Source organism: Camellia sinensis, chromosome 12 (genome assembly GCF_055761805.1).
Source record: "Camellia sinensis isolate YWXY chromosome 12, ASM5576180v1, whole genome shotgun sequence".
In the NCBI taxonomy this organism is placed as follows: domain Eukaryota; kingdom Viridiplantae; phylum Streptophyta; class Magnoliopsida; order Ericales; family Theaceae; genus Camellia; species Camellia sinensis.
The window spans coordinates 160,578,908-160,640,339 of NC_138972.1; the positions used below are offsets into that span (position 1 = coordinate 160,578,908).

General features: G+C 39.8%; 2 protein-coding genes and 1 pseudogene across 2 annotated transcripts; all 3 read left to right on the forward strand.

Moving 5' to 3' along the window:
- The first annotated feature begins 13 nt into the window (after positions 1-13).
- On the forward strand, positions 14-1,194 carry LOC114311505 (ornithine decarboxylase-like; annotated as a pseudogene).
- A 5,913-nt stretch (positions 1,195-7,107) lies between these two features.
- LOC145804019 (uncharacterized) lies at positions 7,108-7,650 on the forward strand. Its single transcript, XM_082897429.1, has one exon. It carries the CDS (start codon positions 7,108-7,110, stop codon positions 7,648-7,650), a length of 543 nt encoding a protein of 180 aa, XP_082753555.1.
- Positions 7,651-27,718: 20,068 nt separating this feature from the next.
- Positions 27,719-39,671, forward strand: SCY1 (SECY homolog 1). Its single transcript, XM_028257641.2, has 8 exons — positions 27,719-28,017; positions 30,901-31,061; positions 33,044-33,429; positions 34,459-34,758; positions 34,843-34,932; positions 35,282-35,405; positions 35,611-35,774; positions 39,225-39,671. Exons 1-8 carry the CDS (start codon positions 27,827-27,829, stop codon positions 39,456-39,458), a joined length of 1,650 nt encoding a protein of 549 aa, XP_028113442.1. The 5' UTR covers positions 27,719-27,826; the 3' UTR covers positions 39,459-39,671.
- Positions 39,672-61,432: the final 21,761 nt, after the last annotated feature.

Sequence of the window (61,432 nt, forward strand, 5' to 3'; positions counted from 1 at the left end):
TGACATAACGCCGATGAGTTCCACCACCAACACCACTCTTAAAGTCACATTGCCTGCATCTACGTTGAAGGGCAATGAAATTCACAAGATATCAAGGTATTGGTTGATGGATCTTATTCGCTCCATTGCTCAAAATCAAGAAACTCATCAACCCTTTTACATACTAGATTTGGGAGTTGTTGAGAGACTTATGCATTCATGGAACCATTCCTTCCCCGCCGTCAAGCCATTTTATGTGGTTAAATGTAATCCGAATTCTGCATTGCTCGAAGCCCCTTTCCTCACTAGGGGCAAACTTCGGCTGTGCAAGTCAAGTCGAGATTGAGACAGTCCTCGCTCTTGGAGTAAGCCCTGATCGCATTCTTTATGCCAATCCATGCAAAGCAGTGTCCCACATAAAGTATGCGGCAAGTGTTGGTGTCAACCTCACCGCCTTTGACTCTAAGAGTGAAATCGAAAAAATTAAGCAATGGCACCCCAAATGTGCCTTGTTTCTTTGAATTAAAGTTTTTAAAGATCATACTTCGTATCGTCCCTTAGGAACTAAATTTGGTGCCCTCCCAGAGAAGTTTGTACGGCTCCTCAATGAGGCTCACATGAGTGGGCTGAAGATGGTCGGAGTTTCGTTTCACGTGGGAAGTGGAGAATCGGATTTTGAAATATATCGCCATGCAATAGCTGCTGCTGGAGCTGTGTTTGAGGCGGCTTCTCAACTTCAAATGCCACCAATGCATGGTAGAGGAGTTCACCAAGGACATGGTAGCGTCGCCTCTGATGGTGATTGCGGAGCGTGGGCGATTCTTTGTTGAAACTGCCTTCACTCTGGTAACTAATGTGATTGGGAAACGAGTGAGAGGGGAGCGAAGGGAGTACTGGATAGATGATGGCATTTATGGATCGTTTAATCTTTCAACCTATGATCGGTCATCCATGGCATTCAAGCCACTACTACTTTCTGATCAGTCGAAAGATGACGAGGATGGATGTGGAATGCTATGGCCATCCACGATATTTGGTCCAAGCTGTGATGGAATGGACGTAGTGATGACAGAATGTAAGCTGCCAGAGCTCCAATTTAATGATTTGATTGTGTTCTACAACATGGGCGCCTATTCAGCCTCTACAGGAGCCAAATTCAATGGCTTCGATGTACAATCCATACCCACCCACTTGGAATATACAAGCCTCAGCTGAAAGAAATTTGTGTGCACGCCCATGCGTGTTTGTCGGGAAATTCTATTTCTACATATCTACTTATCTTTGTGTATAAGATTAAATTTAATTATTTAGTTATTATGGTCACCCACATGGAATAGCAATATGAATTATAGATTTAGTAAATTATAATTTCATATATTGAATCACAAGTTATTATCTGATTGGTCAATAAATGAAATAGTTTCCAAATCTCCTATTTTGATGGACAAATGAAATTATAGTTATATTAGGAAACTGGTCATCTCTCTACATATAAAAGTATATTTAGATCCTATCAATTGTTCTGAATATAACATATTTTAAAGAGAGCCAAGAGAGAGAAACATTTTTCCACTAATATTGATATTAGGTTTATATTCAATCAATTTTGAATCACTCGAAGGTTTCGCATAATTGATCCGGGTATGTTATTTATTTTCTGTATTATGTTATTATTTATGAAAATCTGATAGTTCACGATTTTGGATTATAAAGCTTATTATGCATAATACCATAAAATTATTTACATGTGGTATCAGAGCACTAGTTAGAGAATATCATGATTTTTCATTAAAAAAAATTAATGATTTTTAATTTATGTCCCTCATTGATTGTTTGTGTATTATTATTAGTTGTGAGACATGATTTGAACGGATTACGATTTCGGAATTGTGCTCAAGTTTGATTACGATTTTATTGTGTGTGTATATATATCTTTTATGAATAATATTTATAAATCTACAATGCACACTTTATGATTACACCTATTATTTTGATAAAGTTATGTTCTCCATCGGTTTGTGGAACACTTTTGATTGACGACCCATCCATGATTATCTATATTGGTGGTGAATATTATGTTAAATTATTAATTTAAGATAAATCGAATAAATTAAAATCTGAATAATTGAATATTTTGCATGATTTAATTGTCTTTATTTTGAGAAAAAATTTGATTAGTAATAATTGTTGTATTATTTGATTTAGTAATGCCTAAATATATTCGTATTACATAATGAATCATAATTATTCATGTTTTGTTGAATTTTATATTATCAAATTTTACTGTGTGGCACATTAAAGTGTTATTGTGATTTTTATAGTACTAAACATATTGCTATTTACGGATTTAACTATAACCTCTAAAAAATTACTTCAGTATGATGTTATTACCATCATTATGTACAAGCTTAATTTTTATAGGTGGTTTGATGAGGTACAAAAGTATATATTCTTATGTGACATAAAATATGAATTGTGTTAATATTTGTTGTCTTAATATTATTCTTATGATTTAGTAATATGCATTATGATTATGATGATGAAAAATTGTGAATAAACTATTATTTATTGAATAATGTCCATGCAAAGTTTTTATTTTGATTTGAAATCTAAATTATAATATGATTGGTAGTTGCCAAAGTGACTCGATCGGAATGACACATAGATATTGAATCAAATAATTGAAATTTAATACCCTTCCCAAGTATTAAAAAAATAATTGACTTTGCAAATCACAATTCTTTAATTACAAAGATATTAGGTTGGCCCAAAGGTGCATCAGGTGTAAGTAATTGTTGAATTGGAATAGGGTAGTTGATGGGTATTCATAGGTAACAGACTTACTTAATTATGAATATTTTATTAACTAGTCCTATTGGTGAAAGGAAATCACCATAATTGTTAAATAGTATGCCATTAGATTATCCCAAAGGTAGATCACAGTGATACTATTTGTGATTATTTAAACATGTGTTTATCTTGACTAATTGACAATTATTACTCTTAGCATTAATGTAGTAAGCATGAATTATTGATTAAAGTTTTATTTTGCTATATTTGTATACTATGTTTGTTTGAATTTTAAATGAAAAAGATTTCTCAAAATGAATAAAATAAGTTCAATTTCATCTCGATGTTATGAATTTTGACTTAGTGTTACTATTTGAGAAATTTACTGCTATTATGATTCAAGTAGTATAAAAGAATAAAAGATTTTTCATAAAGTATAAAACGATCGAACAAATAAAGTTTAGGTTTTTTTTATGCATTATACTAAATATTAAGTTTTAACTTCCTTAAATTGATAATGCTAAATAATGTGAAAGAACGTTTCTGAACTGTTAATAAGTTTTTTGCTGGGACACTTATGGTTAAGCTTACCAACATAAAATTTGATGGTATGCATGAGTATGTCATTGAATTGTTTAACTGGACTGCTCAATTAAATAATTTAAGAATATTTATGAATGAGTTTGTTTTCGTGCAATTTATTTTGAATTATTTATGTTTTCAGTATGAGTTATTTATATTGATTATAATTCTATGAATAGTAAGTAGAAAGTTAATAAATTGACTACTATCTTTATCTAAGAAGAGACAAAACTTAAGTAATTGAGAAATTATTTATTGATCTTGTAATTCAAGAAACCCAAAAAAAGGGAGAATGCTTATAAAAGGATATAAAGAAATAGCCACATAAAGAAAATGAGTTTGCTCAAGATTTTCAATCTCATAAAAAAGAAAATGGCTATTCATGTTTTTTAATTTGATACAAGATTATTTTCAAACCAATTATGTCAAAATTCCAATTGAAATTATTGGGTTTTATCATTTATTTTTTGGGCATTGATCATTATTTAAACTTTATTCAAAAAAATTTATGTTCATTCTAATTTTGAAAAAATTTATTTATTGATTTGTCTAAATTTAATTAACCTTGATAGTTATTTTCAAAATTTAAAATAAAAGTTTAATTTATTAAAAATACTTCTTTTGTTAATTTTGGTATTATTTATGATGGTTTGTATAAATTAAAATTTAATGATTTCTCAAAAAAATAAAAATAAATAAATAAATAATTATCTTGCATCATTATATTACTCCTAAATATAGCTTGATAAATGAAAACTCCTCAAACTTGTGGCATAAAAAATTATACTATTTTTCTGAAAAAAAAGTTATAAAAACTAGTAAAGATGAGATTCTTTTGAATTTAGATTGTATTACTTTTAGTGTTAGTGTGAGTTGTAATAAGGAAAAATAATTCAATTACATTAAGTAAAGTGCCACAAAATATATAGGGTTTCTTCATATTTCCCAAATAGGCATTAATGTGCCCTTTTGACACTGCATGTTTGGTAAATAAAGTTATTTTGTCACATTTATAAATGAATTTTCACTTTATGATTTTGTTTATTTATTACATAACAGATCTCTAAGTAAATGGATACCATTGATGTGGACATTATTAAGGAAGAAAGACAATTAAACAAAAATGTGAAAAACATAAAGATATGCTAAACTCTATGAAAGGCATAATGCCTCAGCAGAATAATGTAGCTGAGAAACATTATTGTACTCTAATGAATATGACTAAGAGTATGTTAAATAATTTCTAAATACCCATAACATTGTAGATGTATGTCATTATGATCTATTGTTTCTATATAGAATCGAGTTCCTATCAAGGCAGTTCCAAACACTCATTTTGAACTGTGAACAGGAAGGAAACTGAACTTAAGACACTTGTATATTTGAGGTTGTCTACAAAATTAGAATTGACACAAGTGGGCCCATAGGGGCTTTTGGCCCACCACTTAGAGCCCAATGCACGATTCAAACACTAAGGCCCAACATTACTGGAACCCAACGTTGCACCAAGAACTAATGACATCTAAACACTTGTCAAGAGAAGAACCAGCCACATAAACAGACAAAGATTTTGCAGAGTTATTGCACCACACATCAGCCATTAATGAGGTCCCCTGCAGCATTTAATGCGATAACCCCTTCACGTCGGAGTCGAACAGCCTCACCATGAATAAGGCAAGCTAGAACATAGACTTTCGGCCAACATGATAGGTCAGAATGGACAAGGAAATGATGAACAAAGGATATAAGCAGGTTTCTAAGACAAAGAGAAGGTTAAGTTCCTTACCATCACCATATCTCTACATTCCATTAATCTCTCTTCTAACTTGCTCGTCAGAAGGTTTGCTAGGGGACTCCCGTTCCCCGTTGGACTTTTGTGCAGGTATCTCAGTGAGCCCAGCGACTGGACAACGGTGTGAGAGGCATGGATTAGCCCAACCCGTCTCTTAGGGACAAGTAGTATCATTAGTTGGTGCCGTCTGTGGGAACCTTTCACTCCGTGTGACAATTGTGCTCACTGTTGCAAGAGACCCGTTCCCGATAATTCCTCCTTGCCACTCGCCAAGGTGGATAGTCACAACGAGATCCATGGCTTCTCAACACAACGTTGCCGACCCCCAAGCTGATCCTCCTAACCCAAACAACCCACCTCAGTATTTCACAGAACTCACTAACAGCATCAACCACTTAGCCGAACAAAAACCAAGCCTTGATCAATGCTTTGCTTCAGCGAGACCTCCCTGTGCCTCCTCCACCACCACAAGATATCCCACCTAATTGAGAACAAACCTCGAGGCATCCCTTCTAACAAGCCCACCTCTCCAACTTGGAGAGTTTGCGACCCCCACCCCAAGATATGAACCCGCCACCTCGGGGTCTACATCCATCAGTTCAAGCACCTGCTCCCGAGGGAGAGGCCAGTAGTGTCCAGTCTCCATTGCATTCTGGTGGTGACAACGTTCCTATCAGGGATGCAGAACTCCGAGCCATAAAACTCCAGCTTCAAGGAGTTATGCAGAACATACAGAATAAACCCTCCATAACAGCCAATTTACCGTTTGTCGCCTCTATCAAGGACAAACCCCTACCTCCTAAGTTCAAAATGCCCTCGATCGACTCTTTCGAAGGCACAACGGACACAGTCGACCACTTGGAGACTTACGGGACCCTAATGATCCTCCATGCTTTTCCTGACGAGATCATGTGTCGGGCTTTCCCTGTAATACTTAAGGAGTTGGCTTGACTATGGTTTAGTCAGCTGCCAACGGACTCCGTCTCTACTTTCCAATACCTAAGTGATTCCTTTCTTAGCAATTTCATTGGTGCTTAGCGCCAGCGGCGCCCGGCGACTCATCTCCTCATCATCCTTCAGACGGAAGGGAAGTCGCTACATAACTTCGTCACCCGTTTCAACACCGAAGCGTTACAGGTGGCGAAAAACGACGACAAGGTCATTCTCACGGCTTTCATGGCTGGTTTACGATCATCCAACTTTCTTTTCTCCCTCTCTAAAAACTCTCCAACCTCTATGGCCACCCTCCTTTCCAAAGCCCAAAAATATATGAATACCGAAGATTCTCTGGCAACCCGCCAAGATACTACAACTAAAAACCCAATCCCCAGGGAGAACATAAAAGAATCTGAATCCAGAACCACCCAATATACACAACAAACACCTCAGTATACCGACTGAACTGCTCGAGTCGACCGATCGGCACCTACCCGACCGCCCGGTCGGTTTGAGCGGTACGCTCCCCTCAATTCTTCCATGGAATAAGTCTTGAACCAGATCCAGGTAGATTATAACTTGAAATAGCCACAACCCTCACGGTTTCCTTCCGGTCAGCGAGATCAATCCAAGTACTGTTGTTTTCATTATGACCACGGCCATGACACTGAGGAATGTGTCAACCTCAAAGACCAGGTGGAGAATCTGATACACCAAGGTCGCCTCAGTCAATTCACGGCAGCCCGTCCTCAACAGCGGCCAAGGACCGAACCCGCCGGAGGCCACCACCGACAAACCCCTCCCCGATAACCCCTATAACCTAACCGAGATAACGACAGACCCCCACCATAACCCCGACCCCAAGGCAACCTTGCTCCCTCGATCAGAGAGATCAGAGTCATCGCTGGCGGGCTTGCCTGCGGAGGACCATCCCATTCGGCCCAGCTTGTCGAACTCAGAAAATCAGATAGGGCTCCGACAAAGAAGTCGCGACATTGGATCGTCCCTTCAAACACCCCAAACAGTGGATGGAACCCATCACCTTTATGGAGGCTAACTGCACAGGCATCCATTACCCCCATGACGACCCCCTTGTCATCTCCGCTCTCTTGTCCAATTATAAAGTCAGACGGGTGCTTGTCGACAACGGCAGCTCTTCAGACATCATCTTCTTGAACGCCTATCGCCAGCTCCAGGTCGGAGAAGAAAAATTATCCCCTTTTCAAACCCTGCTGGTCGGCTTCACGGGGGATCGAGTGACCTCCATAGGCTCCATCAATCTTCCTATCACCATCGGAGAGTATCCATGGCAGACCACTAGGTTACTCACTTTCTTTGTCGTCAATTGTCCTTCTGCTTATAACATAATCCTCGCCCGCATAGCCCTTAACGCTTTTCAAGCTATCACATCCACATACCATCTGGCCATGAAATTTCCCACCGACCTCAGGTTCGGCACCGTGAGGGGAGAGCAGACGGTGGCTAGAGAATGCTACAACACTTCACTCAAAGAGGTCAAGCTGAAGGAGGCTATGATCATCGAAGGACTCGACGTTAGAGACGAAGACTAGCTAGTCAGAGGGGAACTAGTGGAAGAACTTGTTGAAGTCCGCATTGACCCTACTAACCCAACAAAAACAGCCAAGATCGGCAGCCAACTATCCTTCCAGGCCAAGGCTGACCTTACAACCCTCCTAACAGAGCACAATAATGTATTTGCCCGGACCCATTCCGACATACCGAGTATCGATCCGTTCTTCATTACTCATTGTCTCAATATCGAGCCTCACTTCCGACCTTTCCGCTAAAAGCAGCTTGTCTTTCACCTAGAATGCAATGTCCTTATTGCCTCTAAGGTAGACAAACTACGAGAGGCATAGTTCGTCAAGAACGTAGACTACCCCAGATGGCTGTCAAATGTGGTCCTAGTTCGTAAAAACAACGGTAAATGGCGACTCTGCGTCGACTACTCCGACCTTAATCGAGCTTGCCCCAAAGATAGTTATCCTCTCCCCCGCATAGATCTGCTTGTCGACGCCACTACCGGACATCAGATGCTTAGTTTCATAGACGCCTTCTCTGGCTACAATCAAATTCTGATGCACCCGGCTGACCAGGAACACACCTCCTTCATCACAGATAGAGGAACTTACCACTATCGTGTTATGTCATTTGGATTGAAAAATGCCAGAGCAGCTTACCAATGGCTGGTCAATGCCGTCTTTCACCACCAGATAGGCCAGAACATGGAAGTCTATATCGATGACATGCTTATCAAGAGAAAACTCTCCTCTGATCATCTGACAAACTTGCGAGAGACCTTCGAAACCCTACGCAAGTATTAAACAAAGCTGAATCCGGAGAAGTGCATTTTCGGTGTAGGATCTGGGAAATTCTTAGGCTTTATGGTCAGTCAGCGGGATATCGAGGCCAACCCCGAAAAGATCAAGGTCTTGATAGAAATGCAGTCTCCTAGAACAGTAAAAGAGGTTCAACGGCTTACCAGCAAAGTCGCCGCCCTCAACCGTCTTATTTCCCGCGCAACAGACAAGTGCCTTCCATTTTTTAAAGTCCTACGACAGGCTTTTGAGTGGACCACCGAATCCGAAGAGGCCTTTCAACAATTGAAGCAGTGCATGGCCAACCCCCTTACTCTCTCAGGCGCTCTCAGGCAAAACCCTCTTTCTCTACTTAGCTGTATCAAACACTGCAGTTAGTGCGGCCCTCATTAGGGAAGACCGCTCAGTATAGCGTCCGATTTACTACATTAGCCGAGCTCTTAGGAGGACAGAACAAAATTACCCTCTGCTGGAAAAAATGGCCCTTGCTTTGGTCATAGCCTCAAGGCGACTCTGATCTTATTTCTAAGCTCACTCCATAGTGGTCCTCACTTATCAACCTTTGAAGAAGGTCATCTAACAGCCAGAGCTGTCCGGCAGACTTATGCAATGGTCCATAGAGCTTAGCCAATTTGAAATCTCTTATCGACCTTGAACGGCGATCAAATGATAGGTCATTGCCGATTTTATCTTGGAATTCACCAACCTCACTCCAACCGCGCTCCCTCTGCCAAGGCAATTCAACACTGAGGCAGAAGACCTCCATTCTTGGACCCTAAATGTCAATGGATCATCCCGCAAAGAAGGCAATGGAGCTGGTCTCATCCTCACCGCTCCCGAGGGCGGTTATTTCAAGTGTGCCCTCTATTTCCTGTTCGATGCAAGTAATAATGAAGCCGAATATGAGGCCTTGATAGCAGGTCTTCGCCTAGCCAAAGACATTGGTGTAAGCCATATTCAAGTGTTCAGTGATTCCCAATTAATCGTCGGGCAGATTACAGGGGAATTCGATGCGGGCCTATAGGGACATTGCACTCCCTCTTGTTCGCTTTTTCAATACTTTCCATATCAAACACATCCCTTGGTCAGAAAATTCCAAGGCAGATAAAATGGCCCAATTAGCCTCGGCCGACCAGTCAGACCTCAGCCATGGCATCCGCCTTAAATACTTGGCCCATCCGGCTACTTCGCCAAACCAATAGGAGGTTCACTTCCTCTAAAACGAACCTATTCCATGGGCTGCAGACATCCTTTTATTTTTGACAAGTAGGGAGTTGCCAGATGATAAACAACAGGCTACCAAAGTCAGAGCCCGGTCGTCCAATTACATCCTCATCAGCGGCTTACTGTACAAACGCGGATTCTCGCGCCCATACCTCAAGTGTCTTAGTCCTGCTCAAGCAACCTATGTGATGAGGGAAGTCTACGAGAGCGTATGCGGTAATCATTCGGGTGCAAGATCTCTGGCCCACAAAATCCTCCTCACCGGTTACTTCTGGCCTACTCTCCACCAAGATGCCACCGATTTTGTGCTTAAGTGTGATAAATGCCAGCGTTTTGCCAACATCTTTCATGCCCCACCAACAAAACTGATTACGCTCTGCAGTCCCTACCCCTTCGTCAAGTGAGGCATCGACTTAGTTGGTCCATTGCCCATTGGAAAGGGCCAAACCAAGTTCGCTGTAGTTGCTATTGACTACTTCACTAAATGGGTGGAAGCGGAACCCTCGCTATAATCACTGAGCGGAACACAACCAGATTTATCTGGCAGTCGATCGTGTGCCGATTTGGAATCCCCCAAGCCATCGTCTCGGACAATGGCAAACAATTCGACAATGCCAAGTTCAGGAACTTCTGTGCAGAGCTCCACATTAGACCATGCTTTTTTTTCCCAGGCCATCCCCAAGCCAATGGCCAAGTCGAAGTCACCAATCGCTCCCTCCTGAAGATCATCAAAACTAAGTTGGAAGCCACTAAAGGGCTTTGGGCTGAGGAGCTACCAGACGTACTCTAGGCTTATCGAACTACCGCTTGCACCCCTACTGGGGAAACCCCTTTTTGCCTAACCTACGGTGTAGAGGCGGTCATCCCACTGGAGATCGACCTACCAACCCCTCGGGTTTTGCACCCGGATCTAGAACTCAACGAAGAATTACGTCGGGCTGACTTGGACCTGATTGAAGAGCTCAGAGAGACAACTGCTGTTAGGCAGGTGTCATATCAGCAGAAAATGTGAATACATTATAACCTCAAAGTTTGACCGCGAGAGTTCGCGGTGGGGGACCTAGTCTTGTGTGAAGCAACCCTTGCCACTAAAAATCCTACCGAGGGCAAGCTAGCAGCCAAATGGAAAGGACCTTACATTGTTAAAGCCAGACCCTGCCTGGGCACTTACCGACTCTAAGATATGGAGGGTAGAGACCTCCTCTATCCATGGAATGCCGAGCACTTGAAGTTTTATTTCCAGTAAAATGGTGTCTCTTGTTTTTGTATTATTCCATTGTTGTATGTTCCTTTTTGCCAATCTGCACACTTGTCCATTTTCGCCCTTTCCATACATGGTGTAAACTTGTGATCAACAAGCTATGCCTTAAATGACAATAACTTTATATCTCATTATCTGCGTTGTGTTTCAATAACAACTTGTTAACTAAAGTCTCAGCCAGACTCAGTACGAAGAGCTCAGCCAGACTGAGTTAACTTAAGCCTCAGCCAGATTGAGCACGAAGAGTTTAGCCAGACTGAGTTAATTAAAGCCTCAGCCTGACAGAGCCTTCCAAGTCTTAGTCAGAACTAGCATGAAGAATTCACCCGGTCTGAATCAAAGCTAGTCTCAGCTGTTGCCATACTTCGTTAAAATCCAAGTTCATGACCATCCATTTTCACTAATCATACAAGTCAGCCTGTTTGCCCATTTTTATCATTTTTACATCATGGTTTACTCATGAAATTTCATATTCCCAAATATAAACATACAAGGTAGCCTGATTGCCCATTTTTACCATTTTTACATCACAATTTATTTACAAGTTTCACAATTTACGCATAAGTTTCATTTTTACACCTACTTTTTATTGAATTCTACTCAGCCATTTTCATTATTCCAAATTTACAAATCACAGACATAATGACAACAACAATAAATAAGAGAACTCGTTGTTTTATTAACAAACTTACGCTTTTATACAATTCGTTGCAAAAATTACATGTATAAAAAACAAAACAAACAAAAACAAAATTTTTACACTTAGTTACAAAGATCACTCTCCCTCGCTGGAGGCAAGATCTTCTTCTTCAATCCCCTCGTCCAAGGGGGTCTGGGCAACGTCGTCTTCCCCTACCTTCACAAGACTAAAGTCCACGCCTGGGAACAGCTCTTGTGCCTTATACTTGAAGCTCATCCAGCCAATGTTCTAGTACTGGCTCATCTCGTGCTTGTAGAAGTCTGACCACTGGAAGCTTTGGATCATTTTTTCTTCGCTCCTACCTCCAGCGGCCACTTTCGACGGCCCAGCCCCTTCATTCCGCTCCTTCGCCAAGCTCCTGGCGACCGCGACATCAATGGCCATCTGGAATTTGGCGGACCCCTTGAATTGTTCTACGGCCGCCATGCATAAGTCAGGGTACGCCACCCTCTCAAATGCCAATTTGGCCCTCTCCTCTGCCAGGGCCTCTCCAGTTCTGCGATCCAACGATCTGCCTTTTCTTTGTCTCTGATCGACTGGTCGCGCAGTTCTTCGTTGTTGGTAAGGGCCTTTTCCCACCTCTCATTGGTGGTGGTGTAGGCTTGTTGGACCAGCTCTAGCTTCCTCTTCTCGCCCGCCAGATCAAACTCTAGCAATACCACCTTACGGCGTTCCGCTTCCAGCTCTGATTTGGTCGCGAGGAGCTCGGCACCAGTACGCTCCGCTGAGTAACTCTGCACCACCGCCAATACTTTTATCTTCTTTGCTCTTTGCGCACACTCCAGCCCCTTTGCGCACGTACTCCAAGTGGCCTTCTTCCAGCCCGTTGTCTAAACCCTTAGTTTCTGCAGCTGCACCTTCACCCCTTCTAACTAGGTCCTTAGCGGCTCTACCTCCATCTTCGTGCGTGCTACTTTATTTATCAGGGCAGCCGCCAAGGTCGCTGTCTCCATCTGGGCCGAGCAAAACCCTCTCAAGAGGTTGACCTCCGTCAACCGCGCCATCGACCGCACGCCCGCATCCTCCACCACTCCAATGAGGCGGTTGGCTGCGACCTTGGCTTCTCCCCCTTGTTCTGCTGAGCGACCTGCCAACGCGTGCGCGTGGTGCATGGCGGTCTTCAGCGCAGCGCTTGTCTCTGGTTTGCTAATCCCAGTCTTCCCTTCACCAGGACTGGGAGATACTTCTACCACAGGCCCCACCGTCGCCTTCGCTTGGCCATTTGGGCCCACGTCTTCTTTCAGTACTTGGGCACTTAGGCCCATGTCTTCTTTTAGCACTTGGGCTCTTGGGCCCATGCCTTCTTTCGCCACCTAGGCAGTTTCCCTTCCTAGTGCCTCATCCGCCCTCCCCTCTTTCATCTTCTTCAAAACAGGGGCGTCCTTACTCCCTTCTGCCGCTGCTCTCTTTTTCTTTGTTTTCTTTAACACTGCTGTAGACGCGCCCAAACGTCCCAGGAAAATCCCGTTTTGCTCATTAGGCTCACTACAGTTCAGACTCAAATGTCACGGTTCTGAATCTGATTTCGCAAAGTGCAATGCAAGACCGATAAATCACCAAAGAGTCCAAATCTGGCAAATCATTTTGGAAAACTGATTTTTAGTAAAAGAAGTGCCAAACATGGACTGCTTCGCTAGATACAGAGTCGCCACCTAAATATTTTATTTTGGGAGAATTTAGGAAATCCTGACTCGTGCCTAAGGCGACGTGTCCGTCATCACCAAAGTTGCCTCGGCTCGGGAACTTGGGTACGAGAGGGGAAGGTCATCTATGAGCACCCCTACTCGCCTGATCAAAGATCGGCCTGTACTAAGCATGATATTTTGTTTTTGAAAACACATGTATTCTTATTCCGGTGTATTATCCTAGAATTACTATGTGATCCACACAGCATACAAGCATAGACTGGATCGCCTAAGTTGGAACAAAGCATCGCATAAGGGTTTTTGAAAGCGGTTTGCTACTCGTAAGTAGGCTAAAATACGGATTTTTCCACCCTTAAGTGGGCTTAGGAAAACATGATTTTGCCACTCTCAAGTGGGCTTAAAAACTCGCAATCAATGAATTGTTCCAATTCAAGTAATCCAACCTTCACCCACAGGCATCTAAACAGTTATATCACATAAGCAGTTAGCCTCATGGCAAGCATGCTATCATGGCAGTCACTCACACACATGCAAGGATGCTAACGCATAAACACTTATCGAGTACTCCAAGCCAAAACAAAAGCTATGTTAGAAATCAATGCATGATCCTAGCTATGTCAAGAATGCCTAATGCAACACATACGAAATGCAACTAAGATAGGCTCGGCTTATTCTAAAATGTCATGTGAAATGCAATTTGATACATGTATTCAAACATGAATTGAAATACAATGCAGTTAGTATGATGCGCCGAGCCCAGTGCATGCAAGACAGATGAATGATGCAAACATGCGAGCATAAGGATGCTAATCAAAACATGACCTAAAACTAATCACTGAAAGCAGATAAGTAAAAGGGAGAAAAACGTGGGGTTGGAAGACATGCATTACACACACACACGCTTATTACAAAATTTGCCCTCTCGACGGAGGGTCCGAATAAAGAATACAAAACCAGCTAGCTAATCTAAGCTAATCTAATTAAACTAGTTATTACACGACAAAATGAATAACAAGTTACAACTACTTATTACACAACATTAACTAAGTAACCAATCTAAACGAGCATGCAAACTAAGTGAATGTGGGCTGCCTCAGCTCTGCCTTGGATGATGAAGGATGCATGCATGCTTGAATTGCCTTGTTCAAAAATCTCTCACGACGCCCCGACTTGCCTCTGTTTGCAATTGACCTCAGAACACTGCACAAAGCTCCAGAAGGCTGAAACTCCACCCTGGGAATTTGTGGGAAGGTTGCCGACTAGATATTGGCCTTGGAGACCACCTGCCGACCACTTTTGTGGTGAAAAACCAGAAAAAGTGGTCGGCCAGCCACTAAATCTGGTCGGCCGACCAGTTTCTGCCCCTGATTTCTGGTTTTCTGCAACAGAAGGCAAGAGAGAGAGATGGCAAAGTATTCGCGACACATGTGTGCACGACCACTCTCCCCATCATTGCATAAGCTCAAGGGAGTGTAGTCCTTGACCCTCGGACCACCAATCGTGCATCTTGATGCATGATGGCCGATGAGTCGAATTGCACGACTTAATGTGAAATGAATGCACATACAAGCACCAAAAGCCAACAACTCCGTCATGGGTAGTTAAGAGTGTCGGCGATCGGGAATTGAGGCACGTTTCATCACTTCGAGTATGAAACGTCCCTCGTTTTTCGTGTTTGGACTAACTCCTATTCCAAACACAATGCAAAAAACATGGCATGCACCAATGCAACTCTAGCATGCAATTCTAATGCAATGCCACTTAGTCATGCAAACATGCAAGAGATGAACATACAAACATGCACCTAGCATACACAATGCTACGAACCAACAATGGCATACTCAATGCACATGACACTTAGCATACACAATGCACATAGAAACTAACACACACAATGAGATGAACAAGGCATGCACAATGCGATGATCAATCATGTGATAACACGACATACTCAATGCTATGAACTACAATGGCATACTCAATGCAAAATGGACTTAAACCAAAATGGATGGGCCTCAGCCACACCCAAATCAGTGGCCATAGATGATGAAAACAAGGCCCTAAAACACATGCAAGTATGCACAATGCAATGGGCCAAGCTTAAGGCACAAAACACAATTTTTCAAATGCATTGAAAGGATGAAATATGGAGTACAATGACACATGTTTCAGCTCTGAAATGACATACAAAATGACTTTGAATCATGCAAACAACTCATGTAATGCATGTTGAATGACTCAAGTATCGAAACTAGTGAAGTGTATTACACTATAGGTATGCAAGGCAGTGCTCAAATGGCCAAACCAACTCCAAACAGACCCTATGTAGGCCCAAAACAGTAGCAAAATGAGTTGGGATGATGGCTTGAAAGGCACAAAAACAAAGCTCATGCAATGGCTCACAAATAAGGTATAAAAGCACAACTCCCAAGGGCACTTAAAGAGTGGAAAACATGGAAGTATGACAGCCCTATATACTCTAAAATATCATGCTCAATGATGCCAACACATGAAAATACCTCAAGTTAAGCATGTGAGGGACTTCAAAACTCAAAGCTAGTCAAAGGTATTACACTACAAGCATGCATGGCAAGCATCATTTGACCAAGAGGCCTCAAAATAAAGCTAAGGCTGCCCGAAATATGAACAAAATCAGGTTAGAGCATGGCCAAAATGTGCTAGAATAGAGGGCCAAAACATCATGCGAACCAAGCTAGTAAACAAGATTTACATTACAAGCATATGAAGCATGTGAGAGGCTACCAAATCAGCCAAAAACAAAGTCATGGAATGCCAAATGATGACCAAAAATCCACTGAAATATGACCAAAACATGCAAGAATGACATGCTACTTTGATAAGCCATAAAAGAGATTACTCTACACATGCAAGAGGCAAACCCAAGGTGACCAAACCAGTCATAGATAGAGTCTAGGTAGGCCCTAAAAGTCACCAAAAAGTGCTTGAACCGAACCTTGAAAGTATGAAAACATATGCTCCTTTGATAGGCCAAAAATGCAAGTAAAAAAGACAAAAGGAGAGAGGGTCATCCCTCTCTGATTTAGGACCTCAAAACCACATGACAACCACTAAAAATCCACTAGATTTCAGTGGCTAAAAGGCCAAGCAAGGATTAGCTCAAAGGCCTCATGGCATGGCATAAAACAAGGCCAAATAGAGCATGCAAGAGGGTAGAAGACCCTCAACACCCAAGATGCCTTAAACAAACATTTTAAGCAACTTAAAACAAGACTTTTTTTAGTTGAAAACAAAGCTCAAATAAGCATGCAAATATGGCTAAGATAGTGACCAAAATAAAGCTTAAAAGGGGGAAAAGAGGTTACCCTTGAAGCTCAGCAAAACCAGCAGATTCTACGCACCAAAAACCAACTTTCAACCTCCAAAGATGTCCTCCAATGACCTCAGTTCAAAGGTGGGGTGTATGGTTAAGAGTTGTGGTGTAAGGGTCAAGAACAACACCCACTTTAAGGCCAAGATATAGAGATATAGAGAGATATATATGCCTAAGCCTTAGAGGAATTTTCAGAACCTGGTTAAAGGAGAGGGAGGGCCTCTCTTATAGAGGTTCAAAGTTAAAGCTTCCTCCAGAAGCTAAAAACTTGGATGCAAATCCTCCATACACGTGTATGGAGGATACAGTCTATGCCTTCCAGCTGGTACAACTGGCATCCACCCAGTCAGACAAAACAGGCAGAAACCTGCTGACTAGAAGAGGTGGTCGGCTGACCACTTTCCCTGGTCGACCGACCAAGGAAAGTGGTCTTCCAAAAAAAAGGTGGTCGGCCAGTGCAATTGGTGGTCTCCACACTGAAACCAAGCCAATGGTGGGGTAGGAGATTAGTAAATGTGGCCCAAAGATCAAGAAAACTGGCTGGCGGGGAGCAAAGTGGTTTCCAAGGAGAAAGCTAGTCTCCCACTCTTGTACCACCTTCCAAACAAGGAAAACAAGGTTCGTGCTAAGAACGAACCAACACGGATGCAAAACGAGAGTTCGGGAGGCAAAGCGTGCGGCCGGGAGCCTCAAAAACTGGTTGTTGAGCGCCAAAAATGGCGTATGACCACAAAAGTGGTCTCCCGGACCACAGTGTCCCTCTAGACAGAGGAAACAAGGTGTGTTCCAAAAACCATGCCAAACGGAGAATGTTAAGCGGTCCCGAGCCGAGGTGCACGACCGACAGCTTCGAAAATCAAAAACTAGTCTCCAAATGGGAACAGTGACCTACGACCACGAAAAGTAGCCTACGACCACTGAGAGATGGTCTACAAGACCTCTCCCTCCCTCCGAGAAGAGAAAACAAGACTTGGTCCGTGGACCGAGTCAAAGCACAAAAAGTTCCGAGGCTCGAAGGCAAGGCTCTCAGCTGAGAACTCCAAAACCTCAGGACGAGCACAACATGCACCATCACCGAGCGCTCAATAGACGATGTCTGAGTCTTAAGGTCGGTCAAAAATGGGGTGTCTACAACTGCCTCCACTTCCTGTTTGCCCCTCTTCTTTAGCGGGTCTATTGGGGGCGGTAGTGGGGCAAAGTCAGTTAGGTCTTTGCCTTCCAATGGCTTGGGACAAGGCCGGACTCTCTCCCTCATCACCAACCTAGGAGTAGGCCCCAGTTGAGACTCTTTATACTTTTCTGCCTTGGCAAAGGTCTTCTGTTCCTCCACCTTTCGCCTTGTTTCCAACTCCTCCAGTGCGGGATCCTCTTTCGTCTGATGTGGTCCCAAACCTAAGGCATACAAAGCTGAAGGATGGACAAGGTCGTCCCATCTCATGCCCTTCTTCTCTCTCCACTCTTTTATCCTTTTTACCCTACCTTCGACCTCCGCCCCTAACTTCGGCTCCACCGACTTCGTGGGGACCTTCCATGTCGTACGAACTCTCCTTCCACCATTTGTCGATACATAGAACCACTTCGGTCTCCATCCCTTCACCGATGATGGTAACCCGGCTACTAACCCCCTGCCCGCCACAGCCTGCAAAGTCACCCACGTCTCTTGTTGACCGGATGCTTTGTAGCAAGAAAAGAATTCCTCCACTGTCATCGTCGCCCCATCGGTCGCCCGTGGCCATACGATCACACAGGCCATTAGAATTTTCCATGCGATGGGCATCAGCTACCCCGTCGCCACCTTTAGTCGGTTCAATACATCTACCACCACTTGGGGGATTGGCAACCTTAGCCCCCCCCCGCAATTGTGATACCCTGTTTCGTAATGTGCTAATTGGTCCTTAATTTAAATATGATTATGTGTTTAACATGATTTTATGTGCCATTATGTGAATATATGTGATTTTGCAATTCTATCTGTTCACTATAGGAATATCTGTTTGAGTAAACTACTTTGGGAATTAAATTGAGGGCCCTATCGGCCACAGAATCCGAAATTGATTACGCCATTGTGATTGGCATAATTTTTAGAGCCTACGGTGAAATTTAATTGAAAATTGATTCGGGTTAGATTAAACTGATTAAATTGATGAAATAGAGCCCAACTACTTTACTATTATAATCTTGGCCTTAGTGGGTTTTGTTGTCAAACTTTAAACACTCAATCTCTTCCTCCCCTCCCTAGCCTCATTTTGACTGATAACAAACTCAAAGAAGAGAAGAGAGGGCCGGTTGGAAGAAGAGAGAGAATAAGAGATTGAGGGTTGGCTTAAAGTTTGGAAATTTTGGAGGTTAAGCTCAAGAATTGCCATAGATTGTGAAGATTAAACTCCTTGGTGAGTAATTCATGCATTTTAGTCATTATCTTGTGAATTCAAGTTTGATAGATGGCCAAGAGCATGAATTAGTTTGAATGTGAAGGGATTGAGTTGTATATGTTGAATTTCAAGCTAATAAAAGCATGCATGTAAAGAGTTGTTATGGATTTCCATGTTGGAGCTTACTTTGTGTAATCTGTATTGAAGTTTGAATGAAATCCATGGGTATGACCACTTCTTCACCAAATAAGTTGAGAATAATGTGTATTTCTTACATGCAAGAGTAGCTCATGAAAGAGCAAGCTTTGCATGTTGAAACTTAATATGTTGGTGATGAATTTGGATTAATTTGAGGCATGCATGTAAATGATATAAGAAATTGAGCTTCCTAATGTTGTAATTTTGTATTAGTGGCATGTTAGCATAACTATATTTGAGATTTGAGCCACAGCATGCATGTTTTGTTGGTTGAATTTCGAATTGGAGCTCAAGAACTCAATTTGGAAAACCCATATTTTTGATGTCCGCTCGAGCGGCGGAAGAGCCGCTCGAGCGGGAAAATCGTGCTCCCAGCACTTTTTGCAGAGTTGGATGTCCGCTCGAGCGGGATATCTCACGCTCGAGCGGGATATCTCACGCTCGAGCGGGGAGTTTTTGTAGACAGGCCTTCCGCTCGAGCTCTCTATTCTACGCTCGAGCGTAGTTTTCATGCAACCAGTACTTTTGCAGGCTTTAAGGGTCCGCTCGAGCGGGGAAGTTGACGCTCGAGCGGGGACTCTGTTCTCTGAAATTTTATATGCTCGTTCTGTGTCTTGTTTTCCTTATGTGAATTAAAGAACGGGTTGAATTGATAATGACCCTTTTGTGTTCATGGAATGTGTAAGGTCAAGCTCCAGGCCGAATCCACAAGCTAATCACTGTGAGTAATATCGATATTCGAATAATTATGAATGTCCAATTGTTTATTCCCTTATAAGCTTTATGAATTGCTGATTGGGATTGTGGACAAAAGTCTGACATGAAAATAATTGGACCTAAGGTCGTTTTGATAGAAATGAATGGACCAGAGGTCATTTCGATAGAAATGAATGAACCAAAGGTCATTTTGATAGAAATGAATGGACCAGAGGTCATTTTGATAAAAATAAATGGACCGAAGGTCGTTTTGGTAGAAATGACTGGACCAAAGGTCGTTTTGACATATATAGATGGACCGAAGGTCGTTTTGACATGAATGAATGGGCCGAAGGCCGTTTCTACACGAATGAGTGGGCCGAAGGCCGTTTTGCTACAAATACACGGGCTGAAGGCCGTTATGACATAAATGGATGGGCCGAAGGCCGTTTTGACATAAACGAATGGGCCAAAGGCCAGTATGTTTGGAACTACAGTCACTCGATCTAAACCTTGCATAAATGTACATATGTTAAGTAGGAATATGAGTTGGGCCCAAGGTCGTTTGGAGTATGTTGTCTTACATATTGTTTATATGACTTCTGTATTTGATATTATTCACTGGGCTATTGCTCACGCTCATTCATGTGTTTGTAGGTGAGCCGAGGGAAGTCCAAACCCAGCCCCAGTGAAGTATGCCAGGAACAACATGAGTTTTGAGAAAGTCAGCCTTGTGTCTCACGCACGAGACCTATCCTTGTCATTTTGTTATGTAACTATATTTTGTCTTGCTGGCAAGGACTTTATGTATATTTGTAAATAGTCTGTCATGGGTTGTCTTAGTTGGATGATCCTGCTTGAAAAGAATTTTATGGTACTGTACTTTTGACGTGGGTTATTAACATATATGAGTATGGTTTGTTTTGAAGTGCATATAAGCACGGCTCTATGGACAAAGTTTTTGATTATTGCTTCCGCTCGGCCCCCTTTACTCTGTTGGGTTATGTCTATTTTGGTTTGAGGCCGTAGGTAATCTCAGGATTACTGGCTGGTTACGTCCTTAACCCATAGGGGGTGGGTTCGGGTCGTGACAACAATGTTTCCTCGTACAACGGAAATCCAGTCGGACGTGCATCTGACGCCCTCTCCTTAGACGTGGGCAACACCAACTCTATCTTTGTCGGAATTTGGTACTTCCTTCGTACCTCCTCCAACTCCTCCGCCGTAAACGTGGACTTGTCGGCCTTGGTGTGCCAGTGGTCCGGCTCCACTTGGCTCGTCGTCGGGCGAGCCCGCGCCACTTGCCTAGCTCCCCTCTCCTCCCTCCTCTCTACTCTGTGCTGTTCCGCCAACTCCATTGCGTCGTCTTCTCCCAATGAGTCTAGCCTCACGACTGGCACTTCATCTCGAGCCATTCTTCCTACGTATCTGCGTATGGCTTCGGACGTTGGCACAAGGAAGTTCGTAAAGTGTTGTAGCGATGTGTCACATGAAACAAATGAGTTCACCTCTGGGATGTGTTGGTTTTTTGCGAAAAGGTAAGTAAAGCGAATAACTCCAAATGCCCACGGTTTACCTTTATTCCAAGGATCGAGATTAAATTTCATCAGTTTGAAAAATTTTGAAAACTTTCACCCCCGCCCTTTCGACGCCCTATATTAGCCTACCCCTTCGTTTCCCGCTAACGCATCACCTCCCTTATTACGGGATTATGCCACGTGTACGACCACGATCCACTATCCTTTTCCCCTTCCCTGTCTATTCCACTTCATATCACCACGTGCCTCGCCGCTCCTCGAGCCCCGCGCGCTGCCATTTTCCTACTCGGTTACCCTTTGCGGTCAGCCCTCCTCTTAGTCAGTCTCTCCACTCGGTCACCCTTCGCGGTCGGCCCTCCTCCCAGTCGGTCTCTCCACTTGGTTACCCTTCGCGGTCGGCCCTCCTCCTAGTCTGTCTCTCCACTCGGTTACCCTTCGTTGGACTGAAGCTGCACTTGGGAATGGGGGACTACTGACATAGATGGGCCCATAGGGGCTTTTGGCCCACCACTTAGAGCCCAATGCACGATTCAAATACTAAGGCCCAACATTACTGGAACCCAACGTTGCATCAAGAAGCAATGACATCTAAACACTTGTCAAGAGAAGAACCAGCCACGTAAGCAGACAAAGATCCTGCAGAGTTATTGTACTACACATCAGCCATTAATGAGGTCCCTTATAGCATTTAATGCAATAACCCCTTCATGTCAGAACAGAATAGCCTCACCATGAACAAGGCAAGTTAGAACATAGACTTTCGGCCAACGTGACAGGTCGGAGTGGACAAGGAAATGATGAACAAAGGATATAAGCAGGTTTCTAAGACAAAGAGAAGGTTAAGTTCCTTACCATCATCCTATCTCTACATTCCATTAATCTCTCTTCTAACTTGCTCGTCGGAGGGTTCGCTAGGGGACTCTCATTCCATGTTGGACTTTTGTGCAGATATCTCAGTGAGCCCAGTGACTGGACAACGGTGTGGGAGGCGTGGATTAGCCCGACCCGTCCCTCAGGGACAAGTAGTATCATCAAGAATTATTGATCCACATGAAAAGAAATTGGATTTTAGAATAATTAGTGGTTATTTTGTTGATTATCTTAAAAATTCAAAGGGTATTAGTTTTACTATCTTGTCTATAGTACAAGAATTACAGAAATCGATAATATTAAATTTAATAAGAATGGTGAAATCAGTAAGAGTGATAAATCATGAAATGTGATTATTCGATAAGTTTGAGTACAAGTATCATTACCTATAATTTTGAAGGAAATTGTCATTCCTATAGTTGTTGAACAACTTAATGCTATGGAATAACAAATGAATAATCAATTACTCCATAATATAGTTATCACCAATGAAAAGTTATAGAAGAACCACAAGAAATAATATTAAGAAGATCTCATAAAGTTAAGAGATTTGTCATTTCGAATGATTATGTGGTATATCTATAATAATCTTATTATAATATTGGGATAAATAAAGGCTCAATTTTGTTGTCACAAGCCATGAAAAGTATTAATTCTACTAAATGAATTGATGTCTTGAACGATGAGTTGAAACCAATGGACCAGAATGAAATTTTGGATTTCATTGAATTGCCTAAGGATACAAAAATATTTATTGTTTTAAGGGCAACATAAAATGATATAATACTAGATATGTGGCCATAGATTTTACTTAGAAAGTAGACATTGATTACAATGAGATATTCCTTTTTCACTTGTATCTTAAAGGGCTGATTTAGAATCATTAAGACATTAGTAACTCATTATGTGAAAATTAATTTTCTAAAAGAGAGTTTAGATCAAGAATTTTGTGTAGATCAACTCAAAGGTTTCTCTATTGAGGAAAATGAAATGTAACTTTCAAACTTAACAAATCAATTTATGGATTTAAACAATTTTTTTAAATATTGTATCTTAAATTTTATGATATTATTTTTTCTTTGGATTTAAAGAAAATATTTTTGATTAGTATACATATCCAAAAATCAGTGGGATCAAGTTTATATTTATAATTTTGTATGTTGATGATATTTTACTTGTCAATAATGTACGTGATTTATTGCATGAATTAATAAATTTTTTCTTGAAGAACTTTGAAATGAAATATATTAATGAGACAACCTATGTGATAGAAATTGAAATATTTCTTAATGAATCATATGAATTATTGAGATTGTCTCAGAAAGTATATATTAAAAGTTCTATAGAGATTTTTGTATTAAAGAATATTCACATAAAGTTATCCATATTTCGAAAGAAAATAAATCCAGCCTTACGCAAAAATTTCTATAAAATCAATTGGAATGGAAACGATTCTTTATACATTTATTGTAAGAAACTTAATACTCAAATAAGGAAGTGTTAAGGTAATCATAAGGAATAAAAGACTACTTGCTCACATTTATGAGGTCTGATAATCTTGAATTGATTGGTTACTTAGATTTAGACTTTAGATGATATATTGATAGTAGAAAGTTCACTTTTGATTATTTGTTCTTATTATTTGAAGAAGAAATATCATGAAAAGTGTGAAATGAATTATAATAAGGAATAATGCTTGAGAGCTCGAAAATGAGCCCCCTAATCCCCTAATGCCCAAAACGACGTCGTTTTGGGCATTAGGCTTTTTTTTTTTTTCCTGCCATTTTCGTTCGACCTGCAGGGGAGGGGGAGGAGAGGGAGAGGGAGAGGGAGAGGGAGAGAAAGAGGTCGCCGTCGTCTCCGATCCGTCGTAGAACCGTCGCCGATCGCCGCGCCTCCGCCTCCGTCACCGATCGCCATGCCTCTGCTTGTCGCCTCTGCCATCGCCGATCGCCGCGCCCCCCGCCTCCGCCTCCAGCCCATTTTTTAGGCCCCCTACAGTCCCCCTCCCCCTCCCCCTCCCCCTCCGTCTTCTTCTTCCTTCTGCTGAAAAAAAAAAAAATGGAATTCGGGGCATTCGGGGGAGCTCAGATTCGAGCTCCCTAGCACGACCCTTATAATAAGGCCTCATTTGGCAAGTAGTTGTTTTACCCTAAAAGTCAAAAAAGTACTAAAAAAATCAAAAAGTCTATAAGCTATATAAAAAAGTCAAAGATTCCCTTTTCTTTCTACTTTTTGCACATCTTTTCATAAAAAGTCAAAAAGTCACCACAAACATACTAATTTTTTTTACCTCATATTTTAGCCAAAAATTCAAAAAGTTACTAAAATAGCCTGTTCCCAAATAAGGCCTTAGTATCTCTCATGAAAGTTGAATTTGTGGTGTGCTTTGAGAGCATAATTCATATGAATTGTTATTACGGAACTTTGTCTCAAGACTTGGGATTGTCGACTTTTGTTGCCAAGTTGTTGAGAATTTATTGTGATAATTTTGCAATTATTTTATTTTCTTAGAATGACAAGTATTCTAATGATGCTAAACACATAGAATTGAAATACTTTGTCGTTAAAGAAGAATTTTAAAAACAGAAAGTGTCAATAAAACACGTAAGTACATAATTTTTAAGTGCATATCTATTGATAAAGGGATTATTTTTAAAGACAATTAAGAAACTTGCCAATTGAATAGGTCTTGAATGTAATCCATAATAGTTGTTTATGATTAATTGTGTTATTTGACATATTGAGATCTCATTAACTGCGTTTCTGATATATTTCTTGTTGTAAATGGTGTACGTACATATATGAGAATGAATGAATGATAACATGAATAGTTTTTGATGAAAAGAAATTATTGAACCTTTTAAATATATTCCTCACTTAAGGACTTTATTAAACTAGTTGCCAGTGTTGTGGTACATGGAATGGACTATGTCGCACTATTGGTGTAGAATTGCCATGACTTGCATTAGTGAACTATTGAATTATAGTATTATGATGATGACCAAATTAAAGTAAGGTTGAATATGATTTATTGCGAGCCTAATGTTTATCTTATTAAATCTTGATGTATGTTATCATATGGGCCAAGTGGGAGTCATTATAGTGAACCACGTGACAATATGAATTATAGATTTAATAAGATTATAGTTTCATATCTTGAACCATAAGTTATTATCTGATTGGTCAATACATGGAGTAGTTTCCAAGTCTCCTACTTTGATGGGCAAGTGGAATTATAGCTATATTAGGAAACTAGTCTTCTCTCTACCTACAAAAGTATATTCAGATTCCCATCAATTATTTAGAATATAAACGTATTCTAAAGAGGGTCAAGAGAGGGAAACATCTTTCAACTAATATTGATATTAGGTTTATGTTTAATCAATTTTGAATCACTCGAAAGTTTCGCATAATAGATCCGGGTATGTCATTTATTTTCCTCATTATGTTATTATTTGCGAAAATCATGATAGTTCACGATTTTGGATTATGAAAATTGTTATATGCATAACACCATAAAATTATTTACATTATGGTTACACTTAATGAAATTTTATTTTCATGACAATTGTACCTTAAAATAAAATTACTAAAATAAACATCACAGACTTACAATATTATATCATAATTTTCTCTGTATACATCTTTTTAAAACAAAAAAAAATCTTAATGTACTGTGATTTCATCTGAAAATGTCATCGGTAGCTCATGAAGACGGCGTCGAGCAGCGGTGCTACAATAGTGGATGTGTCGGAAACTATAGGGAGGGGAAGAAATAAAGTAAAGAAGAAACTCGTGATAGTCTTTCAGAACAGTTTTCCGAGTTTGCATCAAATCAATCAAAAATGGATGGCATAGCTTCGCTTGTAGTTTCTCAATCATCTTGTATGTAGTGCTGGCTTCTGTATTATCTGAACACTGTCAAAGACAACTTTCCAAAGAAAAATTATCAACTTTACTTCTTATAAGCTGAAACCTTTTTCCAAAAGAACAATATTCATTTTGAACAATATTCAAGGACCCTCTAGCAAAATTGTAGGTACAAAGATCGGTCTTGGTGGCGAAGGAGCTCATGGTCAAACGAAGATTCTTGATGATGGAGAAGTTCAGGGGTTGTTTGGCATACCCATTTAAGGCATTCATCAGTTTGGGAGCCCTTTGGTAGCAAAGAAATTGAGAAGAAGATTAAGGATGGGTAAAAGGGGTAAAGGCGTGTAGAAGAAGGATTTAGATGACGTGTGTACAAAGTATATGAGTTAGGGTATAATCAGAATATCAAGTATGTGAAATGAGAAAAATAATCAAATCTAAATTAATGTGTACTGAGAAATGATGTGCACAAAGATAAATATGTGTCTAAAAATAGAATTTCCCGTGTTTGTCTGCTTAATAATATTAGGAAGTACCAACCAAGTATATTAACTAGCCACGATATCAAGTGATATACCCGCATATATAAGCTTGTGCCTTAGGTGATATGTTTGTTGGTGTTTCTAATATTACCGTTATTTATTTGTGTATTTTAATTTTTATTTTGCAAGTGTATGTTTGTATGTGCCCTTGTGCACACTTATGTGTTATTCATAAAATAAGTTTGGGTGGTGCTTCAAATAAATAATTTATTGGTCTAAATAATAAGATTTATTATTTTTGTGTTAATATTTTATATTTTACGACACAAATTCTCCATTCCAAGAGTAAATAAGAACATCTCTAATGAGATAATTAAATTTGTGTGTTAATTAACAAAAAAGTAAAGGTGAGATGTAATTTTGAATTAACTATTTATTAATTTAGAGAGTGAATGAGTGTTCCAATAATTTAATTAAAGTAAGTGTTAAGTTGATATAAAATCAAAAAGAATTGACAGCCGTCCCTCTCTCTCTTTATATGAACAAGCCAACATGAAAAATAAATATTCATGTTATGTTAGCTTGCTGTTAATGAGCCAATGTGAAAAATGTAAGAAGATTATCTAGTTTTTGTGTATGAATGGTGTGGATGAAGGTAGGAAATAAATTTTAATTAATCCTAACTTTTATCTTATATATGAAATGATTAGGTAGAATCAAATTTACTTTAATAATATTTGTAATAGACTAATTACATGAAGATATGTAAACATAAATAGGATTTTTATACAATATATATAGAAAAAAAAATGATAAATTTTGTTACTTGTTTTTCCTAAACAAATTATTCATTACATTAGTTGAAGATCAAAGCACAATCCAAATGGATAAGTCTAACATGATCCTGCCTTGAAGATATTTCTCCTAGTTAAAAAATAAAAATAAAAATAAAAAATAAAACAAAATCACTTCTTTCTTGTATGGCTGGCTAATCAAGATTTGGGCTTGGCCCATCTTGACAATTCAATTTCCTACACGGACTAGTATTTTTTTTTATTTTTACAACATGGTCTTTTATTTATCAGCCAGCCCGTTTGGAAAAATCCTGAATAATAGATGGGAAAATAGAGAGAGAGAGAGAGAGAGAGAGAGAGAATGAGTAGTAGCCAGTGGCAGTGAGGAAGATTATAATAATAATGTTGATAACGGTGAGAGAGGTTTGTTGTTGTTGTTCTTCTTCTACCTCTTTTGGGTCCCTTGGCTTCAAACAGTCTTCTTCAAGGCTACCAAACTCAATCTGCAGAGGCAGTCTTGCTGTTCCTGTTCGGAGAAAACCCACCGCCGGTGTCCCAACATGGAACCTTGGCCTTCGCTCCAACGCCAACAGGTATGTATGTATGTATGTATGTATGTATTTCACTTCTCTCTTTCAAATTCGATCGATTGTCTCAACCCAATTGGATTTCTGATATCTTCTTGCAAATCCCTCTCTTCTTGCCCTCCGTTTTCTTGGAATTTCTGCCTTCTTGATTTCGCTTTGTTTGATTTTTATGTGTGTTCTTTATGCTGAGTTATTATACTCTCAATGTTTTGAAATCTAAGCACCTTTTGAAGTTACTTATTTCTTCTTTTGCTTACAATCTGGAAATGGTTGTTATGATAAAATTGATTTTTGTAAATTGGTGATACTTTTGTACATAGGTCAAAATGGTATGTAAACTTCTTGAGAGCACAACTTGGTTAGGAGAGAAAACATAAACAATCCTTGGTGAAATTCAGTACCCAAATCTGCCAATTCGAAGTTGTTTGGAGTTGAAGCACAATGTAAAATACCACCTCAAGTAATTAGATGTAACAGCGTCACACCTTTCCTTCCTTCCTATTTTCGTTTCTTTTCAATCAAACAAGTAGAAGGAAACCCATAGCCGCTTCCCTAGGGTCCTATTTCCATTCTCTCCAATTGTTCATCTTTCTCACCAAACATAGCAATTCTAACACCAACACAGAGAGCTGTGTGGTGGTTTCAATAGAGAGACACCTAATGATGACAGGAAATGCTAAATTTGTTCAATTCATGGGGTGGAAACCATTGACTAGAAGAGTGAGAAATCATGTCCAATTCATTGCTTATCCTATAAATAAGATAATTTCCAAAGATTACACAATAATGGTGATGAATTGTTATAGTAATACACCTGAGGGTGTTACTAGAGGTAGAAATTTCATATGTAAGTGTAAATTTGAGATTGTGAGAAACTTGAAAAATTCTACACTTTGATGACAATGGAGACATGTGATGTGGTAGTACGTCACTAAGACTCTTAGCAAAGGGCTGCTTACAATTGGTTTTTTGGTAGACTAGGGTTATGGAAAGCCTGTGTATTTAGGGTTTTAATATGTATGTTTTAATATGTAGAAGAAGGGTTATAGGCTTTAGAGATTGAAAAGAGTGGGAATAATCTTTGTTTCCAAACAATTTATCCAAAAAAAAAAAACAAAAAATCATTGTTTCCAAACAAACAGGTTGTTGGGTTTTCAGAGAAAAAAATGTGGGTGTTTGGCAAGAAAAATATTAGCATTTTTGAGGCTAAAATCTATAAAAAGACAAAATAGGCTCAAATAGTTAATAAGACAAACTGTCACATTAAATCCATAATCGTTTCACTTTTTTTCTTACAAACTTAGGTCTCGTTTGGGAACAGGCTAATTTAGTAACTTTTTGGCTATTTGGCTAAAATATGAGCCAAAAAAAACTAGTATGTTTGGGATGACTTTTTGACTTTTTACGAAAAGATGTGCAAAAAGTAGAGAAAAGAGAATTTTGGCTTTTTGGTATGGATTGTTGGCTTTTTGGCTAATTTAGTAACTTTTTGGCTTTTTGGCTAAAAGGGAGGGTTCCCAAACGAGGCCTTAGTTGCAGGAATCGTGCAACTAGGTGGCAATTCTGAGTAAGAATCGTGATTTCGCGTTTCCCTAGAGAGAAACGTGTAAGAATTGCGTTTTTGTGGAGAGAGAAAAGTGATTCAGTCCAAGATGGGATCGTAAAGGGGAGAGAGAGAGAGAGAGAGAGAGAGAGATAGAAACCTGGTCTCACTGACTTCGACCTTCGCTCTAGCCCTAGCCCTAGCCTTCGACGTCAACCTTTGCTCTAGCCCTAGGCCTTCACCATCGCCTTCGCCTTCGACTTCGACTTCGACTTCGATATCGACGTTGACCTTCGCTCTCGATCTCCTCTTCGCTCTAAATCTAATTAAATTATATATAATAAAAAAAATCTAATAAAATCTATAAAATAAATCATTCAATTTTTATTTTTTATTTATTTTAACATATTTTATTATTCCTTATTTTTTATATTTTTTTATTTATAATATATATCAATTAAAAAAAAAATTATATAAATAAATTAAAAATATTATCAATAAAAATAATACCTAAGATAAAAATAATAAATATATTTAAAAAATAACTATTAATATATATATATATATAATACTGCTCTCCGAGGTGCTCCCAACTTAAGAAACTTTTATCGGCTCACGCTTCCTCTCTCCTGCTCCCGCTCCCGCTCCCGCTCCCGCTCCCGCTTTGTGCAACTTACCTCACAAACATTACATCTAATTACAAAAAAAAATTCAATCATCTTCCCAAATACAAAAATTTTAACCTACTAAAATAGTCAAAAACTAAAATAGCAACTTTCCAAACACGCACAATATGTGCTAAAAAATTAAGTAACTAGTTATTTAGTTATAAGTTTTAATTCAAAGGCCAAATGTAGGTAACGGTTTAGGGTTTATGATAGCACAACAGGAAGGATTCTGATGATGAAATTGGGGTTTGTGAACATTATATAGGGTTTTTTGTTTTTTTTTTGGTAGACATGGAGGAAAATGAAGAAGAGGAATGTAATGGGATTCACCTTTGCAAGGGTTGAGTTACTACTACATCATATAAACCATAAATCTTTCCCTATTGAAATGAATAATAATATTTTTCAAGTTTTCATTGAGAGAAAATTATTGAGGAATCAAGGACATCGTTCCTTACATATGTTGAAATGAAGTCATGATGATGTAACTTGCATTAAGTAAAAAATAAAAATAGAAAGTCTGAAGTGAATTTTACTTTTATAGACTTGATGATTGTCAAGAGATTAAGTTTCTTCAACGTTGCAATGTTATAGGTAAAATTCCAGATATTGAATTGCTTTGTTCTTTTGTGAATATATTTATATTTTTCCATCATGCTGATTCTAGTTCCTTCTCAGTTGTGAGGGTTCGGTTTTTGATCCACTGGGTATAGATTCAGATAACTCATTGGGTCTAAGTGATTCTCCTTGGGAAAGTGTCCTAAGCTTTCTTTCACAAAAATTTGAAAGTACTTCAAGTACAAGAAAGGAGAAACCTTCTTCAGCTAGAGGAGTGGCAGGTTTGTTCTTTACCTTGTTTATTTTACGTTTTGTTTGTTTAGATGGGAAATGTGTATTTTTTTTGTATTTGGTACGACAAAAGACGAAGGTTAAATGGAAAACAATTTCCATGGACGACAAAAACTAGCTTGTATGAGCAAAAAATGTTTTCCAATTTTCAAAGGTGGAAAATGTTTTCTAGACTAAAGCCTTACCACCACCACCACCACCACCTATGTTATATGGACTTAGGTACCACCATCACCTATGTTATATGGACTTAGGTACGAATTTCAAGTTTGTGTGAGTGTCCAAGCTTCATACCTTCATAAACCTTAATCTTAGAATATTGGAACATGCTTCCAAAAGTTGATATGAACATGGGGACGTATCGTGGACATTTGGAGATGTCATAAATTATGTAGAAATGTACTTGAAATAAATAGGATTTAGGAAAAATATGAAATTATCTCTCATTCATGTGAGAGACCAGAAATGTTTCTTTTCTTTTAAATGTTAGTTAACTTCTTCTTCAAACATTGTAAAAATTTAAGTGTCTAAATTGGGTACAGGTGTCGAATACGTATCCCGCACCCTTACTCTTGTCATATCTAGTAAACACGGGTACTTTAGGAGAAATAGAAAGTCCATATAACACAGGCCATCACCAATACCACCACCTGACCATTTCCACCACCACCAACAATACAAAACCACCACTAGTACCACCACATAATAACAACCGCAGCCACTGCCACTGCTATTGCTACTGCAACCACCACTAGCCACCTAAGTGGGATATGCGATACGATAGAGACACGCCGTCACTGTGATTTTAAAAAATTGCAAGACATGATACATTTTGGACACGTTAAAAATTTACATTTTTATAAATTTATTGTATATCAAATGTATGCATAGTTTATTCAAAAGTAATGGAAAAGCAACATAAAACTAATTAAACCTTAAAAGCCATAAATTCTATAATTTAAATACCAAGATATTATTCACGTACCAATTGCATTTTAACGAATACAAAATAATTGTATGACATTGAAATGCACGTGATATATTCATCTTATAAATGTTTCAAAACATATTTAGAGTGCACAAGTTAGATTTTGAAGGATGAAAAATATTGTTAATATGAAGAGACTCGTCACATAGGTCGTGTTCGGAGAGCTCAAAACATGTTGTTGAAGTGGCCGATATTATGAATTTAAAATTTTAGTTAAGACACATTGAAGTAAGTGTTGGACACACTTTTAGGAGTGTCAGTAGAGTGTCGTGTTCGACACAACATTCCTCTTCCATAGAACTGTCCGTGCTTCTTAGCCAGCCAGCCACCCTTCCACCCCCACCACCCCCACCCCCACCCCCACCCCCACTATTTGCCACCACCACCTTATCACCACTACCACTAACATTGCCACCATTATGCAACCACCGCTGCCCCACCACCATCACAACCACAAGTGCATTAGAGTTGTAACCAAACATAAGAAAATATTTTTAATAAGGAAACATTTTCCCGAAAATGTTTTTTGCCAAAAAAATAAAATAAAATGCAGCTTTAATTCAAATCATAGTTGTTAAGTAGTTAAAGGCTCAAGGTGCGTAAAGGGGCTAGGTTTCTTGTTGCCTGAGCACAAGGTGCAACATAATCATGAACAGTAAGTTGCATGTGCGATAAGATAAGCATGCATATTGAATAGAATTACTATTGAAAGAAATTTATAATATGTAAAACAGATACAAAATGTGTGTGTGTGTGTTTTTTTTGACATCAACCAAGAGAGATAAATTGATATACATGCATATGTTTTAAATTGGTACATGCATTAACAAAAAAGCTAGTTGTAACTGTGTAAGTATATATTATATAATTCTAACTGCTAAGAATTACGCACTAGAGAGATCTAGTTCTTCAAGTGAGCATCTTCATATTGTAAATAATAATTGCAGATTTTAGCCTTTGACTAGGATACTTCTACTTTGCCAGCTGCAATTGAAGATACTTCCATCGATTTTGGGGACTTCTTCAAAGGACCATTGCCAGGAAAATTTCTCAAGCTCTTGGGGTATTTGGCCCTTTCCCGACTGGGAATATATGTACCTCTCGGTGGAGTAAATCGTGAGGCTTTTGTTGGCAATCTAGACCAGAACAGTTTACTGAGCACTTTAGATTCATTCTCTGGAGGAGGCATTGGTCGACTTGGAATATGCTCCCTTGGTATTGTTCCCTTTATCAATGCACAAATTGTGTTTCAGCTTCTCACCCAGATCTACCCCAAGTTGCAAGAACTTCAGAAAAGAGAAGGTGAAGCAGGAAGAAAGAAAATTCTTCAGTATACTCGATATGCTTCAGTTGGATTTGCTATAGTACAGGTAAGGAACTTCATATTTTTGTGAACTGTTATGCCAACTTGTGAATAGATATTATTTTTTTATTACTATGTAGGCTTCTTCTTCTTTTTTTTTTTTTTTTTTGTTTTTTTTGTTTTTTTGTTAAACTTGTGGTACCAAAATGAGGAAAAGTGATTATAGTTGCTTTGAAGAACCAAAAAATGTTTTGTTTATCATTCTGAGTATTAGAAATTACTTCAACATTCAAGTAAAGGACAAATTATGTGCAAGTAATTTGGAAGGAAGGTGGGAGTTTTTCTTTTCAATTTCTACAAAGTCAAAATACCCCTAGTACCACGAAAGAAAAATAAAATAATAAACTTATGCCCCCGATAGTTAATTGAGCAAAATTAAGTATTGGTAATATAAATTTACTTAACAATAAAATAAAATAATAAGGTTGCAACCAAATAATGATAAATTGCTAAAAGCATCCTATTGCCTTCAACTTCTTTTCTGCATTTCAAACTTTGAGAAACAAATTCATTGATTAAAAGCCTATAACCCTACTTGGATTAAAAAAAGGAAATAGTTATTTTGCCTGCGAGTCATATGACTGACTTGGTCCAGCCAGCAACAAAAATCTACCAACCCTTGTCCAATGTTCTTATGTAAAAGTTTTCCTTAATGAGTAAAAATTGTCATTATTCTTTAATCTTATTAGTCACTTGTATAAAAGAATAATGATTAGGGCTTTCTTGGCCAAAAGTTCTTAATTCTGGATGGAAGTGAACTTTGGGTGTTTTGAATTTGTCCCGATTTAGGCTTTAATTTCTGTGTAAATTAGTTATTGAATTTTGTTGGCTATACTGGAGTTTAGATATATGACCAACCACTAAGGTCACACAAATGTGTTTGGATGGATGATAGGCCATGAGTCCTAAGTATTTTGGCGTCTATTTTGATGTTTCTTGTTAATAAATTTTCCACAATATGCTTTTAATTTTTTATATGTCATGACTTTAGCAATGCTTTTAATCTTCTTTTGTATATTCTTAATTTTTACGGCAGGCAATTGGCCAAGTACTCTACCTTCGCCCTTATGTCGATGATTTCAGTACACAGTGGGTTCTAGCTTCTGTTACTTTATTAACCCTTGGATCCGTGCTTACAACTTACATTGGTGAACGGATTTCTGAGCTAAAACTTGGAAATGGTACATCTCTTTTGATCTTCACGAGCATCATATCCTACTTGCCGGCATCTTTTGGTAGGACTGTTGCAGAGGCATTTCAGGATGGCAACTACATTGGACTTGTCGCTATCATTTTCTCCTTTTTCTTGTTGGTGCTTAGTATTGTGTACGTTCAGGTAAATGCCGGTTATTTTTGTGAATTAGAATTGGATTAGTTGAAGCATAGAACTGTTGACAATGTTCTTAACAAAGGGTTTCAGGAAGCAGAGAGGAAAATCCCAATTAATTATGCCTCACGATACACTAGCAGAACTGGAGGGCTCCAGAAATCTGCTTACCTACCCTTTAAGGTTTGTAATCAAGTTCCATACTATGTTTTAGTAAGTGTTACTGATTGGAAATGATTATAATTTTCTTCTTAGAAGCAATCTACATGTGTTACTTAACAAATTTTTTTATTTAATTTTTTGTAAAATGACTACTCTTGCAACATACTGATTTCATCTCTTTGGCAATGTTTTTCTGATTCACCTGCTATTCACTTCATATTGTTTTGCTTATGTGAATTGTCATGCATGGAAATCTTTTGTTAATGTTTTGCATTTATAGTATTGTCTTCTTGGACTGGGGTTATTTGTGATGTTTTTGAACTTTAGTCTTATGTCATACTTATGATCTCATTTCGTTTTAATTGAGCAGGTCAATAGTTCAGGAGTGATGCCAATTATCTTTTCTACATCATCGTTAGCACTTCCAGGCACTTTAGCACGCTTCACTGGTTTAGCTGCTCTGAAAAAGGCTGCAGTGGCTTTAAACCCGGGGGGTAAGAACAATTGCTGTAGTGCCTTCATCGATGGAAGTTGAGATATTCCAGTGACAGTTAAATTTGAACTATTCTAGCAATATATTCCTTGTGCATTTAAAACTCACCTCTAAAACTGAGTCTCAGTAGGCTGCAGTGGCTTTCCCTTTCGATTTAGATGAAACATTTGAAATATTCTAAATCTGACCAGATAAATTCTTTGTAGGTTCTCTCTATCTCCCCACAAACATTCTATTGATAGCCTTCTTCAACTACTACTACACTTTTCTACAGCTGGATCCCGATGATGTGAGTGAACAGTTGAAACGCCAAGGTGCGTCAATCCCACTTGTTCGACCCGGTAAAAGTACCGCTGCATTTATTAAAACGGTAATTTCCTGTCTACTCAAATATATGGCCTATCATTTATTTTTGTTCCAGCTTGTACATTTAGTCAGCTTCATCCTGCTTTAGCCATACATTATTTGGTTCTAGCTTTATCACAAATCAGTCTAAGACATTTCAGTAAGCCATGGGCATCAGCTTCTCTGGTGTTCACTCGCAGCCACTTTCCCCGTGAGAGTCTAAATTTCTCTTGTAGAAAGAACATTCATGCCACATTATTTTCATATGCTTAACTTTTGAAAATTCAAAAAATATCAATTTTTGTCAAAATAATTTACTTTTTCAACCAAAAAAAAAAAAAAAAAAGTTTTAATTCAATAGAAAAATTTCTCCCTTTTTTATTTTTTATTACTCCCTTACCCATCTATTTTGATGTGGTGTTTGGATGTCATATGGAAATTGAATGAATTTTGTCTCTTTTGGAGGACTTCATTTGAGTCCAGTTTTGTTTTTATTGCATTAAACCGGGTGTTTCTTTTTTCCCAACTAGCATGAAATTGGGTACTTTGCATTTTTTCAGATTACCTTTTAATTTTAGAACCTTTGCTTTGCCTGGCTGATATTGTGGGTCAATGCTATGTAACAAAACAGACTACTGTAAATTCCAAGCGATACATAAACAACCTAATACATTCTGCTTCTTCAGGATACAAATCCGTAATTCGTAACTTAGTGCCCACTTTCTTTTGTGATTTACTCATTGAGGAGTATGGAATAGATTTTGTGGAAATATTTTGGTTCCTTGTTTGCTCTTTTCTTCTGTATTCATACAGCTGATGAGTATTTTTGTCACGCCCCTAACTTGCCCCTGAAAGTTTGGGCATGACTTAAACAGAAAAGGACACTTAACTTAGTTCCATAGGGGCCTGCCCGGAAGCTATAAAACATAATTGATAAAACTAGAAAATGTGACATCCATTGAGCTACTATATCATGCCAGGATCAAAAACATACCACAGGACAAGTACATTAGAAGCCAAAATATATTTAAGAGTTAGTTAATTACAGGCATATACAATACCAACCCCGAGGTGGGGTATATAACAAAATCATTAAGTACATAACAACTTAAGTTACTAGCAAAAGTGTGAGTCATCATCTAACAACTTCCACAAAAGTAGGGTTCGACCCCAAGCTTGGCTGTGCCTAGGCTGACAAAAGTATGACGATGCCGAGCTAAGATCGACCTCTTGGTTGATTACCTACAGAAACAGACATAACATAGGGTGAGCCAAGCTCAGTGAACAATAGTACTAGTATGCTTGTAAACATATATAATGCTGACATCATGTAATTAGTCTGTCTCTGTACAGCTTGTTGGGACAACATAATCGGTTTATAATTGTCATAGTATGGCCCCTGGCCTAAGAACTTCACATATTCAGAAAAGAGTCCTTGGGTTCGTAATTACAATTCATCACATAGATCTTCGGTTCTTTTTGTTTCACAAGCTTACAACAGTGTAAGTTCATATTTCACACATCGGTCCTTGACCTCATAAATTCCTCATTCACAACGGCCCTTGGCCACATTGTTCACAATTTACAAATGACCCTTGGTCGCGTAGTTTCACATTAGGGCTCTTAGCCACATTAGCTCACAAATGGCTCTAAGCCGCATTGATTCACAAATGGTACTAAGCCACATTGATTCACAAATGGCACTAAGCCACATTGATTCACAAATGGCACTAAGCCACCTTGATTCACAAATGGCACTAAGCCACATTGATTCACAAATTCATACTTGCCTTATTACATTCCATTAGTCACAAGTTTTCAAATAAGATGTGTACCACTTCACAACCTTTTTCAATGTTTTCACCATTTCGTATCAAATCACTTATGGCAAATACATCATTTCATATCAATCATTTCATGCCAACACAAGTTTAATAGTGAAATTCGCAACGTCAAGATATAACATCAATATAATACGATAATACTTCCTACAAGGTCACAACGTCATGAATAATACATGCTGAGTAGGGATACATTGAAGTACTATTACTCACTGTGTTGTGGCGGTGCACTTCCTTTTGAGGTGTTTCCTACACACATGAAAATCACATTAGTCCTTTTTCATCCTTGTTAAATCAATATTCGGTTCACTTACTTTGATTAAATTAACGAACATTCAAACAATATAAATTGCAGGTTTTGACAACATTAGAGGACCCAACACGCAAAACGGAGCATCCCAACTTTTCTGCCTTGAGCCGCACGTGCGGCTAGGATCTCCCGCACGTGCGGCACACCTCCCGCACGTGCGGCATTGAGGCCCCGCACGTGCTTTTTTTGCAGTGTTGAAGGCCAGACTTTTGCCATTTTCCCGCACGTGCGGCAGTGACTCCCGCACGTGCGGCTGAGTTTCCCGCACGTGCGGCCCTAGGCCCCGCACGTGCGGCGATTCTGCACTAAAAGTCCGAAATTTTTGCATCATTCCATCCTCTAGTAGACATGTTTAGGGCCTCAAAAATCTAGCTTTAAATTACCAATATATAAGCTCAAGCATGTAAATACATGTGAACAAGGGTCAAATTACATCTTTCATTTGAGTAAAAACAAATCAAATCATAAATCCACAACTTAAATTTTACTCCAATTCACAAGACTCCTACTTGTTCTCAAATCTCAATTCATAACATAAAATTATATCACATACTTGAATTCAAGCAAGTCAATTGAAGACATAGAGTGAGGTTTCTCTTAGGGACTTCAAATTGAATCAAAATATGCATGGTAGGGTCATTTTATTCATTTACTACTCAAACTTACAACACCACAATTCCAACTCTTAGGAATAAGATCATAGAAACATCTTCACATAAATTATGACAAGAAGGGTTATAGATGGACATTAGACAAACATTTACATACCTTAAGCCCAATCTTGACCTTCTTGAGGACTTCTCTCTATATCCCTTCACTTCTCAAATCTAAAGTTATGTTATGAGTTCCTTGGTTTGTCAAATGGCTAAGGTCATATATATATATATATATATATATATATATCCTTATGGAGAGAATGAGACGAAAATCAATCGTTTACACATTCGAAAATTGAAATTTCACAAAAGTGCTTAATATTACCTAAAAATTATGCTGGTTCTAAATATATGATCAATTTTGGCTTATTGAGCCGCTAAGGCCTTCAATTCCTACTTTATCGTTCTAGTAATAACAGATACAGTTCTTTCTTAACAGATACAATTCATTTCATAAGGCATCACAACATAGTTACTTGAACTTATTCCCTTGGACAATTTCAGTTTAGGCATTTAACAGCACAAAATAAAGGACGGACATATATCGCAAGCATATATGAGGGTCGGGTTGTTACAATTTTATACTTGATTGATATCTGAACTTTTGGCACAAATTTAGCTTCAAAATAATTTGGACAGATTTGTGACCTATTTATGGTTGAATTCAGATTCTTAGTCGGATATCAGTCCTGGGATCTGCATTTTTGGCAATTCTGGCTGCTGGTCCTGCTGTGATTGAACAAACTACACACCTGACTGCATTCCGGGGATTTGCAGGCACTTCAGTTCTCATTCTTGTTGGTTGTGCTACTGACACGGCAAGAAAAGTTCAAGCAGAAATAATATCCCAGAAGTACAAGAACATAGAGTTTTATGACATCGACAAGTATAACCAGTATTGAGGAAAAACAGATTAGAGGCTGGAGTGGATAAAATCTTATAGAATGAAACTTTATGGTTTAGTTTTCTCATGAATCGTGTAGTGTTGACTACCATATGTATTTTACGTTTTTGGTTTACAGTTTGATTCTGACTTACAAATTGTACAAAAGGTTACATGGCTGCAATTTTCCATGGTGTTTGGCTAATGGAAAACCATATTCTTCTTGTTGTAACTCTGATTTGTGGTTGTCAAGAGTGATCAAAATGGGACTGGATGGTTGAAAACACCTTAAACAAAATAGAAAGCAAAGGGCGAAATGTTATTTGGGTCGTTGAAAAATGAAAGGATGGAATTGGGGATTTAGATTTTAGAGTTTAAAAGATGCTGAGAATTGCCAATTATAGTGGTATTGGGAGAGTTAAAAGGGTAACTACATTTTTTTTGAATACCATGCGATATCTATGTCTCCAGACGTGGCTAAGCCAATGGTTTCAGTGCAGCAGCAATCTAATGTGCTGCCAGAACAGAATCGTGGATTACTTCCTTTATTATCTGCTCTTCCCTTGAATAGTATGTATTTTTCTCCCTTTCAGAATCTAAAGCTGTTCACTGTAGTTGAAGGGGATGTCATAAAATTTATGGACAAAGCACTAGAAATAAATCAATCCCTGATGTTAAAATTTTCAAATATTTGTTTCAAGTGACCTGTGAATGTATACCTATTTTCTGTACAATGCTATCTTTCTCACTAGCACTGTACTACTCCTATACTCCTGCCCATCTGAATAAAAACTAGACTACAGATCAAGTAAATGCTGACCCATATGCCTATACTGTACCTGCCACAAATCAACTATTTCATAGAAAGAAACCCTTCAAATGCGACCTTAGGGAGCTGTCTAGATGCTACTGCAAGGCCTTGAAGCGTTTCATAGAATTTTGCCACACTTGGTGTCTGACCAACTGTGCAGCCGAAAACTTCTGTTATTATGGCCGGCAACAACTAGTTGGCAACAGACCTTGCAATGGTCTTGAACATATCTTCACCTGAACGGTCATCTCCTACGCACGACACAAAACTGGCTGCTTCCCACTTTTCCACATGGTGGCAACGAGCCTTTCCACAGCTACTCCTTCGCTTAAGCACAGTAATTCACAAATTGCAACGAAAAATAAATCATCCACCAAACGATCAAGAAATACACCCCACATCATTTACTTTAACTATTATACCCAATCATGAAAAATCAAATTATTTCATTATCTACACTACTCTATTTGGAAATCTTTCATTTCATCATTCCATTGAAAATCAAATTCTCATATCCGCCATGGAAAAGAGGAAAAAAGTAATATGCACTTTCATAAAGTTAAAATTTTATTGTTTTTCTGATAAGTTGACATTATTTATGAGACATGTTTATTGGTTAGGAAAGGAAACTACTAGCAGACAAATTAATCATGCATGTTACGTGTTGTTTCACTTCAACAATGTGTTGACCTCTTTTAACAACCACAGGCTCATTAGCAAGAACACTCTCAAGGTGATCAAGCTCTTTTCCCTTCCATGAGACGAAGTCAGGGTCAGCATCTTGATGGTGCCATACAAGAGCACTTTCCTTCTCTACAAATGAGCCATCTGTAGCCTTTGTATAATGCTCCGTTACAGGATGTGCAGTTTTTTTACAGTCAAAATCCGTTGGCAACACGCTGGGCTTCCATAGAGAATCCCTACACCACCTTCATGAGATACGAAAATGAGATTAAAACCAAGACAGACAAAAATTACAATTGATTGAATTGTAGAACCAAATGTTACCTAGTGAAGTAGTCATGTTCTGCAGATAGACTGAGTTTTTCACATGGCGAAAACCACTTGCTTAGAGAATCCTTTCCTCTGCCACTGACAATGAAAACAATGTTCTTGGGATCATTGGATAATCCATTTTAGTACTTTATCATCAAATCAATCAATGTATGACTAACTATTCTTAGGTATCGTATCTTATGTGGAACCCCAACATTTTTCTACCTGTTGGACCATTCCACATATCAGGAATAGCAAGAATTTTTTGAAACTACCAGTTTCTTATCCAGTGCCATAATAAATCGATGATGCCCAAAATAGTGCAGCTCCTTGAGCCATCCTAAAGCAAAGATAGGCAAATTCATTGACAATGTGGCATTTATCTCCTGGACAGAAACAGTTTTTATCTTATTTTATTTTTTATTATTATTTAAATTCAGGATATCTGCTGAGAACTAAATGACAAAACGAATTTTGTCCCGAAAAAATGCCCTACTTATGTTAGTTACCTGTTCCCAGTGATATGTGAATTGCAACTGATGAATTGTTTCATTTCCACAAGATTTTTGGAAATACTACTTTTTGAGCAGCAACAACAACAAAATTTTTATTGAGAAAAATTACTATTAACGACTGACTCTCTTCGTGTTAGAAGAAAAATTATTGAATGCCCTTTAAACATTGCTCCACATCCGGCATCAATTAATAATATTTTTCAAGGCATCAGTATAAAATAAAAGTGACATGGGTAAGCCCATAAAGGATATGGCTCACCCCTTAAGGCCCAATCCATGATTCAAATAATAAAGCCCAACATCCCTAAAACCTAACGTTACGCCAAGTACTAATGACATCTAAACACTTGGCAAGTAAAGGGCCAGCCACATTAGTAGACAAAGATCCTGCAGAGTTATTGCATCACACATCAGCTATTAATGAGCTTCCCTGCTGCATTTATTACGATAACCCTTCAAGTCGGAACATAACAGCCTCACCATGAACAAGGCAAACTGGAACATAGACTTTCGGCCAACGTGACAGCCCAGAGTGGACAAGGACTGATGAGCAAAGGATATAAGCAGGCTCCTAAGACGAAGAAAAGGTTAAGTTTTCTATCTCCATCCCCTCTCTATATCTCCATCCTTCTCGCCTCTCTAACTTGCTCGTTGGAGGGTTCGCTGGGAGACTCCCTGTTCCTCATTGAACTCCTTTGCAGGTTTTTCGGTAGGCCCAACAATCAAATAACGGCTTGAGAAGCGTGGACCAATCTGACCCACTCCATCTGTGGTTAGCAGCATCATCAGTTGGCGCCATCCGTGGGAACCCTTTTTGCTCTGTGCGGCAACTGTGCTCATTGTCGCCGGTGACCCATTCTTGATAATCCCTACCTGCCACCCACCAAGGTGGATGTTCACAACTAGATCCATGGCTTCTCAACACAATGTTGCCGATCCCCAAGCCAACCCTCCTAACCCAAACAACCCACCGCAGTATTTCACAGAACTCACCAACAGCATTAACCGCCTAGCCGAGCAAAACCAAGCCCTGATCAATGCTTTGCTTCAAAGAGACCTTTCCATAACTCCTCTACCACATCAAGACATCCCACCTAACCAAGAACGAACCCCGAGCCATCCCATCCAACAATCCCACCCATCTAACTTGGAGGGCTTACGACCCCCTCCTCAAGATATGAACCCTCCACCTCGAGCCCCATATCTACCGATCCAAGCACTTGCCCCCGAGGGGGAGGCCAACAGTGTCTAACCTCCGTTGCATTCCGGTGGTGACAACGCTCCTCTTTGGGATGCAAAACTCCGAGCCATGAAACTCCAACTGCAAGGAGTCATGCAGAACATACAGAGCAAACCCTCTGCCACAGCCAACTCACCATTCGTTGCCTTCATCAGGGACAAACCTTTACCTCCTAAGTTCAAAGTGCCCTCGATCTACTCCTTCAACGGTACAACGGACCCAGTCGACCACTTGGAGACTTACAGGACCCTCATGGTCCTTCATGCATTCCCTGATGAGATCATGTGTCGGGCTTTTCCCGTGACGCTTAAAGGGTCGGCCCGATTGTGGTTTAGTCAGCTGCCGACGGACTCGGTCTCTACTTTTCAGCACCTAAGTGACTCCTTCCTCAGCCACTTCATTGGTGCCCAGCGCCAGCGTCGTCTGACGACTCAACTCCTCAACATTCGTCAGACGGAGGGGGAGTCGCTGCGCAGCTTCGTCACCCGCTTCAACACCGAGGCCTTGCAGGTGGCAGAAAATGATGACAAGGTCATTCTCACGGCTTTCATGGCCGGTCTACGATCTTCCGATTTCCTTTTCTCCCTCTCCAAAAATCCTCCAACCTCCATGGTAACCCTTCTCTCTAAAGCCCAAAAATACATGTATGCCAAAGATTCCCTAGCGGCCCGACAAGATTCCACAACCAAAAATTCGACCCCCAGAAAGAAAAGAAAGGACTCTGAAACCAGAACCACCCAGTACACACATCAAACGGCTCAGTATTTCGACCGACCTGTTCAAGCCGGTCGATCGGCGCCTACCCGACTGCCCGGTCGGTTCGAAAGGTACACTCCCCTCAATTCCCCCATGGAACAAGTCTTGAACCAGATCCAGTGAGATTACCCCTTGAAATGGCCTCTACTGTCACGGTCTCCTTCCAACCGATGAGACCAGTTCAAATATTGCCATTTCCATCAGGATCACGACCATAAATACTAAGGAGTGTGTTAACCTCAAAGACCAGGTCGAGGGCTTAATACGCCAAGGGCGTCTCAGTCGGTTCACGGCAGCCCGTCCTCAACAATGCCCAAGGACCAAACCTACCAGAAACAACCACCAGCGCACCCCTCCTCGACAACTCACACAACCTAACCAAGGCCATGATCGGCTCCCACAACAACCCCGGGCACAAGGCAACCTTGCCTCATCGGTTGGAGAAATCAAAGTTATTGCCGGCGGGCTTGCATAGAGGACCATCCCGTTCGGTCCAACGGGCAGAACTCAGAAAAATCAGGTAGGGCTCAGATAAAGAAGTCGCAACATTGGACTGCCCCTTTAAACACCCTAAGCAGTGGATGGAGCCTATCACCTTTACGGAGGCCGATTGCACAGGCATCCGTTACCCCCACGACGACCCCCTCGTCAACTCTGCTCTCTTGTCCAATTACAAAGTTAGACGAGTGCCTGTCGACAACGGTAGCTCTTCAAACATCATCTTCCTAAATGCCTACCGCTAGCTCAAGGTCGGGGAAGAAAGCTTATTTCCCCTCCAAACCCAACTAGTTGGCTTCACTGGAGATCGGGTGACCTTCATAGGCTCCATCGATCTTCCCATCACCGTTGGAGAATACCCACGGCAGACCACTAAGCTGTTCACTTTCCTTGTCGTCGACTGTCCCTCTGCTTATAACATCATCCTTGGCCACACCGCTTTTAACGCTTTTCAAGCTGTCACTTCCACATACCATCTGGCCATGAAATTCCCAACCGACCTCGGGGTCGGCACCGTGAGGGGGGAGCAGACTGTAGTTGGAGAATGTTACGTCGCTTCGCTCAAAGAGGTCAAGCTGAAGGAAACTATGATCATCGAGGGACTCGATGTCAGAGACGAAGATGAGTTAGTTAGAGGGGAACCAGTGGAAGAACTTGTTGAAGTCCCTGTCGACCCCACAAACCCTACGAAAACAGCCGGGATCGGTAGCCAACTATCTCCTCAAGCCAAGGCTGATCTTACAACCCTCCTGACCAAGCAAATTAATGTGTTTGCCTGGACACATTCTGACATGCCGGGTATCGATCCTTCCTTCATCACTCATCGTTTGAGCATCGGGCCCCATTTCCGACCTTTTTGCTAGAAACAACACATCTTCCACCTGGAACGCAATGCTCTTATTGCTTCTGAGGTAGACAAGTTACTGGAGGCACAGTTTGTCAAGAACGTGGATTATCCAAGATGGCTGTCAAATGTGGTCTTGGTTCGTAAAAACAACGGTAAATGGCGACTCTATGTCGACTACTCCAATCTCAATCGAGCTTGCCCCAAAGATAGTTATCCCCTTTCTCGCATAGATCTGCTTGTCGACACCACAGCCGAACATCAAATGCTCAGTTTCATGAACACCTTTTCTGGCTACAATCAAATTCTGATGCATCTAGTTGGTCCGTTGCCCACCGGTAAGGGCCAAACCAAGTTCGCTGTGGTCGCCTCATTGATTACTTCACCAAATAGGTAGAAGCGGAACCCCTTGCTAAAATCACCAAACGGAACATAACCAGATTTATCTGGCAGTCGATCGTATGTCGATTTGGTATCCCCCAAGCCATCATCTCAGACAACGACAAGCAATTCGACAACGCCAAGTTCAGGAAATTTTGTGTAGAGCTCCACATTCAGCCGTGCTTCTCTTCCCCAGGCCATCCCCAAGCCAATGGGCAAGTCGAGGTCACCAACCGCTCTCTCTTGAAGATCATCAAGACCAAGTTGGAAGCCACCAAGGGACTCTGGGCTGAGGAATTGCCAAACGTACTCTAGGTCTATCGCACTATCGCCCGAACCCCTACTGGGGAGACCTCCTTTCGCTTAACATACGGCGCTGAGGCAGTCATCCCTGTGGAAATCGGCTTGCCAACCCCGAGGATTCTGCACCAAGGCCTAGAACTAACCGAAGACTTATGTCGGGCTGACTTAGACCTGATTGAAGAGCTCCGAGAGACAGCTGCTGTCAGGCGAGCCTCATATCAACAAAAAATGAGAGCACACTACAACCGTAGAGTTCGACTGAGGGAGTTCGCAGTTGGCGACCTAGTTTTGCGCGAAGCAACTCTTGCCACCAAAAATCCGGTTGAGGGCAAGCTAGCAGCCAAGTGGGAAGGACCTTACGTTGTTAAGGCCAGACCTCGCCCGGGCACTTACCGGCTCCAAGATATGGAAGGTCGAGACCTCCCCCACCCGTGGAACGCCGAGCACTTGAAGCGTTATTTCCATTAAAGTGTCACGTCCTATTTTTGTATTGACCATTTGCTGTATGTGCATTTTGACCATCTGCACATTTGGTTATTTTTGTCCTCTTCATACATGGTGTAAACTTGTGATCAATGACTATGCCTTAAATGACAATGGTTTTATGGCTCCGTTATCTGCCTTGTGCTTCAATAACGACTTGTTAAACAAAGTTAATTAAAGCCTTAGCCAGACTGAGCACGAAGACCTCAGCTAGACTGAGTCAATTAAAGCCTCAGCCAGACTGAGCACAAAGCGCTCAACCAGATTGAGTTAATTAAAGCCTCAGCCAGACTGAGCACGAAGGGCTCAGCCAGACCGAGTCAATTAAAGCCTCAGCCAGACAGAGCACAAAGCGCTCAGCCAGACTGAGTTAATTAAAGCCTCAGCCAAATTGAGCACAAAGGGCTCAGCCAGACCAAGTCAATTAAAGCCTTAGCCAGATTGAGCACCAAGGGCTCAGCCAGACTGAGTTAATTGAAGCCTTAGCCAGACTGAGTACGAAGGGCCCAACCAGACTGAGTTAATTAAAAAACCCAGCCAAATTGGGCACGAATGAAGAATTCAACCGGTCTATTTTCGTAATTTCATGTTACAGCATGGTTTCCATATTCAGTTCAAATCCACATCCATACTACGACGTCTTTTGACACTCTTTACAGTTTTAACTTTACATTTCTAATTCATTTAAAATCCAAGCCCATAGTCATCCAAGCCTATTTTTCATTTCTAACACTCTTAACATTCTCATGCACGCCCACTTTTGACATTTTGTGCATCATGGTATTCTCATAAGTCAGGTTGGCTGCCCATATCTAAACTATTTACATCACAACCTACTAGCAAGTTTCACAATTCATACACACGTCTTACTTTTACAAATTGCTACTTTGCCATTTTCATTATTTTCAAATTTACAACTCAGAAGAAATAAGGGCAACAATGATACAAGAGAAAACTCGTTGTTTCATTTACAAAATTTACAGTTACATACAACTTGCTGCAGAAATTACAAAAAAAACAAAACAAACACAAACAAACACCAAACAAAACAACAAAACTACAATTTTCTACATAGATCAATCCTCCTCGCTTGAAGCCAGGTCTTCCTTCTCAACCCCCTCGTCCAGGGGGGTCTGGGCGATGTCGTCTTCTCCTATCTTCACGAGGCTGAAGTCGATGTTTGGAAACGGCTCTTGCACCTTGTGCATGAAGGTCTTCCAGCTGCTGTCCCAAAACTCAGCCATCTCATGCTTATAAAAATTCGACCGCTAGAACCTTTGGATCACTTCTTCTTCGCTCCTACTTCCAACGGCCGCTCCCGATGGCCCAGCCCCCCATTACTGTCTCTCGCCAAGCTCCTAGCGATTGCGGCATCAATCACTATCTGGAATTCGGCAGATTCCTTGAATTGCTCCACCACCGCCTTGCACAGGTTGGGGTACGCCGCTTTCTCAGACCCCAATCTAGCCCTTTCCTTCGCCAGAGCCTTCTCCAACTCAACGATCTGACTGTCGGCCGCTTCTTTGTCCTTCAGAGCTTGGTCCCACAGATCTTCGTTGCTGGTCATGGCCTCTTCGCACCTTTCGTTGGCGGTGGTGCAGGCTTTCTGGACTTCCTCAAGCTTCTTCCACTCGCCCGCCAATTGGAACTCAAGCGATATCACCTTATGGTGCTCCGCTTCAAGCTCTGAGTTGGTTGCGATGAGCTCGGCACTAGCTCGCTCCGCCGCGTTCTTCTGCACCACCGCTAACACTTCCATCACTTTCGCCTTCTGCGCATTCTCTAAACCCTTGGCACACGTACTCCTGGCGGTCTTCCTTTACCATGCCGTCTCCACCCTCAGATTCTGGAGCTCCGATTTTGCCTTTTCGAATTGGGCCCTTAGTGCCTCTACTTCCAGCCTAGCGCGTGCCGCCTTATTCATTAGGGTGGTCGCTAGAGTCGCTGCCTCTATTTGGGTTGAGTAAAACCCTCTCAGCAGATCGGCCTCTGACAAACACGTCGTTGAGCGCACCGCCACATCTTTCACCACTCCAACAAAGCATCGACTGCGAGCCTGGCCCCCTCCCCTTCTACTGAGCAACCTGCCAGTGCGCGCCCATGGTACAAGGCGGTCGCCAGCGCGGCACTTGTCGGTGGCTTGCTTGTCCCTGCTTTCCCCTCGCAGGGGCTTGCGGTTACTTCGGGTGTAGGTGCCACCATCGGCACCATGGGGGCACCTAGGCGCAACTTTTCCTTAGCCACTTGGGTGGTCTCTTTCTCTGTGCCCTCCATGATCTCCCTCTCCTTCCGTTTCTCCTTCTCTGGGGCCTCCTCCGCTTTCCTCTCCTCCAACTCCTTCCCAACAGGGCTAGCCTCCTCCCCAGCCTTCATCTTTTTCAAAACGGGGGCATCTTTCCCCCCCTCTACACCTCTTCTCTTTTTCCTTGGCTTCTTTACAACCGCCTCCACCTCCTGCTTGCCCCTCACCTTCAGTTGGTCTACTGGGGACGGCAGAGGGGCGAAGCCAGTTAGGTCCTTGTCACCCACCGGCTTGGGACGCGGTCGGATCCGCTCCTTCATCACCAGCTTTGGGGCAGGCCCTATTTGCGCCTCCTTGTATTTTTCTACATTGGCGAACAACCTTGGGGCATTTCCCTAAATAAGCCAAAATACTAAATCAATTCCCAAACTAAGCCTAGTTTTGAAAGAATTCTCAAAATAGGCTAAATCGTGGTTCATAACCACGATTTCAACATACATGCGCCTGTCTCGCGTGGAATTTGGGAAGTCTTAAAATCGTGGTTACAAAACGCGCTTTTGATTAAGAAATCGCGGTTACAAAATGTGTTTTTAATTAATTTTTTTTTCTTCTGAACTCGTTGTTATAAACACGCTTTTATCCAAAAAAAATTTTCTTCTGAACTCGCTGTTCTAAACCACGCTTTTATGAAAAAAAAAATTTCTTCTAAACTTGCTGTTTCGAACCATGCTTTTTGGCCAAAATTTTTTCTTCTGAACTCGTGGTTATGAACCACGCTTTTAGCCTAATTTTTTTTCTTCTGAAAGCGCGGTTCTGAATCACGCTTTTTGGCAATTTTTTTTTTTGGTTTTTTTTTGTTTTTGTTTCTGTTGTCATTGTTTGGGTGATAATGTATTTCAGAATAATTTTTTGGGTTAAAATTGTTTTACTAAAACCGTTCTCATGTTAATTTTTTTTTCTTTTCTTTTGTCTTTATTTTGGGTTAGAATGTGTAATTCAGCATTTTTTTTTGGCTTGACTAAAGTAAATTTATTTTGTTTTTTCTTGTGTTTGTTTTGGGTTAGAAGGTAATAATGTAATTCATAAATTTTTTGAGCTTTAGTAAAGCCGTTTTGATGTAAATTTTTTTATTTTTTCTTTATTTTGGGTTAGAAGGTGTTATTCAGTAATTTGTTTGGGTTTTAATAAAGCCGTTTTCATTTAAATATATATATTTTTTCTTTTGTCTTTGTTTTGGGTTAGAAGGTGATAATGTAATTCATAAATTTCTTTTCGCTTTACTAAAGCCGTTTTCATGTAAAGTTTTTTATTTTTTATTTTTTTCTCTTGTCTTTGTTTTGGGTTAGAATGTGTTATTCAGAAATTTGTTTTGGCTTTATTAAATCCGTTTTCATGTAAATATATATATATGTATATATTTTTTTTTCTGTTATCTTTGTTTTGGGTTAGAAGGTGATAATGTAATTCATAAATTTCTTTTCGCTTTACTAAAGCCGTTTTCATGTAAAGTTTTTTATTTTTTATTTTTTTCTCTTGTCTTTGTTTTGGGTTAGAATGTGTTATTCAGAAATTTGTTTTAGCTTTACTAAAGCCGTTTTCATTTAAATAAATTTTTTTTTTCTGTTGTCTTTGTTTTGGGTTAGAAGGTGATAATGTAATTCATAAATTTCTTTTCGTTTTACTAAAGCCGTTTTCATGTAAAGTTTTTTATTTTTTATTTTTTTCTCTTGTCTTTGTTTTGGGTTAGAATGTGTTATTCATAAATTTGTTTTGGCTTTACTAAAGCCGTTTTCATTTAAATATATATATATTTTTTCTGTTGTCTTTGTTTTGAGTTAGAAGGTGATAGTGTAATTCATAAAACCTTGAGGAAAAAACACATAAGTCTCCCACAAAAATACATAAGTAGTACAGACACAAGTCTCGGACAACAATACATTGTGGACACCATGAACTGAACACACAATACATAGATAAACATAACAGTTAGACAGAATATTAGCCAGGCAATCTGACAAACTCATTACGGAAACACTTACTCTAACATAGACATTACATATTAATGCATGACCTAATATTGCCGAAGTGTAGACATTAACACCTAATTCGCTCTTAAATCGGTAGGTGGCTCAGAGTCTGAATAATCCGAAAGCTCAGCGTCAGAGACAAGCTCAGGATCCTCCATGATACGCTTGATAGCCGCATCATTTGGCTCTGTTTTGTTCTTCTAGGCATCATTCTTAACTATGTATAGCTGCATATCGCGGGCTAACCTACGGCGCATTTAAGAAATCTCACGTTGTAGTCTTTCACATAGTCAATCAATATTATTAGGATCTTCCTTTTGGATCTCAACAAAACGTGCTTTTGGCACCTTCAATCGATTTTCCTGACATAATCTTTCCATTTGGACTTGCTCTATAAATAGTGTGGGCCACTTCAGAAGTCTAGCGTTTGCTAAACCATATCCTGTTTGATTATCTGATGGTTCCTCCACCAAACCACATGGATCTCGATAGTACTTGGGCATGACAAAATGTCGCTTCCCAAACCTATCATGATAAGCACAAGAGGCATCTAACAAAGTAAATAGTGTTTCATCTTCAGCATCGCCATTTCCCCTTCCCCCTCCTCGCCATGAATTGTCACCCCTTTGCAAGTTCGTACCACCTCTGCGATTCCCACTCCCTCCCACGAACCATGTAGCCATGCTAATTTTTTAAAACAAATGAATGATAATTTCGTAGGGCGAAATGAGTTGTAAGGTTGTGTCTTCACCTTTAGTCGTTTATATAGTTAGTTATGAACAACTTTAGAAAGATGGCCCTGCATGACAATCCCACATATACGAACAATGTATGAGTTGTTACTAGAATGAAAAAAATAGAGAAAAGGAAATATTGTGTACCAAGTCATGGGACTTGACAATCCATCTGCATATACCGACAAAGTAAGGGCATGCTCACTGTAAGGTAAATCAGTGAATTCACTGTTGCCATGTGATTTTCTGAATTGAGAATCCCACATATATTAATAAGAAATGAGTTGTCACTGTAATAAAAAAATCAAGCAAAAAATCGAGAAAACCAAAGCCTATGCACCAAGTCACATGACTTGACAATCCATCTGCATATACCGACAAAATAAGGGCATGCTCACTGTAAGGTAAATCAGTGAATTCACTGTTGCCATGTGACTTTCTGAATTGAGAATCCCACATATATTAATAACAAATGAGTTGTCACTGTAATAAAAAAATCGAACAAAAAATCGAGAAAACCAAAGCCTATGTACTAAGTCACATGACTGGACAATCCATCTGCATATACCGACAAAATAAGGGCATGCTCACTGTAAGGTAAATCAGTGAATTCACTGTTGCCATGTGACTTTCTGAATTGAGAATCCCACATATATTAATAACAAATGAGTTGTTACTGTAATAAAAAATCGAGAAAACCAAAACTTATGCACCAAGTCACATGACTTGACAATCCATCTGCGTATACCGACAAAATAAGGGCATGCTCACTGTAAGGTAAATCAGTGAATTCACTGTTGCCATGTGACTTTCTGAATTGAGAATCCCACATATATCAAATTGGTGTTGAGGTAAATCTGTTTGTGTATAATTAATTGTAAATAGTGATTTTGACAAGCAAATCAAGTAAAACCAATTGGGTTTTAAATTTAGTTTCCCAACTAGACCAACCACTTGGCTTTAAGCTTGTTTGTCCAGCCCCCCAAGTTTAGTTATCTGTCAACCCCCCATTCCTTACCAGAGTCATCATTTTGACTAGACTTCCAGGAATTGGAAGGCGACTCTTTCTTCTTTCCTGATGGAGATTGAAATTCTTTACGTACAAGATCCCTATTTCACGAGCCCCACTTAAGGGAAGCTTTTCACCGAGCTACCTGTTCTGTTTTATGTGTTGTTCAAAGCGGTTGTTCGTTTGTATGAACTTTATTTAGTTCCCCAACTGGACCAACCACTTGGCTTTGAGCTTATTTTTCCAGCCCCCCAAGTTTAGTTATCTGTCAACCCTCCATTCCTTACCAGAGTCATCATTTTGACTGGACTTCCAGGAATTGGAAGGCGACTCTTTCTTCTTCCCGATGGAGATTGAAATTCTTTACGTACAGGATCCTTATTTCACGAGCCCCAGTTAAGGGAAGCTTTTCACCGAGCTACCTGTTCTGTTTTATGTGTTTTAAGTATTCACATAATTCAAAATACATTAATCCAGAACATTCATTAACTCATTGCAATTCAATAAAGAAAGTCATGAACTAATAAATGTGCAGTTATAAATGTAGTTATTTCATAAACTTCAGGTTCATAAAACAAATACTTGAAATACATCCGTAGGTTAGATGAACAACAACATTGTCTTACACTCCAGTAAGGAAGATATGAGGCAACATACAAACATATATGAAAGATAAAGGTGTTTGATTTCTCATTCCTCATCTGACATGTAGTAGTCAGAGAGATATTTTTCATTGTTTAAGACATTATTTCGCTCAATCGCTGTCAAATCTTTGTTGCTTGCTTCTGCCATTTTGGTGGCTAGCTGAAGCATGAAATGTCGACATCTTCACATCAACATTCTATTGTTCTCTTTCTTAATTCTGCTAACTACTTTTTCATAGTCACTCACATTTCGTCTAGCCATTGTCAATGAGCGACGATGAGGTACCGGTGCCCAAAAGTTACGTAGATTATTAAACAATCCTTCTTGCTCTGTTACCCTAAACGCCCATTCTGCTCGGATACCAGCATAATAATCCTTCGGACTCGAGTACTTTTCGCTCTTGTAGTCATAAGTAAATGGAGGTAGCAGCCACACTTTTGGATTTCTTTGCTGGCGTGAACTTCCTGCACCTCTTGAAGACATTGTTCATAAAATAAACAAACAAATAATAATAGCAATTGTAGATATATTACTATTGTTATGACTTGAACAAACATCATACTTGGGGTGTCACTATTTATAGACATCATACTGAGGGTTAACTAGAGATGATCTAGTGACGATAATGCATGCTGGGGCACTATGGAAGAAGTGATACCCGTGATATTATTTTTTAGTTTTTCATTTCATGCAATCCTGAGTACCCGAGACTTTGTGTACCTGTGATGTAGTCATGGACGTGGTTGTCAGATAAAATCATAATTGTAAGCCAGAGGATGACAATGCAATCCCTTCATATTAGAGCAGTGAGTTGTCAAATAAAACAACATGTAGTGAGTTGTCACATCGCCACATGAAACTATTTTTTCATGCTTACTTTTTTAATACAGTAAGTAGTCACTTGGAATTGATGATTTCAGTACAAATTGGTGTTTTCAACAAATTATAAATGAAATTAAATGCTTAAATTTTCTTTGTTTTAAAGTAATATTATTCATGAACAGCCTATATTTTATCTTATTTTCATTTAATGAACTTCACAGTCATCCCATTTTCTCATCTTTGCATTTTTTGCTTCTTTTTATATTCAGTAAATTACACTTTACTCCTTCAGTCCATCACATAATTGTTTATCAACACTATTGCCTTGTGGTCGTATTGATGTGCCATGTGATCGCAAAGTCAGAAAGTCACATGCATTACTGCATCACTGCATCACTACATAAAGTGACATGCATCACTGCATCACTGCACAAAGTCAGATGCATCACTGCATCACTGCACAAAGTCACATAGCATCTGAGGAAAAAACAAAGCATCCAAATTATTACATCTGTTCAAGTCATTGGCGGGCATCACTGAAAAATGTTGGACGTATCACTGCGCCGAGCTACAATTTATTATCGTACCATACCTACTGTGCCCTTGTGAATTATACAATCCATTAAAATGTTGAGGGGGTGTCATAACAAAATGACAATAAATTAATAAATATGTCAATACACCTAAAAAGTAACACAAATTTGTGAATAAATATTTCCAAAAATTTAAAAATATTTTAAAGATTTTTAAATTGTAATTTCACATTTATTTTTTTAAAAAAATTTTAGGCAGAGAAATTTGACTAATTCAGACGTTTAGTCGGTTGATCAGCTTGGTTTTTATTTTATTATTTTTCTTTTTATGTTTTTACTTTTTGTTTTGGAATAACAATAAATTATGCAATTCATAAAAGTTGAAGTGACAACTCCTATCAAGTTGATGCATAGTTGTTCAGGTCATAAAATTGATGTGACAACTCTGATGCATAGTTGTTTACAATAATTTCATACATACAGCTACCATGTGTATATATGGTATAAATATCGCATCATACCACAACAAAATTTTTACAGCTATTTCGAGCGATATCATCATGCGATATACGGTGGCCGATCTATATTCAGCAATGGGTCGCTATTGGGTTGCAGATGGAGATGAATTTGAATATCCAATAAATCCAAATTTGCGTTACTCACGTGCCACCGTCAATACCATGAGAGCTGAGTGGGAATTTCGTAAAACTCGAGCAAACGTTCTCGTTGAGCTATGTCGTGAAGTTAATCTTAAATTTCCTCGCCAGTTAGCCATGCGTATGCCAACTGACACTCCACAGTTGTTGCAAAGGGCATTGCATCGTATCCGCGACGAGGTTAATCGCATGACCTAACGTTTGCAAAGGTTCGGACTAATGAAGACCACAAATGAGCGTGCCGAAGATGGGTTAATGGATGATGCACACCAGTACTACGCCTGGAGCATGGATGTTATGTATGAATCTGATATTGAGATGTCAGATGATGGTGATAATGAATGAAATTGTTTGGATAAACGCCCAAACCATTTTTGTAATGCACGCAATTTTTAATGCTTATCCACGACTTATCAATGAAGGGAGATATTTCAATTGTTTTTGAATAGTTCTTGTAATTCTACCTTTAGTTTCTCTCTGTTATTGTTATTTTGAAGAACGCTACATGAACTAGACTTTCATGATTTCATGCATTATTGATGTGGAATATAATAATGATACTTAATGAAATACATGTTCATATAACAAATAGTTGAAATACACGTTTAAGCTAGATGACAACAAATATATATGTCTACATTTTGTTTGGTTATCATTGGTTTGTAAATGAAAAGAAGACAGTGAATGCAATCATTCAGAAAAGTGAAAGAAAAGGGAAAACAAAATTATGTGTTTGTTTAGATATTTATTTTGTTTCCTTTTTATTCATATTTCTCCCCACAACTATCCATTTTGCAATGTTTACATTTTTTTCCCAGATTTTTTTTGTATAAAATTTTTACTAACCTATAGCAACACAAGTGGTCCTCCAATCTCGCTCAATAATAAAATCCTATCAATTCTTATCATTTTTTTCCTGTTTTCCTTTTCATTTTTATGGAAATCATCAAAACAAGTAAGAATAAAAATTGTAAAATTATATTTTTCGAATAAATAAGTATGACACATTTGCATCATCTGTACAAGTTTGATTTACAAAAACTATAAATAAAATAAACTATACACTCCATATCACACCCGCTAATGCCCTAACTTGCCCCCAGTCCCACAACCACGACCGTGGACCTCCCTCCTCGGTCTCTTGCGGTAGACTCTCTGAATATCTGGCTCCCCCAATCGTAAATGCGTATCCTGTGGAGCCTGTGAGTGTGACCCCCCCTCTACTGCATGTGCTGCCCTTGATCCTGTCTGTGGCGGAAGATTGGATACTGCTGTGAGCTGTGAAACTCCATCATCTGGTGTAACTGTATCACGATCTGTAGCTGGAGCTCGACCTCTGCCTCTACCCGCACCCCGACCTCGGCCGCGACGTCCGCCACGACCAAAACCTCGGCCTCTCCCGCGCGCTCTGGGGATGCTCAATATGGGCCTCAGCGTCAACGTGGGTGATGTCAGTGAGAACTGCATCATGTGTACTCATGGTCGCGGTTGAACTGTCTGGTGGTGGTAACTGGGTGGGTGGGGTAACAACGTCATACATGCATCGAGGCGGTGTCCAATCAGGGTCAGGCACATAAGGTATGGCAGTATGCTGCGTAGGAAGTACGTCAAGGGAATCTGCTGATATGCATGGGGTAGTATGTGGTGGGGTGACTGATGTCGAAGGAGCTGATGTGGCAGGCGTTGAAGTGGAAGGTGCTGACGTGGACGGCACTGAAGTGTGTACACCGTAGTGGCCGTAATGCAAATGATCTCCCCGATAGGCAAGCTGGAATGCCTGGTACAATAACTCCCGGATCTCTGCAACGGCCTGCAAGGCATGCTGTCCATCACGTCTCAAATGGGCGTCCTCAGCCAAGTGAAACGACCTCCCAGCTCCAGCCACCTGAACAAACATTCAGACGTATTATTAGGCTACAGTTGACTGAAAGTAAATCAAGTATGATTTTAATAATTATCTGACACATAATATGATACTCACTAATGCCTCAAGATAAAGCCTAACTCCCTGATATCCAGACTCAGACTGTGGCTCGAATTCCCGACTAGTAGGTGTGTATGTCACCGATACCACAACATGTAAGGGTCGGAAGAGGGGATCACTTCATCGCTGTAGTCAGCCTGTACAATACTGTCCCGACGGGCATCCCACAACTGTATATAGGGCATATAAAATAGATGCCAGTCAGTGCCAGCTCGGCCACGCCTATCAGTGACGTGCAACTGCCACTTAGTGTCAAACCGATCCAGCACGGACTGCACCCGACCAAACTGTTGGAGGACACGATGGGGGAGATGCCACTCAACCACGTCAAAACAAATAAGTGGCACTGTCGCCATCCATATCTCCTGACCTAGTCGGCAGTAGTCGGGGAGCGTACCGAGGACCCCGGCGTAAGGCTGCCAGATAAATTACAATGATGACAAATAAATTAAATTTTGCTCGTGAACTCAAAACATATACAATTAAGAAGACAACTAAAACGCAATCAAAAAATTTCATACCTTGCCCTCGATCATCCGGTCCAGCTGGTCTCTATAAGCTACCATTACGTGGGTCGAGACGACCTCGTGGCCCATGTCAACCCTCCACCGGCTACCTCGCGGTCTGGTGGGCAACTGTATGTCTCCCTCACCCATAGGAAGCTCACCAGGACCAACCAGTTGCCGCCTAGACGGGGCAATGTGAATCAATCTCTCCCATGTCCAAATCTGCAATAGTTTGAACACAATTACAATACTGATATATGGCATACAATGTGAATTGACATGTAATAAAATTCTTACTAACTTGTAGCAACACAAGTGGTCCTCCAATCTCCCTCGTACCCACCTGAGCTGCTTGACATAGCATCCTATACAACCATGCCAGAGCCGCGCTACCCCAGCTGTACTGCCCAATCTCCTCAATGTCTCTCAACAATGGCAAGTACATCAGCTTGAGCAGGTTCTGTGACTTATCAAGGAGAAGTACCCCCCAATAAGCCACAGAATATATGCTCGGGTATGCTGCTGTACCAACTCATTTGGAGCATGATCTGGAAGATGAGCAAAGTGCTCGGCCAGCCACCTCACCCTCACTCTACCTGCCTGTAAATCTGCTGGTGTAGGTGCTACTCCCAATAGCTCAGCACATAGGGCTATCCACTGCTCTGTCGCGAAAGGTGGGTCAACTCCAGTAACTGCTCGGCCATCAATCCGAAGACCATATAGGACGGATACGTCCTGCAACGTGACGGTGGCCTCCCAAATCGGGAAATGGAATGTATGAGTCTCTGTGCGCCACCTCTCGACGAGAGCAGTGATGAGTGCATGGTCCAGTCGAATGTGCTCGATACGATACACACCATAGAATCCCGCGCGTAATACATACTGCAAGACTCTATGGTCCAACAGATGCTCCCACAATCCAGAATCTGCCCAACGGCATGTCAACACGGTGCATGCCTCATCCTGCACAGCAGAATGACCAGTTTAAATAATAGCATTATCACGAAATATACAATAAAATGCAATGTAATTGTAAGCGTAAAGTCCAACAAACGTTATTGCATACCGGACGGTCCCACATACTGTCAGCCCGATGTGCCTGTTTGAACAGTGGAACCTCCTCAGGTACATGTGCCATGAAGCCTGTACACCTGAAATATTAGATCATCCATATCAAAATTTCATTTAATCATAACATAATAACAGAAAAACTGTAATTATTTATTTTGTACCTAACGATTTAAAATACAATGAAGTAAATCTTATGGGTTCGAGAAAAGACAAATTTATGTGCCACTTACACGGAAGCAATTCGAAATTAATGATTACATTTATGGCATATTTGACAAAACTTAAATATTGATTTTGTAATGCTAAAAGTTTGAATAAATTATAAATTTTGCAAATTACATATAAAATTTTGTAATTGTGAACAATGACTGCAACATTCCAATTTTTAAAATTTAAATTTATAATAGGTTAATTTTTTTAAAATTTGTAAATTTTTTAAATTATAAAATGTGAACAATGATTGCAGCATTCGATATTAAATTTATTCAAAAATATGAAATTTTGAAATGGTAGAAGAACTACGTGATTAAGTATAGAATCTTGTAATACATATTTCGAATCAAGTAAACAGTGAAAAACTAGTACACATTTTCAATAAATTATACAAGTTTGAATAAATTATACACATTTTCAATTTTGCATTACACATTTTTGAATCAAGTACACATTTTGTAATACACATGCTAAATGTACGACCCCGTTTACAAATAAAGAATTTAAAAATACATAATTAAATGATCTATTACAAATAAAGAATTTCAAAATGATATATTACAACATGTAAGTATTACATAGTCTTCATCGACCAAGTCGCGCGGACATGTTTGCCTGTCATGACCTGTTTGGTGGCACTCACTTCAACGAGCTGTCAAACGCCTGTCTGATATATCCATCTCATTCGGAATACGAGCCATGGATGTACGACCCTGTTTTACTTCTCGCAGACGAAGTTCATTAGGCATTAAGGTCCACTGTGGATCATCCCAATAATCTTGATGCGGTATTGGATTGAATTTAGTTTCCCAAACCCTCATGTATACAGGAAGCCTATATACTGGATCAACGTATTGGAATGGATTGTCATCGCATTCAGACATTACAGCGAGCATATGGGAACATGGATAGTGTCTTATCTCATATTTTCCACAACTACACGTGGGTTGATTCATCCGCACAATCTGTCTATTGCGACCTCGTCCACGGCGAAAAGATGTTTGCACCTCAAATACACAGCGGGGCCTCTAAGGCAATACTGATACAAACTAATCAAGTTCATGTTTTTAGGTGTAATTAACTTAACAACATAATAATAACAATTTTTTCACATTATAAACTAACCTGTCATACGATATCAACTGGAAAGTATTTCCCCTCGTGATACCCTCCTCGATAGTTTTTTGCATCTCTCTAGGGTATTGCAACTCATTGCGTACATCTATTTCAGCTTGGGCTCCCATCTCGTCAAAATATTTGACGAGTCGTCGAAATGTAAATTCAACCATAGCTGAGATAGGTAAGTTCCTTGCACCTTTCAAGACGCTGTTGAAGCACTCTGCATCATTACTGGTCAATACCCTCCCAGCGAGATCCACCGTCATATGCGAGGGCCCAGTCCTCAGGATTCATCTTGTGGACCCAATTGATGGCTTCTTGGTTAATAGCCTATATCTGATCTAAGTAACCATTACACTTTCGTCATTGATCAGCACTCCCTGCTTTCCATAGAAGTTGTTTGAGCTCCTTATTTTTGAAATGTGTGTTAAAGTTACTGCAAACATGTCGAAGGCAATGCCGATGATATCCAACAAATTGGAGCGAGGGATTCAGCCAATGCTGCCTCACAGCAGCTAAAATACTCTCAGTTCGATCAGATATCAAAGTCACTCCCTGTCGGTCTATGACAATATGTTCCTTGATATTTTGAATGAAGAACGACCAAGACTCCAAACTCTCCCTATCAACAACAGCGAATGCAAGCGGTAATAATTTGCCATTGGCAGTGACAATCGTTGCTACAAGCAACACACCAGTGTATTTACCGTATAAGAATGTACCATCTATAGTTATAACAGGCCTACAATATCTAAAGCCATCGATGACGGGTTTGAAAAACCAGAAAACAAAGTGGAAGACGGGCATAATGGTTGTATGCCCAGTATATCTATGCTTCCATGTCATGATGGTGCCAAGATTAGATGTCTGTAATGCATGCATGAATTTAGACAACTGCCTATATGATTCATCCCAATCACCGAATACCATTTTAATTGCCTTTGCCCTTGTATGCACGCCTTCTTGTATGATATACTATAGTTCATAGTTTTTTTTATATCTTTAATGACATTCTTAATTGGCATATCAGGTTCATTCTACATACGACAATCAAATATGAGTTGGATTATCTGGGTGTGAACACTATAAACACACAAATATGTATATATATGTAAACATTTATTTTTTATATTAACCGCAACTTGTCCCAAAATATGAGAAGCAATGTAATTGGAGCTAATATTAGTGTGGTCCCTGTTCATTTGTGGGTATAAACAATGGTGAGGACCCCTGTACTGTTTTATTTCAAAAAGACTATGTTTCCTACTAAGAGATGCACGCAACCACCAACTGCTGTCGTGCTTGCAAGCAGACACCCAAAGGTCTCGCTTGGAGGTTACGACCTTATACTCTCGATTATTTGTTGCATGGTACAATTTCACAGCATGTAAAAGTTGCTTCTTATCAACAAAAACCATTCCTCTGTCCAACTCTGGATTTTCAGCGCTCCAGATCCGGTTACAGGGAACGACATCACGGGTACTAATGTCAAAATCACTACCCATGTGAATGTTGTCATAGAAAGGGATTTCAACTCTAGGTGGAATGGGGGCATTTTCAGGGTCAACGGGAGCCTAGGCATCATATTCATCATCATCATCATCA

What these genes read in the sequence shown, in the direction of transcription:
- LOC145804019 (XM_082897429.1), top strand. Translation starts at nt 7,108, where the DNA reads ATGGAACCCATCACCTTTATGGAGGCTAACTGCACAGGCATCCATTAC.
- SCY1 (XM_028257641.2), top strand. Translation starts at nt 27,827, where the DNA reads ATGTTGATAACGGTGAGAGAGGTTTGTTGTTGTTGTTCTTCTTCTACC. An exon ending in TTCAGCTAGAGGAGTGGCAG is followed by an intron (nt 31,062 to 33,043) that starts GTTTGTTCTTTA and finishes CTACTTTGCCAG; the next exon opens with CTGCAATTGAAGATACTTCC. An exon ending in TTGGATTTGCTATAGTACAG is followed by an intron (nt 33,430 to 34,458) that starts GTAAGGAACTTC and finishes TTTTTACGGCAG; the next exon opens with GCAATTGGCCAAGTACTCTA.